This window comes from Leiobunum rupestre, chromosome 11, assembly GCF_980474605.1.
Source record: "Leiobunum rupestre chromosome 11, qqLeiRupe1.1.hap1, whole genome shotgun sequence".
Classification (NCBI taxonomy): Eukaryota; Metazoa; Arthropoda; class Arachnida; order Opiliones; family Sclerosomatidae; genus Leiobunum; species Leiobunum rupestre.
In genome coordinates this window covers 3,831,190-3,898,851 of record NC_143394.1, presented here as the reverse complement: position 1 = coordinate 3,898,851, position 67,662 = coordinate 3,831,190, and the positions used below count along the sequence as shown (strand labels likewise).

The following is a 67,662-nucleotide window of genomic DNA, read 5'->3' as shown; positions in this document are numbered from 1 at the left end:
AAGGCGATAATTTACCGTTTATTGCTTTAAGAGCTGGCGGTTAGTCAAGTGGCTCTCTGTGCTTTGTTGATGGTAAGGTTTTTGCTTCTTGTAAATATATTTGGTGTGGATATTTGGATATCTACGATTTCTAACGCAGTCAATGATTTCCTGGGTGTGCGAGTCATTATACGATATTGAAAATTGGACGGCATTGGTCTTTTTCATGCGGTATGTGTCACAACGTCAACTGGAAGTCTACGAGTGTTGAAATAAAATGAGCGTTAAAGATGCGGCAAGTATTTCGTAAGCGAGAAAAATACAAATACCATCTGTAGATGTTTCTTTCATTAAAATTTGCTTAGTATTATGTTCAACTGATAAACATGTACTGTAAAAAGGGTTAAATTGAATTGTTTTAGTAAGTCTAACTCGCTGTTGTAACTACTTAATTTATAATATTCTGAATAAATTAAATTCGATTGTTTCGTCTCAATTATTTGAATTAAAATTAAAATTTTATACCGGGCAGGGTTTGAACCGAGAATACGTTTTTCGTAAATAACTCTGAATTGCGGAGATATCTTTGGGGGTCGTGTCGAGAAATTAGTACCACTAGGGACCATTCTTCCGATGAGAGGTATATTTTGGCTTGCCAACTTGTTTATTTAACAAACCCGAATACGTTTTTTTAATTGTATATATAATCGCAAGTAACTGTTGTTAATTGGTTCAGTTTCAATTTTCTCGTTCACATGTAACCTTGCACAGATGTAAATAAACCAGTTTCGTATTGTTATATGCGTCTTCATCACTTGGAAGCTTTGCTATATCCATTGAGCAATTACTTCAACAGGTTATGGGCCCAGCACGCTTCCACGGCACCAGGTGAAGACGAGGATACGATTCCTGACGCTGTAATTCTATTGCTTCAAGTACTCAGTTTCCTGCCTACAAGATGGATTGTCCGCTTCGTCACGAGGTCGTAAAGTTAACTGGTCCTGAGAACTGGAGAAGCTGGAAGCGTCCGATGGTGGATGTTCTTACTATCCGTCAAGTCTACGGTGTCATTACCGGTCGAGTTGTTGAGCCACAAGTACTTGGGTCAACCGCAATGCCCGCAGAGACAATCAAATATGACGAAGACTTAACGAAGTACGAGATCGCATTGAGTACAGTCCGTTCAGTAATCTGGTCATCGTTGACAAGTAAGGTCCAGGATATGATCATGGATTGCGATACGATAGGAGATATGTGGAATAAACTTCTGGAGATCTTTGAACAAAAGTCGTCGAATGGCCTAAGGAGACTCCTAGCCGGTTGTCGACATGGCAACTCATCTTGCCAAGGTGCGTTTCCTCTGGTCAGACATACTGACGACAGCCCGCAAAGAACGAGACGTTTCATTCGACGAAAGTATCTTGATCGCTTGCATATTCGAGTCACTCCCACAAGACGAGTACAAGGAGTTTGGCACGTTATGGGACACACTGTTCGCGAAAAAGCAGACTGTCTCCGAGAAATCAGCTACCAACAAAATTGGAGAGACGTCGAAATCAGCCGACAACGTTATAGGATGAGGTCCTTTCGCATCCAGCGGGTTTCCTGCACCATCGGCTGCGTGGTATTTTGATTCCGGAGCGACCCAGCTACAAACTTCATCAATTACCAGAAGTTCGAGAAACCAGCTAAGCTTCAGGTTGGTGGGGTGGCGGAGTGGTTAGCACTTTCGCCTCGCAGCAAGAGGAGCCGGGTTCGATCCCAGCTTGTGGCACTGGGTGAAAACTCGGAACAACTCCTTCTGCGTAGAGTTTGCCAGTTCTCTCCCCACTGGTTTAAGGGGTTTTCCCCCGAGATCTTCGGTTTCCCCATCCATAAAAACTTGTTGAGGTTAACGGTAATAGTTAGTGTAGGGAGCTGTTGGCTCGAACGCGTGGCATGCAGGGCTTGTCACCACCCTCCTACGCATTGTAACCCGGCCACCTGAACTAATGGCTTCAAAAGTCGCATGATGACTTAGGCCTAAGGTGGTGCCTTGGGTATTAGCTTAGCTGATGATTATCTTATCTTATCTTAAAAGGGCCGAAATGCTATCAGATGGTGAAGGGGATGTCCAGATCAGTTACAGAGTCGGAAAGCGAATTATCCAAGATGTCATACGTAATGTTTGGTACATCAACAATTTTGCCTGCAACGTCTTCTCTCTGAAAGCAGCGATGAATCGAATCCGAATTTCGAGTTTAAATCTACGTCGTCATAGTGTGGTCTCTATGAGGTCGTGAAGAGATGGCGAAGAAGACTTTGAGTTCCTGGTAAAGTCGAAAGCCTTTATCGCTTGGACATCGTGATTGAAAAGCCTGAAGATTCAATACTTTTGGTCGTTGATCCAAAGAATGACAAGAAACCAGATCTGCAAATATAGCACAAACGCTTTGGACATGAGGATCGTCGCCATGTCGCATGTACCTTGAAGAAACTCAGCTACGAAGTCATTGACCATTCCGCTGGCAAACAATGCGAAGGATGCATATATGGAAAGATTACTCGTCACAAGTTTGGCACTGGACTAGGCAAAGCAACGAAACCTGGCGAACAAGTGCAAGAACTATGAGCATACAGTTAAAGAACTAGTCACCGATAATGGCCCTGAGTATGTTAATCAACAATTCCGCCAAGTGACACGAAGTCGGTCTCAATCATCGAACGTCGATACCTTATACGCCCGAGCAGAATGAAGTGGCGGAGCGAGAAAATCGGACGATAATGGAAGCCGTCAGAGCGATGCTGCTTTCAAAGCCGGATTTACCACCAAAACTTTGGGCTGAAGCCGTCAACACTACGACGTACGTCTTGAATCGAACAGCACCTACTCGAGTTAAAGGGAAATCGCCTATCGAACTCTGGACTGGCAAGCCACAGCCATCGATAAAGCATCTTCGAGTCGACGGTACCGAATGCTACGTATATATTCCAAAGGAGAAGAGGCGAAAGCTGTCAAGGAAAGCTTTTAAGGGGCTCCTTGTTGGATGTGAAGAAGATTACGATGGTTATCGAGTCTACGTTCCTGAAAATGTCAACATCATCTGGTCTCGAGAGGTTAAATTTAATCCCGAGAAATGTATCATGTAAACATTGCCTGTTGTTCTTGAGGATGTCGCTAACTAGGGAGAGCCAGATGTCGTCGAAGAGGACGCTGATGAAGTCGATGGAACTTCATCCTCATCATCAGATGACAGCTCAGACCAGAGTTCAGTCGACGAAGATACATCCAGAGACGACGAGACTACCAGATCCGTCCGATCACCAAAAGACGTGGCCTCCATACCCGTCTCCGAAGATGGTCAGTCTACTACTGCTAAGAAACAAAATTCAGTTGAGACGACAAAAACCGAGGGTCCTGTTCTCCGAGATAGGAAGAAGTGAAAACCGATTTCTTGCACGGCATGTTCACCTCCAAGGCGTTCTTGGTTTGCGACTTGCTACCTATGAACATCGAGGAAGCTCGCTCGTCCGTCGACCATGCGAAATGGGATAAGGCGATGGAAGAAAAACTCGCAGCCATGAAGAAACTGGGAGTTAACCAGTTGGTCGATCTTCCGAAGGGTCAGAAAGTCGTCGGAAAAAAGTGGATCTTTCGAACGAAAATAGCAGAAGGTGGAACAGTCGCCAAACACAAGGCACGACTCGTAGCAAAGGGGTTCACTCAACGAGAAGGGTTGGACTATCACGAGACATTTGCTCCAGTAACACGCTTCGACACGGTACGAATTTTTCTGAGCATCGTCGCCCAGATGTTGGAATGAGAACATTGACAAGTCTCTTTGAGATTTTGGTTTCAGACGCTCGGAGGAAGATCATTGCCTCTACGTTTATTCGACTGACAATTCTTTCCTGGTCCTGGTTTTGTATGTCGATGATGGGCTGGTTGCCGGAGATTCCGATGAAGTTCTTGAAGAAATTCAGCGAGGAATTCGAAATCATCACTGGTCCGGCAGCAACGTACCTTGGTCTCCAAATCGATGTCACGAGGGATGGGTCAGTCTTTCTTCATCAGAGCGTGTACGTTGAGTGAGTCTTGGAACGTCTCTACATGGCCGACTGTAAACAAGTAAAGACACCAGCGACGGTTCCTGGTTCGAGCGTTGAAGATCAGAAACCGTTCGAGTCGTCGTCCTTATACGCTTCAGCAATCGGAAGCCTCCAATACGCCGCCATGGGCACTAGACCAGACATAGAGTTCGCCATAAATCGTGCCTCTCAGGCGAAGGCAAACCCGACGATCGCAGACTGGAACGCCGTCAAACGAATATGTCGCTCTCTACGAGGAACGACGAATCTCGGGCTGCTATATCGATCAGACGACGTCCTTTCCATAGTCCCTTATTCCGATACTGACTATGGTGGCTGCGAGAAGACCAGAAGTTCTACTACTGGTCTCATGGGCTCCACTCCGGTCACTTGGGCCAGCAGGAGACCGCAGTCAGTCAGTCTTTCAACGACCGAGTCAGAACTGATGGCAGCTACCGAGGCAGTGAAAGACGTCGTGTGGATAAAGCCAGTCATGGCAGTCATTGGAGTTTCGAACGACGAAGTCCCAGTTCTACGAGTCGACAATGCCGGTACAATCAAGCTGATCCGCAACCCCTAGTTTCATCGTCGGACGACACATATAAATATTCGCCAATTCTACGTTCGAGAACTGGTTGACCGCGGAAAGCTTGACGTGGTCTATGTACCAAGCGAGGATCAATTAGCCGACATCTTTACGAAGGGTCTTCCAGCAGAGATTTTCATTCGTCTTCTTCGTCGCACTACCCCAAGTCTTCATCGAGAGAGAGTGTTAAAGTTTAATAGGATGAGGACTCTTGAGTCTTGACCCGTATTATATCTACCCTGCAAGATAATCGGGAGCGTGTTTATTTAACAAACCCGATAATACGTTTTTTTAATTGTATATATAATCGCATGTAACTGTTGTTAATTGGTTCAGTTTTAATTTTCTCTTCGGGGGGGGGGCTAACCATAAAAAAAATTAAAAAGCGAGATTTTGGCGGGGGGGGGCTCTGAGTTCTCAGCTACGCCACTGGGTTAACATAGAAACTTCAACGAATGGGTTGGCCGTGGTCAGAGAAAGAAAAAACCGTTATCATCTCCGATGGCAACCTTTGACTCAGAGGTCGGAGATCGCGCTCTTTTTACCTCTCCTAGGAGGGGTTTTACAATCACCGTGTCGGTCTGTGTGTGTGTGTGTGTCAGTGTGTCTGTCCTGCGAACGCGTTCGCATTTTCGGCAAAGCGTAATCACTGCGTACGCAGTTTCCCGAATTCACCGCGTTCGCAGTGGCTTGGAATGAGGGAAAAGGTTTTTACAAAAACCTCTCTCTTCGTCATGGGTTGTCGTATAATAGTTTCTTCGGCTGCGTATTGTAATTTTCCGTGTTTGTGACGGACCGAGCGCTAAGGGTTACGTTAAACGTCTTAGCATCCATATGGCAGGGTTTCCACCAGATGTTCACGGTGTACGCCTTGTTATTTATTGGCGCCGCAAGAGATTTACTCTAACCACTTAGCCACCGACGCGACGCTTATTAAACTATGGTGTTTTTTTCTAAAACAGCTTTGGCGAAAGTGTTTTAAGCAGTTTTAAAGTTATTAACGTCAATTTTTCCTGTACCATTTTATTTTTTTTGGATATGTATAAAATTTTCAAATGTGGAAATTTATCAATTTGTAGTTAAATACGATCGTCGTCAGGAATCGAACCCGGGGTACATTCATATGACGCGGACGTTTTACCGATAAGCCATAGACGTCTACATCTCTTAAGTTTAAATACCAGTAAAACCGGGATAAAAATAAATGTAATATTTGTTTGGGTGGGAAGATTATAAACACCTTACGTAGATGTTTATATTGTTTTTACCTCTCCGAGGGGCCAAGGCACTTTGTACCCTAGGAGGGGTTATACAACCACCGTGTCTGTGGGTCTATCTGTCAGGCCTGCGAACGCGTTCGCATTTTCGGGGCGAAGCGTAATCACTGCGTACCCAGTTTCTTAGAATCAGGGAAAAGGTTTTTCCAAAAGCGCACTCTTTTTGTCATTGGGTGTAGTATAATTTTTAAATCGTCCGGGATTCGAACCCGAGCCCTCTCGAACGACAGGTGAGCGTTCTACCGCAGAACCACGGATATAGTTACGCTTCACTGAAAATTAAAAACTCTTACGAGGAGAGGTATATTTTGGCTTGCCAACTTGTTAAAGTCTATATTTTTTACGTAGGAAAATTTAAAGGTCAAATCTTGTTTTAGCGCAGTCAGCAGATAAGATGGTTAAAGGGTAGAACCCGTTAGTTTTTTGTAATTTATTTCGTTTTTTCGGTCGTATATTTTTATCTATTGTGTGTTTAGTGTAATTGTTCATTTATGAAGAAAATATCGAGTTGTATACATCGTGGGCTTACACTTATGTTGGTCTGGTTTTTAACTGGGTCGTCATTACTTATTTATTTTAAACGTTTTCTCGACTGATTAAGATGTTTATCAATTGGGTTCGTTTGTTTTTATTTATAAAGAGCCCTAACTATTCCGTCTACGGTCATTTATTGATATACGAGCTGTAGTTTAGTCAAGTGGCTTTCTGTGCTTTGTGAATGGTAAGGTTTTCGCTTCTTGTTAATTCATTTTTTATTGGTGTGGATATTTGGACATCTACGAATCCTAATGCAGTCATTGATTTCCTGAGTGTGCGAGTCATTATATGATATTAGAAATTGGACGGTATTGGTCTTTTTCATGCGGTATGTGTCACAACGTCAACAGGAAGTCTACGAGTCGTCCACTACCAGATGTCGAATATAGCTATTCTACGGTATCTTCATCAAGGGCGAGTGTTGAAATAAAATGAGCGTTAAAGTTGCGGCAAGTATGTCGTGAGCGAGAAAAATACAAATACCCTCTGTAGATATTTCTTTCATTAAAATTTGCTTCGTATTATATTTAAATACTTGTTCTGTAAATTCAATTGTGCATTGTTTTAGTACGTCTAACTCGCTGTTGTAACTACTTAATTTATATTATTCTTATACCGGGCGAGATTGAACAGGGATTAAGTTTTTAGTAAATAACTCTGAATTGCGGAAATATCTTTAGGGGGCGTCTCGAGAAATTAATACCACTAGGGACAATTCTTCCGAGGATAGGTATATTTTGGCTTGCCAACTTGTTTTTTATGAAAGGAAGGCTGGATCTCGCGCTCTTTCATTTAAAGAGAACGGAGCTCGTACTCTTCTCTTTTTAATCCGAATGTGGAGCTCACGCTCACGCTCTTCTATTTTTAATCCAAATGTGGAGCTCACGCTCACGCTCTTCTATTTTTATATCCGAGAGAGGAGCTCGCGCTAACGCTCTTCTCTTTTTATATCCGAAAGTGGAGCTCGCGCTCGCGCTCTTCTCCTTTTATATCCGAGAGTGAGCTCGCACTCGCGCTCTTCTCTTCTTGTATCTGAAAGTGGAGCTCACGCTCGCGCTCTTCTCTTTTTTATCCGAGAGTTGCGCTCGCTCTCAAAAATAGCTCTCCCACTCTTTTGAGCTGAGAGTGCGCCCATCTCTGCGCACGATAGGGTATAGGGGGCTTAGGGGCGCCAAAATTGGTCCATTTGGCCTAAACGCGATCAACGAAAAAATATGTGCTTCCGAGTCCCAACGCTGAGAAACACCACCTCGAATGAAGGACACACCCTCTGGCCGATATTCCGCTAGGAACTTACGTAACCATATCTTTTCCGTATCGTGAAAAGCAGGCTATTTTCTACTGCTGCAAATGGCATTTTTTTTTAAACTTGAAATAGCAGATGTCACGTTAGAACAATACAGAGACGGAACCATTGAATTGGGAATATTAAAGGGATCCCTCACTCACAACAGGGGAAGGCATAGGGGTCACAAAAAACTGGTTTTCAAGCACACTGCAAGTCTGGATTTTATTTTACCCCTATGCCTCCCCCTGTTGTGAGTGATGGATCCCTTTAATCTAGGCGTCCAATCAGGACTTCATATTTTAGTATTTCACGAAACAAGTCAGGAAAAATAGGAATGTGAAATCTGCCCTAAATGACGGGTAAACTTAATTATTCTACCCGTGGCGCCATCCGCTTTCTGATAATTTTCCAAGAGATAGACGGAAAATCAAATATAAGCGGATGGCGCCACGGGTCCAATGATAAAGTTTTTTCGTCATTATAACTATGAGACCTAGAAATTTCAAATTCGTACCTTTAACAGATTTTGAGATATTCGCCCTGGTTCATTATTTAGTAGACCACCTGTATAAATTTAATATACTAATATTTAGGACTTAAGTTTGTAAAAAACAATCTATAAATGAATCGGGTTCAATATGTTATATTTTTGGTGATGGTGAACCAAAGACGAATAAAATGAAATGCTTGGACTAGTGAAACATTATACTACCATACACCTATCAGGTCAGGTGGTAAACGTTTAATCGAAATTATTTAACCTTTAATTGGATTTATTAGTTTGTTACCTAACCTGACCTTATTTATCCTTATTTCAATAAAAAAAATTAAGTACCTTACTTTCTATATTATCGAAATAATATTAAAGAGCGGTCAGAAGCCCAAACATTTTTCTATTCGTCATTGGTCCTTCGCCAGTCGTTAACAAAAATATGGTAAAGTAGGTATCAGGTCTTCTAGTCCCAACGGAACAGGCTGGTACCAAAGATAATTTAAACTCGTACCCTAGATTCGAATATTGAGAGCTTTCCCATTGACGGTTTTGTTACGAAGCGTTTACCCTTTTCCGGCACGTGACCTCAGAAAAATCGGGCTCCAGCGGTTGCGGTAAGGCGCAAACCATGGAGCGAATTTTTTCTGAGTTAAAGCGGGAAGTGGGAAAACGCCATTGGGTAAACGCTATCGAGTAAACGCTATCGGCAACGCGCGAGAGAGTGATTTCGAATCTAGGGTACGAGTTTAAATTATCTTTGCTGGTACCACCCGGATTTCTAATCCCCGGTATTTTCGTCCCTTAGTATAATTGGTCGCCTGGATTTCTCGTCCCCAAAAAATTAATATAAAAAAATAAATAGTTTAAAATAAAGTAAAGTAAGTAGGATACGTTAAAAAAATAAAAAATGAATAATAGTAATCAATATTCATATCATCAAAAGTCAAAATTTCGGCCAGAGATTCCAAGAGTAGACCGGTTTCGCCCTTTTGGGGCTCATCAGTACTGTGTAGGAACTCTGGCTTTACTCGGAAATCTGCCGATATCAGTAGAACTAATATACAATCAGAGTGGGCACTCTGATTGTATATTAATATTCATATCATTTATATATAAATAGTAATTGTGTAATAATATAAGGTTTTTCCCAATCGCGTTGTTAGTTACCAGCCTTTACTTAATTTAATTTATTTATATTTCATTTATACAATTTAATTTGGGACGAAAATACCGTGGACTAGAAATCCGGGTACGAGTGTTCCGTTGGGATGAGAAACCCGGCTACGTAAGTACCGGCCACCAGTGTTCCAGGGACGAGAAGACCTAGACCCGGTAAAATAATACTGCAAATGTAAAACGGATTAAAAACCATTCTTGGTCTGTTTTACATTAGCAAAATTATTCAAAGTTTAATAACTAAAATACTAAAATGAAAAAGGTTTTCACATTTGGAATTAAGTATATGTGTATCTGAATTAAAAGAAATTCAATACAATACGACTTGACAACGTTAATTTACCCCGTGTCCCCGTTACAGAACATGTTTCATCAAGCTTAAACACATTGAACCCAGTCACATTCGTGGCCGACAGTGACTCTGCCACTCAAAAAGAAATTGATTTTAGTGATCCGGGTACGTGGAAACACCCCTATCAAGATAATTTTATAACAAGATTGGTAGAACACGGCCCTAGTAGATTTAGAAGCTAATTATTTACAATGTATAGAGACAGTGGCTTTCATATAGGAAGAGCAAAGGTGCTGTATTTTGTTTTCCGTGCCTACTTTTTCGTAAGCAAACGCAGCACAACAATATATGATAGCAAAACCATTAAAGGGATTTTGTGATTGGAAGAAATTAAATCCTCGAATTCACGAACATAAAAATTCTACAGAACACCGTAAAGCATATATGACTTGGAAAGAGTTCGAGATGAGATTAAATAAAAAAAGTGCAATTAACAACAAACTAGAAAACGCGATTGATTTGGAAGCAAAAAATGGAGGCATGTATTGAAAGTTGTAGTTGACGTCATACTCTTTTTCTCAACTAATAATTTAGCTTTAAGAGGTTCATCATCTAATATTGAAACTCCGAACTGCGGAGTGTTTCTTAATCTAATAAGTTTAATAAGCAAGTATGACAGTAAAATTGCAGAAAACGTGAAAAAAATTTAAAATGGTCAAACGAATGTTACCTACTTTTCGCCAGGTATTCAGAATTAAGTTCTAAATTTACTTGGTTTGAAGGTGAGATCTCAAATTATTTCTCGTATAAAACAGGCTACAGTAAGTACTACTCACTGATGTTTGACTGTACACCCGATGTATGATGTATCACATAAAGAACAAATGACGCAAATTGTACGATATGTAACCACCGGTGACGAAGGATGTTTTATTCAAGAAAGTTTCATTGGTTTTATTGAATCAAAAATAAAACAGGATTAGTGTTATAAAGTTCTAGAGAGTCAACTATTTGGTTATCAATAAAAGTACTTTAATGAAACAGTTATTTACATGATTTTGAGTCTTCCCTTTTGGGTCACTTGTTTATATACACATTTAGAATCTAGTATAGCTCACGTGACATAAATAGCGCCATCTAGCTACTTGGCCATACATATGGCGCGTAATTTAAATCGAAAGATTTTAGAGAGTTAACCAATATTACAACTTTCTTTTTTTCGAACCTAACTGAAAAATGTTAAATTAAATTAAAATATTAAATAGCCGTGGTTTCTTGATCACACGGCCCGAGCGCGTAATAACCTCTTCGATGTTTTTGGTCTGAATCGCTGTTAAATTTTCAGTTCTCTGGGCTTGAAGTTGTCGTGGAAACGGAGGACACTTTGTTGGAAATGGTGATGGAGGAACTTGGGCCGGTGCTGGAGATACGATGTTTAAGCATACAGACTGTGGCTTTAGATGTATCACAACTGGCCTTGGAGAAGTGGATGGGTGTAATTGATTCTGTGGCTGTTGTATGTTTGAGGTTATTGTCGGCTGCGGCCTTAGTCGATTCTGTTTAATCGTGTCATCTATCCAAGGTTCCGGTTGTGTTGGTTGGTGTTCCTTCTCTTTGGCTGTCTGGGACTCCAGCTGTTTGGGTCGTTCCAACTCTGCGCTGTCGGTCTGAGGTTGAAGTTGTCGTGATTGATCTTAATTTCCTATGTTTTCTTCCTGTCTCCTCCCCTCCCTTTCATAGGTAGGTGATACGCTGAACCATGTTCTTTCTGTGTCAGGCCACTCGTAATATCCAGAGGGCCGAGTACGATTTGGTAAAGTTGTTTTATCCAGAGTTTCTTGATAGTAGGTGGCCAGTTCTGTAGGATATGATTTTAAATGAATTCTTGTTTTTCGTAAGATGTTACCTTTAGGCAGAGCAACGTTGTATGAATGTGGTTCAGCTGCCGGAGATATAATTGTTCCAGGTTTCCATTGATGATGCCCATCATAGTAGTAGACTGGTTCCCCCGGTTTAAATTCAGTAGGGGTCGTATACCGATGTCCCTGCTGTGACTGTACCATAAGTTGCTGACGGTGTCGTAAAGCTTGTTGAATCTGGTGGGTTGGAAATTGAGGAACCAGTGCATCGTGAGTCGTGGTATGTTGGGTTCTAAGGCGGCGACCCATTAGCATTTGTGATGGAGCAGGAAGGTTTCCAATCGGAGTTGTTCTGTACTCTAGTAGGACGTAGTGAAGATCATGTCCATCTTGTTTTGCTTTGGCTAGAAGGTTCTTAATGGTTTGAATTGACCTTTCAGCTAGACCATTGGACTGGGGGTGGTGCTAGTGATGTGGCGTACACCCCATAAATCGAGAAATGTTTTGAACCTGAATGAGCTAAATGGTGGGCCATTGTCAGACACCAGACGTTGGGGAGGGCCATAGCGTGCAAAATGCGGTTTTAAGAAATTTATGAGAGATTCAGCAGTTGTATTTCGTAATTCCTGAGCCTCTATAAACTTAGAAAAGTAATCAACTAAGATTATCATTTTGGATTGATCTACCTGAAATAGGTATGTGGCTACGGTCTCCTGTGGAAGAGATGGAACCTGATGTGGGTGAAGAGGCATCCTCAGGTTCTGTGGGTCTCGAGATCTGCATATCTTACAGATCCTTATGTAATTGGTAATGTCCATCGTGATCTGGGGCCAGAAAACGTGTATTTTAGCTTTTGCAAAACAAAGCAGTAATGCCTTGGTGAACAGAATGTAACTGGCTCATCACGTCAGTGCGCATGCTTGGGGGTATTATCAGTCGAGTTCCCCTGTATAGTAGGCCATCGGCCTCATGTAGTTCCTCTTGGTATGGCCAGTATGGCTTGATATCGGTAGGAATGCGTTGTTTGGACGTTGGCCAACCTTCGTAAATGTAAGTCAGGAGGGTTTCGTAGGTGGAATCAGTCTTTATTGCTTCCTGGAGAGCTCTGCGTTTCCCATCAGAGATCAAGGTAACGGTATGGACTTCAGCATATGGACCCTCCATCTCTGAAGTGTCAAGAGTTGTGTGAGACATCGGTGCTCTAGAAAGGGCATCCGCAATTTTCAATTTTGTGCCTGGAACGTAATTCAAAGTAAAGTGGTACCGTAGTAAACGCATAACCATTCTCTATAAACGAGGTGAAAGTAGATGCATTGGTTTGTGAACTATTGCGGTTAACGGTTTATGGTCCGTTAATGTTAATTAAGTTATAAATTTACTTGGTTTGAAGGTGAGATCTCAAATTATTTCTCGTATAAAACAAGCTACAGTAAGTACTACTCACTGATGTTTGACTGTACACCCGATGTATGATGTATCACATAAAGAACAAATGACGCAAATTGTACGATATGTAACCACCGGTGACGAAGGATGTTTTATTCAAGAAAGTTTCATTGGTTTTATTGAATCAAAAATAAAACAGGATTAGGACTAGCCAACGAGATCGAAGAAAAAATAGTAGCGGATGGTTTGGATCTAAAGGATTGTAGAGGACAGTGCTACGATAACGGTTCAAATATGTCCGGTATATTATTTATCACAGATGAGGAGATGGGCGCCGTCCAGTGTGGGATTCTGGAGAAAGTTGATGGGACACCTTCGGGTACTAATTATTATGACTACAAGTCTGCTAAACCTAGGGTATGTATTTTGATATGAAGGGGCATTCACGCTCTTCATCTTTCACTATACCAAGGTTTCATTAACAAAAATACTTTTATGGCATACATATGAGTGATTATGTTACATACGCTCTTACTAATAATAATAATAATATGTATCCAGTTTGGCCAGTCATTAGTCTAACGTTAAAATCCCATTCATTTCAAACTTGATAGTCTAAAACATGTTTTCACTGGTAGTACCTCTGCCGACAGAGATAAACTACTAACTTGTCCTATGTAGTTGAATCTCTACATATAGTAACAGGATCTTTCTTACAAGTGAGGCCACGGGGTTGAAAAGGTGTGTAAAAAAAGTGCCTGGCAACACTGCAAAATTGCCAATTTGGCGGTTTTGCAGTGTTTCCAGGCACTTTTTTTACAGCCACCCAAATGACCAAATTTATTGAAATTGGCATTTTATTTTAAAATTAAAATAAAACAATAGTCATTCCCGCCGGGACCCACCCTAAGATCTACGCCTCGGCGTGGGAAAGCCTATTTTTTGTTTTATAATATTTTGATCGAAATTCGATGAAGAGAAAAACAAATAAATTCCAATATTTACCAAATGAATGCTCATTTAACTTCAGTAAAAGCAGGGGTACAAGAAATATACATTTAATAAGAAAATGAACAAAACTCGTAATACGGTAAAATGGGCCTCGGTTAACCCCGAAATCACATGCTAACTAAAGTCTAACTGACCACATGTACGTCGCTTGATCGAAATGACAATTTAACAAAATTAATCTATAGTGCGCAGAGCTGGCAGTCATAAAAATGGTCCAAAGGAGAGTCCCAAAAAATGGTGCTAAGCCCTTAGCACCACTCATAAGAACGAATATTATAACTACTAAATTGAAGTATTTTCTCATTATAATGGCCTCCGTTCTAGGAGCATTCCTATATCGGAGGCCCTTTCAACGGTATTTCGTCGTTGGAATGACCTCCGTCGTAGTACAATAAACGTTCTCTGTGAAAGGGCATTACATAAACATTTCGTTGGAACGGCTTTGATTCTACGACGCTTCCTGTTCTACGTCAAAGGTCGTTACAAAAGTATTTCGTTTGAATGGCCTCTGTTTTAGGACGCTTACCGTCCGAGGTTGGAGGCCATTACAAAGACATTACGTTGAATTGTCCTCGGTCCTAGTACGCTAGACGTCCGAGGTCGGAGGCCAATTCAAAGAACTGTTTCGTTGAAATGGCCTCCGACCGACGTAGGAACGTAAGCGTCCTATATTAGAGGCCATTACAACAAAATATTTTTTAATGGCCTCCAACCTAGGACGCTAACCGTCCTAGATTGGAGGCCATTACCTAACCTAACCTAACCTAACCGTACCTTGGTTATATAGTACATTTTGTAATGGCCTCTCACATAGGACGCTCTCAGTCCTATGACAGAGGCCATTCCAACGTAACATCTAGCTATTGGCCTCTCATACAGGACGCTAGTTGTCCTATAACAGAGGCCATTCCAACGTAACATCTTGCTATTGGCCTCTCATAAAGGACGCTAATTGTCCTATAACAGAGGCCTTTCCAACACTATTACCTTATATATATATTGTACCTTTTATATATACCCTACCCAAAGCCCCAATTTTTACCCTTGATCCGGTAAGGAGGTTTATTAGACCTTTTATATAAAGTACCTTATATATATTGTACCTTTTATATAGTACATTTTGTAATGGCCTCTCACATAGGACGCTCTCAGTCCTATGACAGAGGCCATTCCAACGTAACATCTAGCTATTGGTCTCTCATATAGGACGCTAATTGTCCTTTAATAGAGGCCAATGCTAATTTATTTCGTTGGAATGAAAAGATATTTCGTTGGGACGGCCTCTGACATAGGACGCTATAGTTCCGAGGACTGAGGCCATTACAACGAAATAAATTCTACTTATTTTCCCCTAAAATAGACTTGATTTCTCCAAAATATCATTATATGACGATATTTATCGTAGTGCTAAGCGCGATAATTCGATATCTTTACAATATTTTAATAAACAACTTACACGTACAAAATATATATTAACTTCACGGTATATGTTTACCCACCCATAGGAGGCCCCTATTCCCCCCGATCCCGTAAGGATCTTGATATTCGCGGAATGTATTAACAGTTTTTTAAATATATTACTACGATATATACAGTCAATAATGTATTTATTTATACTAAGGGAGAATGAATATGTCGAGACTATCGACGGACACGTTGAGCCCCTAACCCCGTCGCGCTAAGGGGGGGGGGGGGGGGAAGGAGGCGGTCTTATTTTTTGCGTCCTCGCTGCAGCGTTAATCGCGTCGAAAAACGTAATTTTTAAGAACCAATGAGATTGCAGTATTATTTGATTTTATTAAAGCGGAGGTGCATACCGGGGGGCCCAACGGGTGGAATTGGAGAAACGCTAAAAATAATCTCGACATATTCATTCTCCCTGAGTATAAATAAATACATTCTTGATACAGTATTTTATAATATGTTTAGTTTGTTTACCCACCCATAGGGGGCCACTATTCCCCCCCGATCCCGTAAGGATCTTTTTAAATTTTAATGAGTTCTATTATTGATATCCCAACAGCCCAATTGGGCGGATTTTTGCGGCAATTTTCGCAATGTTACCAGGTGAAAACTTATAAACACAGAACTTCAACCCCGTGGCCTCAATCGTAAGAATGACCCATAGTAACCAGGCTTGGAAATAAGGTTTATTTCTAAACTGGTCTATTTGGCCAGTGACTCCCAACTCTTGAATTATTTAGGTGGTCACGTAGACCAGTTGGTTAATAATACGGTAGATAATTTTGAATTAATAAACTGGACACTGGACCAGTGAACCCCTAGCTTTTGAATAAAAAAACTGGTCCGAGCAATTAATAAACTGGTCTTTGAGCCAGTGACCACCGCTTATTTCCAAGCCTGATAGTAACATTGCAAGTTTAAAGGCCCTTAAGACAACTATAAATAAATAATCAGCTAGGCTAATACCCAAGGCACCACCTTAGGCCTAAGTCATCAAGCGACTTATGATGCCATTAATTCAGGTGTCCGGGTTACAATGCGTAGGAGGGTGGTGGCAAGCCCTGCATGCCACACATTCGAGCCAACAGCTCCCTACACTAACTATTACTGTTAACCTCAACAAGTTTTTATGGAAGGGGAAACCGAAGATCTCGGGGGAAAACCTCTTAAATCAGTGGGGAGAGAACTTGCAAACTCTACGCAGGAGTTGTTCCGAGTTTTCACCCAGTACCACAAGGTGGGATCGAACCCGGCTCCTCTTGCTACGAGGTGAAAGTGCTAACCACTCCGCCACCCCCCATTCCCCAAATTAGTTTAATTGGCTATATTAAATAGATCAAAGGCTTTAAAAATTAATTATAGTTCATTTTAAAAGCTTATTTTACTTATTATTTTAAAATGTAACAAAATCCAAACATGAACAACTGAGTAATTTGGGGTGAAAATAAAAGAACATTTGTGTTACTCAAGAATAACTTTACATTATTGGCATATTCATTTTTAAATATTCATTTAGAAATAAATTATAAAATATATAATAAAATATATACTAAGAAAACATTTTTCCTTCTAATTTCATTCTGTCCTCTGAATTCTTTTGATGTTGCAAGTTCTGTAGGATTTTAAGTTCCTTTAATATAGCGGCCTTCAAAGAAGGATCTAAAATCATGGCGTGTTCAAAATCTTCTTTGGCCTCAGTAGGATTCCAAGCTCCAACGTGTGCTTTAGCTCTTCTAAATAATGCTTTTACATTATCTAGAAACAAAAAATGCACAATTTTGTAGTCAAAAGAAACATTCAAAACATACTTATAATTACCAGGGTCTTGTTTTAGAACCGTACTAGTATGCTCAATAACCGCGTAGAAATCTTCTTCTATAAGTTTGCACTGTGAATAGTTGAGTAGTAAAGGTATTTTCATATTCTCAAGGCTCAACCATTCGTTGTCTCCAGGTTTTTCCCTAAAATTATTTTTGGCTTCAAACTTAGCTTTAATTTCCCAAACAGAATGAATACCTAAGAACAAGTTGTTCTATTCTCCGTAGGGCTTCTTCGTATTTCTCCGCTGCAGCGCTGTAATTTTTCTGCTTAAAAAACTCATTACCTTTTTCTTTAAGTAAAGGAACAGAACCAAGTTTCTCTGAAGGACCCATGGCCCATGATTCCTTTTCAAATTCACCGGGTGCTTCAACACTCAAAACCTCTGCAAAAAAAGGAATATTAAAGAAGTATTCCACTTATTAAAGTTCTGAGATCTTACCCATTGTAAATTCTAAGTCCGTGGGCTCCTTAATTAAACTATCTTGGGAGGAAGGGTCATTAAGAGCATTCATGCCACAGCATCTACGTTCCTTAGTGGTTGCTATGCCTGCAAAGGCTTTGTAGCTTTCCGAGACTAGTGGGTAAGCGTCAACCAGCTAAGGAAAAGGTTCTGCATCACATTTTGGTTTAAATAATGTACATTAAAGAGTTTCAAAATAACCTCATACACTCTTGTTAACTGAAAATTGTGCCACCTCACCGAGTCTCATTGTTTTCAACAGTGTTTCCCAGACAGGCATTTTAAATTGTTTTCCTAGTAACAATTCCATTGGTTTGCCAATTTTTCGGCTGTCATCTAATATATGTTCATGATCATCTCCTGAATTGCATAAATGGATTTCTTGTGTCCGAAAATGGAATTTTACCTATAGATATAATTAGAAGGTTACTTTTGAAGTCCTTCTAGGTAAGTAATATGCATTCACTATGAAACTAGAGGTGTTATAAGACTTTTGAAACTACTATTAATCCATGGTTCCTACCTACCTTGGCACCATCGGTATAATTTGGAAGTTCGGTACCCGAATGAAGTACAATCTTACTAACTCCATTACTAATGAGAGACGACGTTACGCTCATTTCTAAATATTTATTTCAATTCTACGAAGATATGTCCAGGGACCACAAGCTAGAGCAAAGAATTTGCTATGAACAGTACAAAGACTATATAAATTCTTATAAGCGATAGCTTATATAGTCTTTGGAACAGTACAAGCCAAAACATCAATCTTAAAGCCGTGGTCTGCTTAAACTTCTTTCTGTCTGTCTACCCACGGCCAACTTAGATTCACTGCTACTCGCAGAGCCGCACTAGAAGCCCCCCCAGCTTTATGTTCCTCCCATAGACATGAAATAAAATAGGCGCCCGGCGATTAGGCTAAGCATAACCATAAACATGCAAGCAAGAACTAGCTGTCATGAGGTAAATTCAGTAAAACGCGCCATCTGAAATAACAAATTCGAAATTATCAAAACTTATTTCGCGACATCTACTGATGGCTAAAAACCACATACAAAAATGAACAAGCACGGAATTCGACGTAGGCTTTAAAGAGACGCAAAAAGGTTTGATATTTACAAGCGCTAAAATGGTGAAAAGTTTCCCGTTTTCGCATTGCCGAAATTATAAATTAGGCACAAACGTATCTTTTCATAGGTAGGAGCAAAAGTAAATAGGGGGAGAAAGACTATCACTGCCTTCAGATTTTACCTTCCACCATGCTCGACACCCTTTTTAAAGAGCTAGTGATCACGTGATATTTCTAACCAATAAGGATAGCACATTACGCGCGAGGTAGTGCATTTGTGGTATTCCGGTCCGCGCATAGAAATCTCATAGGTAACTAGAATGCTGCCGTGTAACTGGCAAATGGACCAAACGCCGTGGCAGACGATAGCCAGATCTCAGCCAATCAGAGCTCAAAGAGTGGTTCTGCCAAGAATTTAATGTCACCAGAGAGAATGACCTCACCTAGCTCCCGCTATAGTTACGCGGAACCAAGGAGGATTATTATCCTCCTTGGCGGAACCACTCTACGGCCTCTCATTGGCTGAAGGATCAAGGCGAACTGGCGTCAAGCTCGGCCGTAGGCGGCAGCATTCTAGTTACCTATGAGATTTCTATGGGTCCGCGCTTAAGATGAAAATTTTGAATTTTATTCCCTGGCAACCATGTCACCGCCTCCCGATTTCAAATAGTATCTCTGTCAAATGCTGATCATTATTTCCTTCGATAACGGTTGATTTTAATTAATAATTACCATAAGTGGATCATTCTCTCTAAGTATACAAATTACGGGTCTCGGTCGGGTATCTTAGTCTGGGTTTTGTCACTTTCGTGACGTCAGAGCTTGTATAGAGAACAAACTCCAGAGATAAATTTTTTGAAAATATTTAGGCGGAGCCGCCACCGAGCGGTCAAGACGGCAACTAAAGGGGCGTTTATTGAACAAAACTCTACACTTGGATCTGAAACTGACCTTGAACAAATATGGTACAGGTTTTTTGGGGGGAGAAATTCGAAGAGCCAACCCCCAAAATTTCTCTCTCTCGGGCACTCGAGACACGTTTCAGACGTGAGACGTACCATAAGAGATGTATGAAACGTTAGATTCGGCAGTGTAAATTCAGAGTGAAGTTGAGGTGATACACAGTATAGGGTGGTTGTAAAGGGCTGCCAGACTGACCCCGACAGAGACTCCAGTCCGTAGACTTAATAAAGCTACGCTTAGCGTAGCTTTATTTAGTCTATGCTCTAGTCTTAGGTAGCATAGCGTTTTGTCTACTAAGAGAGAATGATCCACTTATGTAATTACTATACAGGGTGTTACCTAAAAAAACGATACAGAGCCCATTACTCAAAATGTGTTTTATGTAAGAATTTGAAATTTGCAGGTTACATAGAGGGTGCAGGGGGACAAATTACAATGAAATTTTCAATGACCTAGAACCATGTCTTAAAGGTCATTCAAATTTTATCTCGACAACCATTAGGATTAGAAGAATGGTTCCAATTAGAAATGTGTTCTACGTTTAATTTTAAGTCTAAACTACTTTGACCCGATCTAATTTGACCATTTGGAAGCCGAGAAATGTTAGACCAAAAACCATAAGGTCGTGTGTGGTATTCAAATAAAGACACGACATTTAAGGGCTTATAAATCGAAAACTACCAGATCAAATGGATCAAAATTGTCGTGACACTCTAAACGAGTTCGTAATTTGTAACTTATGATGACCTTGAACAATTAGTTCAAGGTCATTCAATTTATTTCAATTACTTCTTTAGTTTCTTTTGTGTTTGAAACATTTACACTAAAAAAATTGATAAAAATACTTGGTACGTTTTATTGGTTTATTCACCTCGGGTAAAAGGTAATTTGACTTAAAAAACCTTGCGGGGCATTTTTCTAATTGGAACCATTCTCCTAATCCTAATGGTTCTCGAGATAAATTTTGAATGACCTGGAACTAATGTTTCAAGGTCATCATAAGTTAAAAATTTCAAACTCCCCCACTCAGTTTCGAGTATCACGACAATTTTGATCCATTAGATCTGGTAGTTTTCGATTTATAAGCCCTTAAATGTCGTGTCTTGATTAGAATGACACACACGACCTTATGGTTTTTGGTCTAACATTTCTCGGCTTCCCATTAGTCAAATTAGATCAGTTCAAAGCTGTTTAGACTTAAAATTAAACGTAGAACACTGTCATTTCTAATTGAAACTATTATTCTAATCCTAACGGTTCTTGAGATAAAATTTGAATGACCTTGAAGACCTAGTTCAAGGCCATTGAAATTTTCTTTGCCATTTGTCCCCCTACACCCTCGATGTAACCTGCAAATTTCAAATTCTTACATAAAACACATTTTGAGTAATTGGCTCTGTATCGTTTTTTAGTTAACACCCTGTATCAATTGTAAAATAAACAAAAACAGCTTGTAGCTATATCTATTATTTCAGTTAAACTGGCAATTGTTAGGCCTTAACATCGTAGATATTCCAATTAGTCCCGATCTCTGCTCTTAGATGGCGCCACGCTCTCCACGATTTAAGTGAGCGTTTTTCTAGTTACGGTTTATTTCTTTTCAAAAGTCGTGTTATTCTTTTTAAAATGTCGCATTTTAAATTTCTATCATATATCTACTTTATTTAGGAACTAAATTAACCAAATTATCGAAAGCAAAAGTTTAATATTCACGTATTTTATAGAGAACTATTTTTCATCGTGGCGGAGTACAACCAATACCTTTGTGTCCCTGTAAAGAGGCGAGGGGGAAGTCATTTCCGGAGCCCAAAAATTTTACCCCTCAAATAAGACGTCGTGCGGTTGGACCCAAGTGCCAGACTTTCTCTCCCTATTTACTTTTGGTAGGAGTAGTTTTAAATATTTTATATTATTATTATTTATAGGCTTATAATTGTTTTAAAATATAGGTTTCCCTTCCCTAAAACTGAAACACTCTCAAAATTGATTAGTGCCGTCAACCGTGATAACAGGCATCCACCAGAGAACGATTTTGTTTGTAGTGACCATTTTTTTAGACACGAATATATAAATATTCAATGGAAAACGGAGAATGGTACCCAACGCAATTCCAACTTGAAGTAGAATCATCAAAGTATATCTCTCAAACTACTGACACATACTTTGATCACGGATCTATTCGTGTAACTTTAGTTATAAATATTAATATATAACTACCATGCGGAAATTACTGTAATAGTAGATTTTACATATCGTATAGCGTTTTCCATTTGTCTGCTCTCGAGCACTCTAGATCGCTCTGATCAACATTTTATGTTCCATTAGCGTGCTCGGATCTGCTCCAATCAATTTTCGCGTGTTCCATTTCGCGCTCTCGGGTGCTCCGAGATCGCCCAAAACCGATCTGCCGATTTCGACAGATCAACGGATCGAGATCGAGATCGGAGCGAATTTTCGCAAAATGGCAAACCGAGACGCGAAAATTCAAATTACTAGCAGACGAAAAACAACAAAGCGCGGGAATGTTCCATTTGCGGTTTTACTCTAGTCGAGGGGAGCGAGATCTATGACGTCAGAGACAGATTCAGAGCGAATCGTGAGCAATCAAATGGAAAACGCTATAATATTCCCATGGGGATAATAAAAGGATATTCCACCTTATAGTTGGAATATCATTTTACTATAACCTAATAACCTACTTTTTAAGCCTCGGTCAAATATTATTTACATTTTAAATTTATATTAATTTAATTTTCACAATTTATCTTAAAAATAATATAATTTACGATTTGTCTACCTTTCATTTTCTACGAATATATTTAATTGCATAATTAAAATAAAATAGCACCTTCATCAGATTACCAAAGAATAATTTTCTCGACACCCGTCTTACAGGATCCATCCGATCCAAAATCACAGAATTCCCATAGGTTTTTGCCTTAATTTTTTTCACATGAACCACTTCAACGTTTTTGGATTTTTATTTAATAATAGTGGTAAGATTTTTTGAGCTTTTAGTTTGGTTTTCATATTTACTTATTATAAGGAATATTTAAATGGCATTGTGAGGAAGATAAATAAGATTTATTTTTAGGTTCGCTTTGAAAATATTTAAGCCTAGGCCTGACATAGGCCCAACTTTTAAAATAGCAGGCAATGTCAATGGCAGTTTTGGGAGAAGCAGTGACTGAAGGTCCTTAGTATTAACCTTTGTATTTAAAGGTTATTTCACATTTAAAGTAAGTAATATTATATTTAAATTATTATGTTTGTAGAAATGATAAAGGTCTCGCACTTTGCTTAAATTCAACATTCCACTGTTAAACAACATAAGAGATAGTTCTCAACGAATACCGATATTTACAATGCTAAATAAAGTGTTTTTAAAAACCGGATATTGTAGTAATTATAGTCCTGAGTTGTTGTTCCACTAGGCTCACTGAACTTCCTGAAGTAACTTTTACCAAATCACCAATTTGAATAGCCCGCCGTTTGTTAACATTTCAAATTGCCCCGAGGCTTAAGAAAACCCAAACTTTTACCTGTACAACGACACATTATCGTCCACCGCAAATCGTTTTCTACATGCGGAAATGAAGCATCAAGGAGCCATAACAACAAACAACGCAATAGTTATCCAAAACGTTTGCATAAAAGAGAAAAATATTTACGAGTAAAGAAACAGTCTGCCATATTTAAAAACTACATTAAACTCGATTGACGTGGGCCAATCAAATGCTGGTTCTTAAAGGGATCCATCAGGCTCGTAAGGGGATGATAGTGGGGGTCGAAATGGTACTACTTTCAATCGCGGAATCCAACAACCTTTTTTTTTAAAGTAGTGAAACGGTTTTGTACTGCAGCGCCACCTGTACAATAATGTTTTATGAAACTTTATAAAACACGTTGTGGTTCACGTGGTAATCCGTAGTCGACGGAAATTTGTTTCGGCCAATATTCTTTATTTGCGCCATGGAAAGCTGTACATGTAACCTCCGAAAATGTAATTGGCCCATTTTGTACTTATACGGAATCATTCTATGTTATAAGATTTCTATGGGTACAGGCATAAATCCCGCCCGCAAAAACGGACAATTAGACTCTACTCTCTGAAAGCCGGGACAAACCTTATAATGTTATCCTACGGGGAATTTTTTTCAAAAGAGTCCCATTTTTATTAACCTTTTTCGTTATCTTTGCGATTTTTGTCAACGCTGAGATTTTAATATGATTAGAAATGGGACCAGAACCACTGCGCTATTCAGGCCCGTACATGGGGGGGGGGGTGCCAGGGGATGCTCGGCGCCCCCAAATGAGTACTTGAGCATCCCCAATTTACTAATTTCATAGGTGGGGAGATAAAAATGACTCAAGACATTTAGTTGGCTATGCTCAAGACATTGGCACCCCCAAAAAGAATTTGAGTGCCCCCGAGTTTTGGCGGCTGTGTATGGGCCTGGCGCTATTCGGTAATCTCAAGGAAAACGGGCAAGCTAGAAGGCTGCCATGAGAGTGGAATCGCTACTAATCCACGCAGAACTGCGCCATCTTTTAAAAAAAGATGGTGTGCTCCCACAAAGAATACTGGCGATTCCACTCTCATTCCAGGCTTCTAACTAGTACATCTCACAACAATCTAATCATGCTTCTAGTCTCATTTCTATTTATATGGTTAACATGGGAGGTACATAAAGTTGGGGGGGGGGGGCTTCATCTAGTGCGAGCAGTGGCGTACTTAATAGTCTATAGTGTGTGTTTTCACCCCCAAATAACGGCAAACCGGGAGGCACACGGGGCTGAACCACCCCCCCCCGCCCCCCTAGCGACGTCACTGAGTGCGAGTAGCAGTGAATCTAAGTTGGCCATGGTCTACCCTACCCATTGAGTTGGGAATAAATAGAGGTACAACTAAATCTGGCTGGCGCGGGACCATTTTCGTTCAATATGGAGACTTTTTCAACTATATCGTTCAACCATGGCGGCATCTGTCTCTAGTGGTGGCAACTATATTGCAATTTTTTGCGCGAATCATATAACTTTACAAAATATAGATGGCGCTACCACCTAATTAAAAAAGTTGAATTTCGTACAGTCTTCTCAGAACAGGTCCCGCGTAACCATGGCAACCGAAATCGTAATTGTAATTCTAGCAGTATTATTCCCAATTCAATGACCCTACCCGATTGCTCAACGGTCAGCGGTTTTTTACTGAACGGGTTTTTTGACTTCCGGTTTTGAAGTCTCGTTACCCGTCCGTTGAGCAACGAAGTTATCGACTTTCGTAGCTCAACGGTCACGTGACGTTGCAGCACGGAATAAGGCTAGCTGCAGACGCCACCACAGACGATATTTTAAAAATTTTACAAGCGTAAAAAGCGAGTTAAAAAGCGTTCAACAAGATCCTACGTCTCGTTACCAACGGTCTTAACGAATGTAATTTTTCAGGTACTTCGTTGAGAGTTATTGAACGCAGTCATAGGGTACGTTCAGTAACAGCCGATGAGCTTTTTCGCCATAATGACGTCGTAAGTTGCTGAACGCTTTTATTCAGTCATCGGTTTAGAGGTTTATTTAAGCCGTACCAGAGTACACCCCTTAGAATCAGGGCTGCTTCAAATGGAGCACAGCAAGTAATTACAATGTTTTTTTTTGAATAGCGTTGAATATATAGTAGTTTTACGTCAGTCATCGGAAAAACCGGCTCTTGAACCGACCATCGTGACGTCAAAACCCGAAACGCAAAAATCGTACAGTAGGAAACCGATGTCAGCGATTACTAATCGGTGAGTCCGACGAGCGCTGCTGAACGTACCCATAGTTTATTTTTAAACTGGTCCTATGGACCTGTGACCCCTAGCGCTATTTATTTACAGGTCCAGTATTAAATTTATTATTGTTTTTATCATATATAACATAATTATTCATAAGTATGCCACTAGCTCTATTTCTTCACTAACAGTTTGTCTCACAGATATTGCGTCATCAGGGCCGGACTTAGAGATCCTGGGCCCATAGGCAGATAAGGAGCCTGGGCCCCCTTTTCACGCGCTGCATTTACTCTTATCCCTGGAACTAGGCTGTGCCTGAATTTCCCTAATTCAGCGTAGAAGTCTGAGCTCTACGGTTATATATTTTTTTTTTATTCAAGGAAGAAAGGGCTGATTGAGTCTGAGAAGACCGCGAGCCCGGCGAAACACCATCTGATTAATCAGGGCGAGATATGTATAACGGCAACGCCAACGGGGGGATACGTGGGGACCGGGGTGGGGACACCCGTGGCGGAAGTATTCCGACCACCCGTTGGGGGATTGGTGGTCAGCATCACACGGCCATCCACAAACTCTGCCTCCCGGACGCCTGGGATTACAGTAGTGAGCCACTACTCCCGGCCTCTACGGTTATATTACTAAATAAAAGCTCTTAACAATCGTTGACTAAATATGCGATAATTATGCAATATTGCGATTTGAGGCTGCGTCCGTAAACTGCCAGACAGAAATTTTGGTAATTTTAAAACTAAATCTTCTACCTAGGAATTTCTCCAATATAAATTACGATTGATATTATAGATTTATGCCTTAGAGTACAGTAATTACGGTCACTGGAGGGCCCCTTCCAAGGATGGAAACGTCATCAGAGCGTAGCTTTGTAAATGCGACGAACGGCGACTGAATGACGTATTTTAAATGGACTTCAAACCCCCACACCTCTCCTTTGAAAGGCCGTAAGTGCATTTTTAATGTTTTCGGTTTCCAATTTCCAATATGGAGGAAATTCCACTAACGGGAGATCGTACGTAGGAGACCTCACCACATGAAATAGCCCCAATATCTTGTTAGCCTTTTCGATAAAGGCTAATTGATATTTCTGATTTCTTTACTCTAAACTTCAAGTACATGTAAGTAGAGATACATGCTTTTTGAAATAAGAATCATAACTTGTTTATTAAGTTAGGCCAGCCCCATCTCTACCATTGGGCTAGGAAGGGCGCCGAGCTCTGAAGGGGCGCTGTCGGGCCCTTTATATTTTTTATAATTTAATTGTATTCAATAATTTAAGTATTCAATAAAGACACGGTGATATGAAAAAGAGTGCCTGAAATTATTAGCCCAGGGCGAGGGGTCGGACACTTGCCATTATTTTGTACGGGATTTCGTAGAGATTTTGGCGATTTTATCATTACTTTTTGAAGTGATTTTGGGATTTCAATGTTAATTTAAAATAGAGAGAGTTGAAAGATTTTGCGATTTTAGACAAAGTGTACGGGATTTTGGTAAATGTCCGACCCCTCGGCCCAGGGGCACCCGAAAGGTAAAGATGGCCCTGAGTTAGGCTGACTCATTACTTTAAAGGGGCTCTAAAGTTCGGTGGCAAAAAAAAAATTGAAAATTGAGCATGCTTTTCATTCCCCCCAGCCCCTCACTCGGCCTTGGCAGAGGCGGGCAGAGTCAACCGTAAATTTCGCACTTTACTGACTTTACACACATTTTGCTACCGAACTTTGGAGCGCCTTTAATTATTAGTATACTTACAAGGAGAGTACCCGAGGTGTTTATTGGCGATTTTGTTCAAACTCGGGCGTAATGTAGACCTATATGAGACATGAAATTTCCCAAAAGGAGACATTGCAATACCCATTCGATTTGCCATGGCAACCGAAAATGTTTTTGATAACTTAAAACAAAAAATCTCCATTTTTTTTAAAAGTTTAAAATCATGAAATGGGTAATTTGGACAACATTTAGGTAAATTTCAAGTTTGGGTAAATTGGGACATTTTTGGGGTAAAATTGTAACAATTTTTGGGTAAAATAAGGAAAAGATCTTTTTGGTTTTTTAAGTGTTCAAAAACATTTTCGGTGGCCATGGCAAATCGAAATGGGAAATTTAATATCTCATCTAGGTCTACATTACGCCCGACAAAATCGGCAATAAACACCTCGCTGGAACTCGATCACACCACACTTTCATTCCCGAAAATGAAAACGAACTTAACATAAAGAGAGTATCAGATGATCAATTCTCGACGAAAGTGATTTTATTCCAACCAAATATTATGGAAGGTTTAGATTGGGAAGAGTGCATGCCAGGTACATTTATTACGTGTATATACGATGAAGAATGGTACGTAGGAAATATTGTAGAACGATGCGAAGAGGAGAAAGACGTCTCCGTTAGCTTTCTTCGTAGACAACATTTAGAGCTCTTTTGGGCCAGGAGAGAAGACGTATGTTGGGTACCTTGAGTTTGCAAGTTCTCTCCCCACTGGTTTAAGGGGTTTTACCCCGAGTTCTTCGGTTTCCCCTTCCATAAAAACTTGTCGAGGTTAAAGGTAATAGTTAGTGTAGGGAGCTGTTGGCTCGATCTCGTGGCATGCAGGGCTTGCCACCACCCTCCTACGCATTGTAACCCGCCCACCTGAATTAATGGCTTCAAAAGTCGCATGATGTCTTAGGCCTAAGGTGGTGCCTTGGGTATTAGCCTAGCTGATTATTATTATTATTATTTAATATTATTTCAGTTGTAAAGCCTGAGCTATCTTCCGATGGAAAAACATACGTACTTAGCACATTAGATTTGAAAACAATTACCTTTTTGTCAAAAGTAATTGTTTTGTTTGAACAATTAAATGAACAGTTAAATGCCTTAAGTTCAATATTCATTTAATAGCGTTTTCCATTGGGACCGCTCGGAGACCGCTCGGGATTTTACAATGACGTCGTCAGGACTCTTACTCGGACCGACGCGAAATCCTTGTGAGAGCAAAAAAAGTTGCTCCGTAACTGAAGACAGACCAGTTTAAAAAATTTATAATTAATAACCTGTTTATTCTGCAAACCTAGCATCCAAATAGCTACCGCAGCGCTAATTTGAAGCTCGGTTTACAGATGTTTTTCCCCATTGTCAACCCTCTCGGTGGTGAGCGTTTCGTCGCGGACCTCTCCCGGTTGTTTTATCTCTATTTCCTCCATACTCTTTGCTGATAAACTGCATCCGAATACATTCACAAATCACGTGGTCGTATTTAACCAATAAAAAAGCAACCCTTTCTATGACCTTCGTGGATTTCTTGCCTTTTCTATTTCTTTTATTTTTGTTTTTTAAATTAGCAATTTTCGTTTTTGTAGCAATATTAAAAAAATTACATTCACCACGACAATATTTCGACTTTCTTTCGTCACGTCATGTTGACTAATGGGCTCAGCAAGACAAGCGCTTTTTTAAACAGTAGCTTACTGCGCAGAGGCAGATCCCGAAAGCTTTTTCCGATAGCGTCGATCAGCTTTCGGCTTCATGCACAAGCTTTATACTCGTCTTTCTTTTCCAAAAATCCGTACAGTTTCCTACCAAAGCGTTCCTTTAACACAATTCTTGTGGAGTACACAGACCGTTAGACGAGTGCTTTAGATAGGGGTCCGGCAGTGGGTGTCCTCTATCTTGATATTAAGAAGGCCTTCGACATCGTCCCACATTCCAAACTTCTGCTGGCCTCACAGGCGCTGAACGAGTAGAGTCAGTAGAGGTATCCGTTCCCCAATGTGCCTTGTCACTGTCTGGTGGTTTGATGGGGTCACTGGAGATTTTGGGGGGCTCCATACCCGGCGTTCTGGGTCGTTGGGCTCTTGGGGGCGATCCACACCTGGTTTACTGGGTCACTGTAGTCCTTGGGGCATCCTGTGCTCGAAGCGCTGGGTCACTGGAACCTCAGGGGTGTTCCATACTCGGCATTCTATAACCTACTGGGGAGGGTAGTTTGCAGTGGAAGAAAACGTCACTCTAGTCCTCAGCTGTGCGAGTTTGGGTTTCGGGCAGCCCATGGTGTCGCCTTTTGTTGGGCCATGATGAGGGCGTTTGTTTTCTATATGTGAGGCAGTCACGATGGCTATCTCACTGGCCAAACGTTGTTTCGCAAAGCGCAGATTTGTCCCGGCATGGTTAGTCTCGTAAGCCGCTGTAGTGCTTAAGGCGGAGCAGCGGGGTACAAATACATAGACTTATGTCACCAGTGGAGTACTATAAGGATCTGTGCTGGCACCACTATTCTTTGCTATATACATAAATTTCCGGCCTTCTACAGCTCTTCATGCATTCACAAGTCTCTTTCCTGACGATACAAAACTTTTTCAATTTCTTTCCTCCTAAATATCTAACAGCGAACTCCAACAAGATCTCAATCGTGTTGAAGCTTAGGCCACTGAAGCTGTACTCTATTTAATGCTTCGAAATCCAATGTACTCCACTTGGGGGGGGGGCTAACCCCAAAACACGGTTACTATATAAATGGACAGATAATTCCCCAAGAAACTAAATTGTATCCGCGATCTTGGAATCCTTATGGATGATAAACAAACCTTCACTGATCATTGCCGCACAGTGGCCAAAAAAATAAATATGTTCACAGGAATGATCCTACGAATATTTAACTATAAAACGCCTAGACTTATCAAGACTGCATTCAACCCATTTATACTTCCTCTGCTTGACTTTGACTCCCATATTTGGACTACACACTTAAAGGGGCTCGAAAGTTCGGTAGCAAAATGTGTGTAAAGCCAGTAAAGTGCGAAATTTACGGTTGACTCTGCCCGCCTCTGCCAGGGCGCCTAGTGAGGGGTTGGGGGGAAGGAAAAGCATGCTCAATTTTTTTTTGCCACCGAACTTTGGAGTCCCTTAAAAAACGATAGCGACCTCATCAAAAAAATTATTAACAGGCTAACTAAATTAATACCCTCCATGAAAGTAAAATCAGCTGACTTTCGTCTATTCGTAAAACCATATGTAACATAATTATTCATAAGTATGCCACTGTACCTTTATTCCATTCAAAAATCTTCATTAACGGTTTGTTTCACCACGAACCAGTAAAAAAGTGGACTATGTTAGATTTTAAACTATTTATTCATCCTAGTTTTGGAAGTCGCACTATTGGCTACTAACATATGTATTTAAGCCAATGGAAAACTTCTAAATTGAGAAATAATTTTTTTGTGTCGGAATTTTAGTCCCCCCAATATGTAGCTTTATTGAAATTTATAAACTCGCTCGCTTTGTGCGGATGAAGTTAAATAATGAGTAGTTTAGAAAAAGAAAAGGTTGGGGATAATGACCAATGCGGTTCAGTGATCGCTTTCCGAAAATGGAACCAGTCGTCGAAGTGGGATCATGACGGAATAGTAGTAGGGAGGGGAATTACGAGGCGGCGTTAAATCCAACACCGTAGTGAAAACTCGCCGCTGCCGGGGGGGGGGGGGATTGAAGGAAAGGGGCATGGTCGTGGTAGACTTTTTTTACACTCGATCGGTAGATCGCGTCCTCTATTAATAAGAATATACATTTAAAACCGTTGGAAATCACGTGGTAAGTTTGAATCTTTTATGATAATGGCTCACACTTATTGTAAAATTAATAGTTAAGAAAATAACTAAGGCCCAACAGAAAAAGAAATGATAAAGGTGCCTTCCCATTTCAGATTTTTGTAATTAAAAAACCACTTGTTATGGCGCTAAAACATTTTACATAATTCTACTTTTCACGTTTTCTTGTATTTAATATTTATACATAACCATTGTCTTAATTTTCTACCGGCTCTCCCGCGCTTTTCTTGTTTTCAAGAACAGAATAAAAACCGTCCGATAGATGGCTACCCTGAGTTCAGTTTTCCGTGTCACGTGTTAAAAGTCTACCACGAGATCCTCCTTTATTTTAACGGCTCCCACAGTGACTGTCCCACAGGTAACAGGAATTACACTGCCTAGCCAGTTCAGACCAATAATTTCCCCTCCTTACTATTCCTTCATGGTGGGAAGAGTTATTAAAACCCATACCAAGCCTAGAAGAGTTAGGCCTAGGCTAAAAAGTATCTGCAAAGACTCCAACCTTGTACATGCCTCAGAAAAGCTCAACCTGAATTTCAACTATTTTTACCAATAAACCTGCTTCTTTTGTTTGAAAATGTAAATTTATTTTAGAACCTGAGTGTCCGAGAACTTCATTAATTTGCAAATTAATTGCATTAACAGCACTTGACACTATATTGTAGTTCATTTTAGCTCCTAAGCCTTGGTTGTTCAAACTGGTTTGTTTAGTAAAATTATAATCATAATGGCCGTCATTTTATCAGACGTAAAGCTAATTGTGCGCCGGCATTATCGGCATTTGAGATTCGATGACATCAAATATTACGTAGGGTACGGATGACGCAGAAAAGTTGAAAGTCCATTTAAGTTCTACCATAAGTATATAATATTGTTACATAAGTGTGACGCTTCCTATTCTTCACATCAGTGGCGTAGACTAGGGAGGGTTTCCGATGGACCTACCTTTGACTGTACTAATTGTGCACCCCCTTCTCGACCCTCCTCTTAACATTCACATACTTCGACCCCCCCACTTGACGAATTTCTAGCTACGCCACTGCTTCACATGCAAAAGTTTTACTGAGATCTATTCACAAGACAGACTGCATTACGGGCTTCGGCGGGGTTTTCGTCCGCTTGCTAACGCGTCACACGTAGCCTTTGACAGCGCCTCGCTAGGTGGAGATTTTCTTCTTGTAATGACGTCACTCCGTTACTAGCTCTCAGTAAAATATTCCAAAATTGACAAACTTATGAAACAACATTATAGACGCTTATTACGATTCACTGAAAATTTGAAATTCAGCATAAGCAGAAGCGTATATTAATAGTTAATAGATTGATTCTTATTTAAATATAACAAGATTTCGCGTTTTATTTAAATTATTGCGTAGAAGAAATTCGAATTTTGCGGCTTGTCTATTGAATAATAACCAATCCGGCTATCATGCTCTGAACCCGGACCCTCCTGCTTGGCAGGCGAGTGTTCTACCACAGAACCACCGACACATATTACGCTACAACGATATTTAGAACAAGTCGACCAAGGCTGTAATATTAGTTCCACATGGATGAATTAATTAATTATTCTCTAAGCCTTGGCGCGTGTTAAAAGGCTTAAGCATAACGTTAGACGTAAGCTTCTTTATCTTTATTGTAAGTTTGAGCTCCGTATCTCAAATCCAATAGGAACTACGAAGAAAATTCGCATACGGTCACCTGGGAGGACGTATATACGTCCTCCCAGGTGCTACGTCACCCATGCTTTTTCCAATTCGTAAAACATTGGCGCCCATGGCCAAAGCTACGGAGTGCTACTACTCTATAAACGTATTAATGTCAATTTACTCTATAACATTTTTAATATTTATAAATTAAATTAAAATTAATTTATTATTTTATTTTAATATAAAATAATAAATCGAACCAGGAATCGAATCCGGGTTATATTTTTACCGCTGAGCCATTGACTTTCATGTCGCTGTATTGAAAATAAAAATATCACAGGAAAACTCCTAAGAGGAGAGGTATATTTTGGCTAGCAAACTGGTTTTTATTTCACTACAAATCCATGTTGAATGTTAAAATTTCAATTTAATAAGAGCTTAAATAAATCATCCTCCAAGGAAATTGCCAAGTAATATTTCCGAAAGCCAGGACCTGCACGGTGTTGTTTATATAGTGCTGGTTGAAATAATGGAAACTTTTCACCTGTAAACAAAACGTGGTGTTTTTTCCAAGCCTTAATATTAAAAAAAAAACTACATGGTTAAAAGTGGAGCGCTTGTTGCTGCCGTAAAGGTGAAAAATTTTCCATTATTTTAACAAGCACTATATAAACAGTGACTTCCAGATCCTGGTTCTCGGAAATATTAGTTCTTGGCGATTTCCTTGGAGGATGATTTATTGAAGAGTCTATTGAACAATTTAAGTATTATATTATGAAATGTAATATTTTTGTTTATGACACTAGAAAGAAACCACTAAGTTTTAAACTTTTGAATCACAAGTAGTATAAAACCAAAACTCTTACATTGTGTTACATTAACTATTGCAAATGATCCAAGGCACTGTTTAAAATGTATGAAATATTGAAGTAACTTTTAATAATATTAATTATTAATATTATTTTATACCTTATCAAACGAGGCTAAACATTCAGAAGGTATCTGTAAAATATAAACAAATTTATATGGGTTAAAATAAACCACTATTTTTCCTAATAAGCATAATTTATTAAGTTTACTGATAATGTAGAGTTTATCTTTCAATACTATACTACTAGTATGATCCACTCTTTCTTGGTTGAGTCTGTTATTAATTTGATAATAATTATAATCAGCTAGGCTAATACTGAAGGCACCACCTCAGGCCTAAGTCATCAAGAGACTTTTAAAGCCATTAATTCAGGTGGCTGGGAAGTTAATTGGTTCCATGGTTGAATCATACATTCTCAGTAGCCTAAATAAGTTATTGGTAATACTTCTTTGGAATCTTCAGGTAATAAGCCAGCTTTCAGGTGGTATTCCACACACTGCATAACTTTATCATAGCACTAAATATAAAACATTAGTATGAAACATTGCCAGGCACACTAAAATGTGACCACAATTTAATTAAGTAACCATTTGTTGATGTTTTTCTTCATTCCATCCAGTAAGATCAATCCCAGTTAATTCTTCAATATCCCCCTTCTCAGGATCTATAACAAAGTTTGTTTAAAAATTTTTTTTGTTTGTGTTGAGTGCAATAAAACCCAACTAACATTTCACTGAGAAATATAGAATTATTAAAGGAAATAAAAGGATGGTTGGATTTAACATTGCTGACTATATCCAAGTACTTTTACAAACTGAGCTACGTTGTATTGTACATGTTCAAGCCTATTATACGAAACAATTACTATCCCAGAGTAAAAGATATCCTTCTACGTGGATGTTGTTGGGGGGCGAAAAAACTGTAGGAAGATTTATACTATAAGAACATTACTGGGGAAGGGGGGAGTACAGGTAGTTTTTACACAGCTGTTTTAATAGTAATAAATTAATAATAACATTAACTGGTTTGAAAATATTAATTCTTTAGATTTGGCCTCGATAAAATGCAGATTATGGTATGCTAGTGGTTTATAGAAAGAAATAGTGAACTTAAAATTTATTTATTTTTACTCATTTCTGTTTATACGATCTATACACCATCCCAGAATAATGAATGTGAATCGGAAATTAGAGATGTAAAAAATGATTTATCTACTGTTATTTTATTAAATAACTAGAAACTTGCGTGATCCTCAACTTTTTTATTACTTTTGAAGGATTGAACCAAAGTATCTTTTCAATTCAACATGAATCTAGCTTCTTTTACAATTAAATGAAAAATAACAAAAAGATCCTGCCAAGATAATATACATTTTTTTCTTAAATGAGACTAGGGCCATTTTTAATTTTAGATATTTAAAAAGCGAACAACAGTAAGAAAGCCATCATGAGACAGAAAAGGCCCATGGCTTCAGAAAGGGCAAAACCCAAAATGGCATATGAAAAAAGTTGTTGTTTAAGAGAAGGGTTACGGGCGTAACCAATAATTAAACTTCCGAATACGCTTCCAATACCAGCTCCAGAACCAGCTACACCTACTGTGGCAGCACCAGCACCTATGAATTTAGCTGCAGAATCAATATCTCTCTGAACAGCACTGGTCTGAAAGCTTCGAGCAATCTGAATGTCAAAAGGTGAATGTTAAAGGTCAAGGTCGTGACTTTAAAAATGGTTTGAGGTCAATTTACTTGGTTTAACAATGGAGTGCATGAAAGAGCTGGGAGCCCGATGGTAAGGGGAGCTGGTCTAGAAACTGTAGATAGATTCTCATGGCGGCTCAATACTAATGAACTGCTAAGTGGTCTAAGAACTTGGTTGTTGGCAGTGGTGGCCTAAATAATAAAATGAAGTTTCTTATATCAATTTTCCATAAACTTCCTTTGGGTGGAGTACATAATGATAAATTGAGAACAAGTAAATTCCACGGATCATGAATATGACTTATTTTAGGGCAATGAAACAATAAGCATAGGTTTAATTAAAAAATAATATTAGTTATAGAAAAGTGAACTTAATTCAAGTTAATTGTTAATTTATGATAGAGGTTATTTTAGGGTGCCGCTACTCTTTAATGTACAATATTACCTAATTAATTAAAAATAAACTCACCAAAGCCCTGGAAACGGGAGCCAAAGCTGTGAGTTTCAACATCTTGATAGGATGAGTTTAAATTGAAAGATGAACTGATGACAAACCTAAAGCTCTGTAAAGGTCAAAAGAAAAGGCTATGAACCAAGTATCATTATATAAGCTTAAATTTAAATTTTAAAAAACTTTTTATCTAAAAAAAGGCCTACTTTTACGTTACAGAATGTTATTTAAACACTGAGTAAACAACTGGGTATACGTATTTTTAGTCCCTTTTAAAGCGGCTTGACCTTTGAAAGGTCGTTCTAATGGCGGCCGGTAGGCTTAAAGGTCTAACAGAATCGTATTTTGTTTATCAGTTTTAATCCAACAGGAACAGTTATTATTTTGGAAAAATATTCGCGGGATAAACAAGACTAATTAGTTAAATAATTGGTAAGTATTGTTTATTTCAACAAACAATATTATTCACAGTTATTCAATTATATATTTTAGTAAAGAGAAATAAATACACCTACCTCTCTATCACCGAAGCCGGGGAGGACACTGATGGGATAATTTTGCGAATCCAACGCGCATGCGTTTCTCGTCTGGGTGTTGCGGATACCGTGAACTTAACTAGAAATACGTCACTGCAAACAGTAGTACCTAATACTGGCCCTAGAAGCGGTACTAAGCGCCGAAAATTGGCGCTAGTGCCATGCCCGAATTTAAGTGACGGCTTTTTGCCCCTCCCATTTCTATCAGCTGCTTATAACATTATCCCTTGATAGATCGGGAATGTGGCATTTTTTTTGCATTTTAGTTTTGATCTATTTTTAGTAACATTTATGATATATTAATTATTAAAAATAAATACTCATATTGTGTTCTATTTCGTTATGTATTTAACTGGTAGATAATTATCGAAGCCAAAATGCAATTACGTATTGCATAGGCTCATAAATAAATAAACGTGAAGGCTCCGAAAATCCAAGGCAGTTCATCAAAGATGGCGGTGTTTTTTGTAAATACTTGTAAATTTGGAAAATGTGGCGTTACTTTTCCTACATTGCAACAATTAATTAGACATATAGAAGAAACGCATATAGGTAATTTAAAATAAAGTTGGTTTTATATACGGTCATTAATAAAGGCAAAGTGGAACTAGCGTTTTCTTCGCCCCTGGGCATTTGGGTCAATCATATGATTTTCTACAGGATTATTATACATGTACCAGGCCTTTAATGTTTACGTATTGTCTATTATATTTTTAGATTTCGAACATGAATTGCAACAACCTTCTTCTTTACCACTCAGTTATGTTTTAAGGTATTTTTCAAAATTTCTCAATTTTAAAGCGTATTTCATTTTTTAATTATTTTATGTAGGATTTTCAAGGAATCGCCTAAAAAAAGTAGTGATGTACGAAAAAGATCTCATTCACCCGCATCTTCAGTATGCAGCACGGGAAACACCCCGACTGGTAGAAGTCTTAATTTACAGAAAATATCGTGAAAGAAAAGCGATAGAAAATTGGCTTTTCACGTTTCCAGGCAGCGAAATGGATGATGACTTCCTAAGTGACTCTGATGACAGTTGCGATTCTTGGGCATCGAAGGATGACGTTAATTCTGAATTTATTCTAAGAATGCTAGGAGCTGGAGACAGCCACGATAGTAAACCTTTTGCATGCCCAATACCTGGTTGTAAAAAACGCTACAAGAATGTTAGCGGCATAAAGTATCATGCCAAAAATGGACATAATAAAGATATGAAGTAAGCCAAAGTACCTTAAAACATGTTAAATTTGTAAATTTTTTCCCATTTGAAGAAAAAATTTCAGCACGGTTGTGAAAGGGTACAAATGTCACTGTGGAAAGAGCTATAAAACTTCTCACGGATTGAAAACTCATATGGCGACTCAGCACTGCCAAGGGTTACTCACCAAGCAAAACAAAAATCAAACATCAGATACGATGCTTGCAAATGCCTTAGCAAGTGAAACTCATTCTTTCGTCCATAATGGCTCTCAAAAAACGATTGTTGGATTGTCACCGAACCAAGCTTCAATCGCAGTCAAGAGCAAGGCCTTTCCTGATGAAAAGCTTATTCATGGAGGCTTGTTCAATGATAATGCAGTAGAACACAAGCTTTTGAAACCCCCACCTTTATCTCCTATTTTGCAACAACACCTACTGAGCCCCGTTTTACCAAAAAAGAGCTCTCCATCTCCCAGTCAAGTCGTTACAAATGGTTTCGGGGACCATCAATATCCTCAATAAGGAGAAGAACATTTAGAGACTTTAAATTTTAGCTAGTTTCAAGTTAATTTATGATGTCTTTCGTACCTTTTTTTATATGATCAAGTTTATATATATTTCGGCTCTGATATTTGAAAATATTTCTAGTTAGATATTAGAGGTAACCAGTTTTCTACTTTAAACTTTGGGGGTTTTTTTTTGTTTGTTATGGTAGTGGGTTTTTAATAAAAAAAAATTGAACTTATTTAAAGTATTACGACATTAAAAGAAATTATGAAACTGAGCTTAGAATCGACGTTTTACTAATGCTTAAGTGGTATATACGCTTAAACTACTTAACGCCCATATTTTGCCCATTTTAATTCAAATTTGAATTAATTTAAGTTCCATTTAATTTGAAATTATAAGTGAAATTTCAATTCAGTTATTCGTGCCAATTATAGTCACGGATAAATAAGATCACTTTCGATCAAAATATTGTAGCTGAGATTAAGCATTTACGTTAAGAATTCTCAAGAATTTTAGTGAAATTTTAATTTTACCAAAATTTCAAATATCACATTTATGATTTACTATTTTTGCCTATTTTTGGGAAATAACATTGCAAATATTATTCGCTTTATATTTTAGAAAAAAAAGCAATAATTTCCGTATCAAGCCAATCTAACGTAAAGACTATACTGGGGTTAGTTAACTATTGAACTGTCCCAATTAAAAAATGTCAATGTTCAAACATTTCTGCTCAAATATTTGTAGGTTTAAGGTGTTTATAAAAGGTTCCTAGATGTGAATGTTTTAGTTATAAAAAATTGAACGTTTGAAGTTTCAAATATAACAGTGAAAATAACTTGGTAATGTCATACAGTAGCTTAAGATTATAATAGTGTGTTTTTCTAATTAATTTATCTTATGTACAGTGTAAAAAAACTAAAAACGGATTCTAGTCTTACACTAAAAAAATTAGTGCAATGAATATGTTTAAACAAAATTCATTGTTTCAATTTAGTCAAAATGGTGCAGTGTTCAAATATCTGTATTGTAATTTTTTTAATTTATAAAAAGTAACTATCGACAAGTGTGAATGAAAGCTTAAGTATGATGTTTGGTGATAACTTCATAGCTTTTACTCATTTCAGTTGGTGACACAGTTTAAAACCTTTTTTGAATAAATTATCTTGTTTGAAATATTTGATTTGTTACAATTTTCAAATTTCTAGCAAAGGTTAGAATTAGGTTTTTCTTTACGTATCCTGCCAACCAGTGACCACTCTAATTAAGGGGACTGCACCGAATGTTTAAATTTAATTTGTTATCCAAGGAGCGATATTGGGTGATTCAAGCTTGGATAAATGAAGCCAACAGGAGTAGCAGGGCCCCCAGAAGCCTTAATTCCTATAAAATCCTATATTTTTTAAAAATTTCCTATAGCAAGATCCTATAATTTTGCCCATTTCCAATCCTGCCACTCAGATAAATTGCTAGATTTAGCTACAGGATAAATTCCTAAAGAAAGTCATTCTAGTCTTTACTTTTGTTATTGTTAACATGGTTAGGTGTATATTTTTGTGATAAAATGGTTAAATAGTTAATATTTTTAAGTGAAAATCAAAGATTTATTTCACAAAATAAAGATTGTTTTTAAATTCATAAAATTAGTAAATGAATTGGCATATATAGTCCTATATTTTTAGAAACATAATCCTATTTTTCCTTTGAAAGATTTGATTGGGGGCGCTGGAGTACTGGTAGGGTAGGGATTTCGGTTTCGTCATTGGCCCCGCCCTCGGAGACTGGCTTTATTTACGAGTCGTAAATAACGCCAGTCAAAATTACGACTGGCGCAGCGCCATTTCTACGCGCCTTAAGCTTGTTTTCCACTAGCGCGCGTCATAATGTTATTTTCTTTACGCGCGTAAAAACCTTTGAACGTTTCAAAGTTGAGAAACGCGTCGTTGCGCGCGCCAGTGGAAAACAAGCTTCAGGCAGGGGGCCAGGGGAAACGACGTCTGGCAATCCACGAGTTATATATAGTTATATTCAAAAGAATATTACTATGTTATTTACACTGAAATTTCACACTAAATTACTTTATTATGTACACGCGTAATTACATTTTTAATAGCTATTTGTCTTTTCTAAAAAAATTTATATATTTGCAGTGAAAAATGTATTTATATATCCATAAGCCTATAACCTCTAAGTTTGAAACGAGCATAGCGCCCTTTGTACCACCACTGGATGGGCGAAAAAGAAGAAATCGGACGATAGTATCGGCACCTGGTAGATATAAATTGAAGCTGCTTCCTTCCCCCTTTCTCTCTCTCTACGCACCTCTCTCTTACCAAAGCAGCTGGCATCATGCATTGCGGGACGCGTTACGTTTCTCTTTTCCGCCACCGGGTGGATTTAGCGCTGTACTTTCGCCAGTCGTTTGCTTGAACCAACACTGCCTTTCGATTCAAACTTAGGGTTGATTGGCTTATGGTATATCTGATAATATACAAAAAAACGATCGAGTGCTTTTAAGTAAAATTTGTAGCTCGGTTTTGAAATTTTCAAGTCACGTAGGTGCAGGGGGACATTTGAAATCGAAAATTTTAATGACCTTGAAACACGTCTTCAAGGTCATTTAAAATTTATCTCCAGAACCATTAGACATACAATTCGCGACCGAAACCTATGGATACGCCCTCATTCGGCAGCAGACGGAAGCAGTAACAGGTCGCGCATTAGCAGACGGTACTAACAATCAAAGTTTTAAATCGCGCTGAAATATATAAAATTATATAATATTTTACTCAGAAGTTACTAGTTTTATTATTAGAATACAACACAGAACGTCATAGACCCCAGATGTATTTATTTTCGGCTCTAGCAGACGCTACACACACAAGAAGTGGCGGGAAAACTAAGGCACCGCATCGCCACCTAGAGCTGTTTCGGTCGCGAATAGAGATCCAAAGTGGATTTCAATAAGAAAAGTGTTTCTCATCAAATTTTAGTTCTAAATAGCTTTCAACATACCTAATTTGACCAATAACAATTAAATTAAGGGATTTTAGACAAAACAAGGAGGCTGTGATGAAACTAATTATGTACCAGATACCAGGTTTAAGGGCTAATAACTTAAAAGTACTCTGTTAGGGCCCGGGGTCTTTAGAATTTGCAATCTCGGATGACCTTCAACTCATTGCAAGATCATTCAAAGTTTATCTCGATAACCAATGATTTAGGGAAATAGTTCCAATTTAAAGAGGGTTTAAATTAAAATTTTAAGTCTAAATGTCTTTAACCTGATGCAAACCACAATGATTAAAGGGCCAAATTATGATTGAACGAACTTCTTATCACGAGGTACGAACATAGAAATCGGATAACAAACTAGAACGATTATTGAAATTTTGTCGCGTGGTCCGATTAGAACTTTTAAAGAACCCTGCCTTTGGCCCATGCTTTTCGTTTGGCTGGCAACGAAAGTTACGCCATCGGCGCCGAACTGGTGAACTAACACCCTATTTCGCCTAAGATTAAATGGCCGACTTTAGCTCGCCGCGAAAGCGGTTTTTTGACATCTTTAAAGCTACTTATGTTTAATTAAAGTTGAAGAATGAATGTATTCATGTATTTCTGCCATTACTGCATCAGCTTTAAAAAAAATCATTATGTTTGCAATTTGCAAAAAAAATATATATATAGTTCCAAATTCCCCTCAATGGTGGCAGCATTTAACGAGAGTCCGACCAAAAGAAAAAAACGTCCCGAGCTATGGGTTTCATATTTTCCCCTCCAGGAACCCCTTCTCTCCTCAAAATCTGGGCTTCCCACCACCCTCCTATGCATTGTAACCCGGCCACATTTTTAAGGCATTAAAAGTCGCTAGATGATTTAGGCCTAAGATGATTATAAATATTATTATTATTATTATTATTATCATAAGGAGAGCCGACTCCGGCCTTTTTTTTTGATAAGTGCCTGGTAACCCTGCTGACTGCAGCGCCTCATGCCGTCGTACGGTAACAAATATAGCGGCGCGCATGTTTTTCTCGTGAAATAGGTAAAGGCTTATACCACGTGATGGCCGAAGATCAAAATAAATCAAATCGTCGTTTCTACGGTGGTTCGAGCTGTTCCTTTTTATATTGTAATGCGCCGGGAGTAGTGGCTCACTCCTGTAATCCCAGGCGTCCGGGAGGCAGAGTTTGTGGAAGGCCGTGTGAGGACGACCACTAATCCCCCATCGGGTGGTTGTCATACTTCCGCCACGGGTGTCCCAACCCTATCCCCAAGTATCCCCCCGTTGACGTGGCCATAACACATATCTCGCACCTGATTAATCAAGTGGACGAGCGGACTGTATTGTCCCACCCGTCACAATAAAAAAACAATAATTGTAATGCTCAAGGGAAATTAAATGAAGATATATCTTTTTTCAACTACCTTAAGGATCAACAAAAGTCAGTAAATAAATTTAATATGAAATTTTGAATTATTATATATTAAATAATATAAATTTTTGTATATTATTGTTACATAAATATGACACTTCCTATTCTTCACATGCAAAAGTTTTACTGAGAGCTATTCCCAAGACAGACTGCATTACGGTATTCGTCACCTTTTTGCGTCCGCTTGCGAACGCGTCACGCGTAGCCTTGGACAGCGCCACGCTAGGGGGAGAGTTTCTTCTTGTGAGGACGTCACTCCGTTACTAGCTCTCAGTAAAATATTCCCCAAAGTGACAAACTTATGAAAAAATATTAAAGACTTATGGTTAAACCATTGAACATAATACAATATAGACATCTAGCGGAAATAGTTTGAACTTAAGGAAATATTTTCGTCTGCTAGTTATTGGTCCGCCACGTGTTTTTAGTTTTTACAATGTAACAAGGAAAAGCGTTCTATTTAATTTTCCAAGAACACAGCTATACTGTTTTTTCCAAAAGTATAAAGAGACAAATAATAGTAAATATACTGTCATAAGGTCCCAATAAGGCTTTAAGCAAAGGTCTACGCTAAATTTTTGACGATCACATAACCGTTATTGTTTTGATTTCGCTTGGAACGGTCGCTAAATTTCTCGGCTCCGATAAAAATTTTTTTACGTTTTCGTCTTTACGTATTATTACGCTGTGTGACCGCGACGATGTCATGCAAAAAGTGCCTTTCCAGGTTTGTTGATAATGCAAAAGATATTTTGCAATGTTCAACCTGCAAGGAGTTTTTCCACATTGCCTGTAAAAAATGAAGATAACTTGCGCAAAATGGGTTCCCGGAAAGCCACGTGGAAATGCGAACCCTTTAAGACCACAACCACCAGCTCCAATTCTACAAATCTAGATGATCTGAATGAAAGTACCGCAAGTAATGACCTTAAAGGGGAACGGTCAAGCTTTAACCAGTTAGATAGCCCCATAGCCCATTAAAAATGAAATTTATGGCGAAAACCGCATCAAAAATATTGAGTGGTTAATTTTTAATAAAATAAAGAAATTTCGGGAAATCGAAAAGCGAGCGTCCGCCGCGACACCTGGTAAGAATTTGGTGAGACAGAAAAACAACGTAAAAGCAGAGATCCTGGCAGTTATAGAGATGCGAAACTCCCTATACCCTAAGCAAACCAGTTTTTTTCAAATTTTTGCCGATCGCAGCGACGCCTGTACGTGGGGAGTAATCGCAGAGATCCTAGGATTGTTACCGTTGTTTACAATTTTTGCGTCTCTCGGCTTGAAACGGGCGCTTCCTTCCGGCCGAAGGGCGGCGCTGATGCTTGCATTTTTTGTCAGGTTTTCGGCGGAGTTTCGCATCTCTATCAGCCTTGGAAATAACAGTGGTCAGGTGGTCAAAGACCAATTAATTAATTGCTCAGACCAGTTTATTTATTCAAAATTTGGGGGGTCACTGGTCACCGTGTCCAGTTTATTAATTCGAAATAATAACAAAAAAACAGAAGGTGACCAGTTTAATAATTCCAAATAATAGGAGACGACCTGTTAATTTAAGGATTATAGCAATTTTGATTTCAATATTCACTGGATTTATATGTACAGCGACTCCGCTTACTACCGCCGCTGGCGCACGTCGAGGTTTTATGTAGAGTCCCTTCTCTCGCATCTCTCGAACGAGTCGAACTGTCTAACCCCCCTCTGGCCTCAAACCCTCAATCCTCTAGTCTCGCTTTCCCTGGAGTACGGTAGGCTACCTGGCTACGCTGTAACGGACCGGAGACTGGAGTTACGGGGCCTAGAGAAAGAGAGATAATACGGTAAATTACGAGCGTCTTCTAGGCTATGGTAGTAGTCTTAGGTGAGATAGTACTATATTGTACTATTCTTGTGGTACTCATAAAATAAAGTTAACTATTTTGAATACGTGTAAAGTTAATGTTACCAACATAATCTAACTTCTAAACATGTAGTATAGGTTTTTTTAGGCTTATAAATGACATTAGAACATTTTATATAAGGACCAGTTTAATAATTCATATGCTAGGGGGTCACTGGTCATAAGGACCAGTTTAAAATAAAACCTTATTTCCAAGGCTGATCTCTATAACTGCCAGGATCTCAGTCTGGTAAAAGTGCGCGCTGCTGAAGACGCGAAAAATTTGTTTTGAACGCGCGGCGTGTTCCAGTTATAAGAGACTTAAGCCTAAATTGCGCTATTTTAAAAGTTAGGATAGTTCGCAAATCGCTCATACGGGGTTAAGGGCGCTGGCGGCAGCCCCTAAGATGGCGGCGAAAATTCAAACCCAAACACCTGGCGTTATTTTTCGTTTCAACTTTTTGGGCCAAAAGCTATTTTTTTCAGGACAAAAAAAGGTACGTGTTAGTATATTGAACGTCTTGTTAATCTTTTGATACGGAAATGAGGCCATATTTGGAAAAGCTTGGCCGTTCCCCTTTAAAATACTTATCCAACAAGTTAACGATATACATGCTAGAATGAAGAAAATTGATGAAATAGAGATTAAAGTTAACAGAATAATAGACATAGAAGCGAAAGTAAACAAGATAGCGGACATTGAAACCAAAGTTAACAAGATAGACGACATCGAAAAAGCACTACAATTTTGTTCGGACAAAATAGATGATTTCAATTTAGCCTTAAGGAACTTAACTACGGAAATCAGCCTTATTAAAAAATAAAATAACGACCAAAAAATATAAATAATGACCTCACGATTAAAATTCAAAACCAAGAAACTTTATTGAATTAAATAAAACAAGAAAATTTAAGCCTTAACCTAGAGTTGTCGGGTGTCGAAGTAACTAAAAATGAACAACCCACGGGTATAATAAAAGCCCTAGCTAACACAATCGGTGTTACCTATGATGACAATGACATAGTCGATGTTTTTAGATTACACAGCAATACCACTCAAACCCCAAATTTCTAAACCCGAATTTAAAAACTCTAGATGATAGTTTTTTAACCCAAAAGTTTATTGATAATAAAGATTTTAATCTTCTTCATTTAAATATAAGGAGCCTAAGAAAAAATTATTATTTACCTGGAATCAATTACTATTTCGGTAGATATTATTATTCTTACGGAAACCTTTCAAATTCTTGACAATAATGAATTATCTATTAAGAGCTATAGAGTAGTAATAATAATAATAATCAGCTATTCACCACCTTTAGGCCTAAGTCATCGAGCGACTTTTAAAGCCCTTTAATTCAAATGGCCGGGTTACAATGCGTAGGAGGGTGGTGGCAAGCCCTGTATGCCACGCGAGCCAACAGCTCCCTACACTAACTATTACCGTTAACCTCATCTAGGGAAACCGAAGAGCTCGGGGGAAAACCCCTTAAGCACACCGTAGCTTTGGCCATGGCCGCCACTAGGACGTCACAGTGCCATTACTCTATAGTAATATCTTGTCAAACACCTACCATAACCGAAATGATGGTTTTATAATTTACATAAAAACGATTTGTCATTTACGGAAAATTATTTCTCCATTTCTGGTGCAACGATCAAAAGTGCGGATGTAAAATTACCCAATAATAGAATCCATAGAATAATTGGCTGCTACCGCTCCCCTAAGACATTAAAAAGTCTAAACCATTACATTTCCAGACCATTATCGCGTATCATTAATTTGTCCTTATCTGCAGGAATCTTTCCAACGATTTTTATAAAAGCCATAATTATACCAATTTTTAAATCTGGAAGCAGTACTGAGTTAGAAAATTACCGCCCGATTGCTATCTTAAGTAACATATCAAAAATTTATCAAAAGATTATCAAACATCAATTGACTACTTTTTTGGAAAATTCAAATTATTTATCTCCAAACCATTTTGGTTTTAGAAAAGGCCTAAATACCAGTGATGCTATTTTAAAAGTTACTGATACATTATACATGTATAAGGCAGTCGATAAAAATTCTAAAATAATTGCGAGTAGGGTCTTCGAGCCGGTCCCAGGGAGTATAAAGTGGAAGGCCACCACTCGGGTGGTGAACGTACAAAGGTAGGGTGGTGCTGGTGGTGAATGTACAAAGGCAGGGCGGCGTCGGCGGTGTAGCAGCACCGCAGGGCGGTGTCGGCGGTGAATTAATAAAGTGACACCACCGAGCGGTGTAGGTGGTGAAGGCACGGTGGTGAACTAGCAATGTTACATCTCCACCGTAATGTTATAGTATAAATATAGGTGAGATCTTGGTAAAAGAACATTCTAAGGAGCAAGTATCAACACGAAATCATCTATGTAAGTATATTAGTTTTTTTTACTTAGTAAATATTTTGTGTATGTTCCTAACATATTCATTTTCATAGCATGTTTGCCCAAGTTTTGTTCGCCGTCTCGTCAGAGAAATTCATCGAGGTTACGTCTACACTAGATGTACGTCTAGGACTTCGAGATAGTGCTACAGGAATCACCTTAGATGAAGCCGATTTTCATGAGTTATACCGAAAGAAGGATGAAATACTAGCTTTCTTCGAGAAGGATGACGCCCCAGGATCATCGTGCTTTTTCAGCGGTTCCGAGACGAAACGTGTTGAGCTAAGAACGTATCAGAATCGAAAAATTTTGGATATCCGGGAGATGGTTCCGGGGTACGGTGAATTGTACGGCAAGCTTTTCCCAACCAAGAAGGGTTTCGCCATTGGTTACGCTCTCACTAAAGTGCTAATGGATATGTATAAAGACGTTGTAACATACCTAAGGAATCAAATAGGATATATGACCTTTTAAAGGACACTATTTTGGAACTGTTAATATCCGCCAGTGTTGCTACGGTTGTACCGTGGACCATCCGTCACAGACTCAACACAACTGTCTAGAAGACTGGGATATGCGTGTTGAAATGAACTACGACACTGCGATAAGAAATCTTGACCATATTGAGATTTATAAAATTTTTACTTTAAAAACCTTTTTAAATGAAGAATTTTGTAAATGCATGGTCGCCAGAATAGTCTGTAACGCTAAACAACTTTTGTGAATAAAAACTATTTGATTTGAGAAAAATGTGTCATTCTTTAAAATGGATTTCAGGTTGCAACATCCTTTTAACGGTCTGATCGCGGGTGCGACTCAGTCTGGGAAATCCTTTTTCGTGGCTAGTCTTATCAAATATAAAGATACGTGTATTTCACCCCCACCAGAGAATTATTTGGTGCTATACGGAATATCAACCCAAACTGTTTAATTCGGTATTAGATGATACACCCACAGTTGAATTTCACGAAGGATTATTAGACGTTAAAATTTTAGACCCAAATGTCAAGAATTTTGTTATTCTTGATGATTTACTTTGTGAAATATCAAATAACAAGGATGTCACGAATTTGTTTATAAGAGGTTCTCATCATAAAAACACGTCGATTTTTGTACTTATTCAAAATTTGTATTATCCTGGGAAGGAAATTAGAACGTTGAATTTAAACGCGCACTATCTGATAATTTTCAAGACACCACGTGACAAATCGGCGATATTTCATTTGGCTAGACAGATTTCCCCAACTAACAGTAAATACGTCATCGACGCTAGAGAGCTGCAACGGAGCGGAAATTATTCCGTTTCCGCGGACTCCGTTCCGTTCCGCGGCGCTGGAACGGAATCGGAGCTAATTTATAAGAAAGTAGAGGAACCGAATGGAATCGGAGCAAATTTCCGAAAATTTGTTGTATCGGAACGGAATCGGAGCAAAATTCCGAAAAATCGTTGTAACGGAACGGGATCGGAGCAAATTTCCGAAAAATCTTTGTAACGGAACGGGATCGGAGCAAATTTCCGAAAAATCTTTGTAACGGAACGGGATCGGAGCAAATTTCCGAAAAATCATTTTAACGGAACGGGATCGGAGCAAAATTCCGAAAAATCGTTGTAACGGAACGGGATCGGAGCAAATTTCCGAAAAATCTTTGTAACGGAACGGGATCGGAGCAAATTTCCGAAAAATCTTTGTAACGGAACGGGATCGGAGCAAATTTCCGAAAAATCTTTGTAACGGAACGGGATCGGAGCAAATTTCCGAAAAATCATTTTAACGGAACGGGATCGGAGCAAAATTCCGAAAAATCGTTGTAACGGAACGGGATCGGAGCAAATTTCCGAAAAATCTTTGTAACGGAACGGGATCGGAGCAAATTTCCGAAAAATCTTTGTAACGGAACGGGATCGGAGCAAATTTCCGAAAAATCTTTGTAACGGAACGGGATCGGAGCAAATTTCCGAAAAATCATTTTAACGGAACGGGATCGGAGCAAAATTCCGAAAAATCGTTGTAACGGAACGGGATCGGAGCAAATTTCCGAAAAATCTTTGTAACGGAACGGGATCGGAGCAAATTTCCGAAAAATCTTTGTAACGGAACGGGATCGGAGCAAATTTCCGAAAAATCATTTTAACGGAACGGGATCGGAGTAAAATTTTCCAAAACCTTTGTAATAGAACGGGATCGGAGCAAAATTCCGAAAAAAACGTCATATATTGAAGCATGGACACGGTTTTCATTTCTCTCTTGGCTGCTGATTGGGTCTCCCACTTTTCCAGACAGTGAGATCATAATCCCCCTTCTTCACCGGCTCGTGGGAAACATAACTGCAACTGAAGCATTTTTCTCTACGACTACGTTGCGTACATCAATGCGCAGAATTGCAAAAGGTACAAAGGCCGTTTAGCGAAAAGGGGGAATAAATTGGCGGGGTGACCCGGCTTGCGGTAAACTTTTAGTTTTACATTCAATTCAATATAAATAATAATTGTTTCTGTAAATTTCTGTATTCAGGAAAATAAAATAATTTTTCCTCATTTTTCAAGACTATAGACTCTTAAACGCGCCTTCCCAATCGACCGCCATTACCTTACAGTCTACGGGGAGGGTGATGAGAAAACCGGTTTTGGGGGATGAAATTTCTGCGGTAGAGGGCTGGCTCGTTGGTTGTCTGTACGATAATGGCGGCGCCCAGTAAACGTTTCTAAAAAGAGTGTATACTCAGGGAAAGCCAAATATTAAACGGGAGCGGCAACTGAGCATTAAGTAATAAGCCCCATTTTCATGCTCGCTGGTAGTGGATAAAAATCGTCAAAATTCGCTTCCGCCACTCGCAAGCGTGAAAATAAAGCTAAAATATCTGTTTGAAACAGATCGACGCGGAAAGTGATAAAGTGTATAGCTGAAGCGGATTTTGTCGATTTTTACTCGCTGCCAGCGAGCGTGAAAATGGGGCTTTATAGACGATTAATGAAACGGAGCGGAACACGAACGGAAATAATATCGGAGAAACAAACGGAGTGGAAACGGACGGAAAATATTGACGATAAATGAAACGGAGCGGAAACGGACCGAAATGGTAGGCGACAAACAAAACAGAGCGGAAACGGACGGAAATAATGGGCTAGAAATAAACCGGAGCGGAAACGGACGGAAATATTGGGCTAGAAATAAACCGGAGCGGAAACGGACGGAAATATTGGGCTAGAAATAAACCGGAGCGGAAACGGACGGAAATATTGGGCTAGAAATAAACCGGAGCGGAAACGGACGGAAATATTGGGCTAGAAATAAACCGGAGCGGAAACGGACGGAAATAACGGACGATAAAGAAAGCGGACCGGAAACGGACGGAAACAACGGACGAGAAACAAAGCGGACCGGAAACGGATATATGTACCATAACGGGAAACAAAACGGAGCGGAAACGGTGTGGTATTTTCGCTGCTCTGCAGCTCTCTAATCGACGCCTTTCATCAAGCAATCGCTAGAGACTTTGGATATTTATGGGTGGATTTGAAACCAACTACGTCAGATGATCACAGACTACGAACCGGACTTATACCAGGAGAAGAGGCTGCCGTTTTTATTCCAAAATGAAGAGAATTCATAATCATGAGGAGTTTTTAAAATATCTGTCTAAGTGTAATTCGTGCCAAAGAAATGCCGCCATCAAATATGCTATTAACGACGCGATTAAAGCTATTGTGGAATGTTGTATAAATGTTCTGCGTGGCAATGTGAAGTTGTCAGATGATCATAAGAAGCGATTGAAGCGACATTGTCATATTTTGCGGAAGATATCTAAACCTAATACAATCGCAAAACGAAAAAAGATTCTAATACAGAAGGGAGGATTTTTACCGTTACTCTTAGCACCACTTCTTTCAATTGTGAGCAGTGCTGCAGGCGCGGCTATAAGTAGAGCTATCAAAAATGGCTAGAAAAATGATACTAGTCCCCGAAGACGTGTATCGACGACTCAATTCGCAACCAAAACTTGACGAAAACTTGGATACGAAAACTGTTTTAAATAATCAGAAACTTAATCAATCACAAAAAGTGGAGTTGTACAACCATTTATTACAACGCAACAAAAGAACTAAGAAAGCGAAACTCGGAAATAGCTATCGCGATACCAGATTCACATTTAAAACCCGTCATTACTTTGTACAAGTGGATTGAAAGAAACAGTAAAATTGAATGGTCTACCAGTGGTGAACTTATTTATAAAGGACGCCCTATAGTTAGATCTAATATCATGGACATTTTACACGAATCAGTTAAAGGATACAAAACCAAACCGAAACATGAAATGGTCGGATTAGATAAATTTTATGAATTGTTGGCCAAGGAAAATGTACCCAAATCACTTGTAAAAATAAATTCCCCTTTGAATCCCCTATTGAAAATGTACCTATTATTTCTAACGATTCACCAGAAAAGGTGTACGATGATTCAGATTATTTACCCCCAAGTCCCGAATCAATGTATGGCAATGGATTATTGAGTTGGATAAATTTGAAATAAAGAATATAACCATATATCAAGTTTCAATTCTTTCACTTACGTTTTCAACTTCAACATGGAAGGAGGCAACGATCCTACTCCGTCAGGGTTGATAGGCTCTTTATCGATATCATACTTAAAATCACCCAAAGTTATTACGGCGTTTTTGTTATTATTTATTATTATCGTTTTTGAACTATTTGATTTCGCGTACTGGTATCACGAACGGAAAATGAACTGTACGAGGAATGGATAAGTTAGAGGAAATATACTTCAACGTTAAGGACGCCGGTAGTTACGGAGGCATTCGTGGTCTTTATCGGGCTGCCCGGGCAAAGGGAATTAAAGTTAACATAAACGACGTGAGAGAATTTTTAAAACGGCAAGATACGTACAGTCCCGGACAAAAGTTTCTGGACACTTTGTTTTTCAAATATTCCAAAAACCGTTAAGAGTAGAAAGTCGAATGATACCTTTTTGGAAAGTTTAAAGAACAGAGAAACTTTTGGCTATTTTAAATTTTTAAAATGTTAGGAATTATTTAACCAAGGCTTAACAAATAAAACATCGCTTTTTCAACCAATTGAAATTCTCCAATTTCGTGCACTCCATTATGTCCATTCCAGAACCGGTTTCGTTTTCCAAATCGGACAAGTGGTTCCGGACATATTGAGGAAAAACCAAAACCAAAAAACGAATTTTTAAAGCTTAATCAAAATTAATTTCAAATTTTAGGTCAGTTTTAGTTGGCAGCGAGGAATCGGCCGACAACTCGGTTACACGACTTTTTACAGTTTTTGACGGTGATTTTTTTAAATATCTTCGTATATTTTTCGATATTTTAGGATATTGAATTCATATTTTATAGTCTTGTCAGTATTTAAGAAATAGTTACGTGATATTTTATCGCCGTTTTTGAGGTTTATAATTAGTTTCTGGTTAATCAAGGGGCGTTTTTAAGCATTTTTAATTGGTTTCGGGGTAATATTTCGGTGTTGTTTTAGCATTTTTCATAAATTTCGGGGTAATATGTCGGCGTCTTTTCGAGTTTTAGATATGTTTTGAACTATTATATCGACGTTCAATTAATTTTGGGTTAATATGGCGAAGTGTTTTGACATTTTTAAATTAGTTTCGGATTAATATGTCGGCGTTTTTGGGCGATCTTAATTAGTTTCGGAGTAATATTTTCGCGTCTGTTGGCGTGTTGAATCAGTTTCGAGCTATTATATGTGAGTTTATGACGTTTTCAATTAGTTTACGAGTTATGTGTCTGGGTTTTTTGACATTTTAAATTAGTTTCGGGGTTGTCTATTAGTGTTTTTCGACGTTTTAAATTATTTTTGGGGTTGTCTATTAGTGTTTTTCGACGTTTTAAATTAGTTTCGAGTTTTTGGCTTTTTTTTTTAAGTTTCGGGGCTATTCTTCAAGGTTTTTGAACGTTTTTAATTATTTTCGGGGTTATGTATTTAGGATTCTTTGTGGTTTTATTTAGTTTCGGGTTTGTGTGTCTGGGTTTTTGACGTTTTAAATTAGTTTCTGGGTTATGTGTCTGGGATTATTTGTGTTTTAATTTAGTTTTGGAATTGTGTGTCTGTTTTTTTGACGGTTTTTATTATTTTCGGGGCTGTGTGTTTGGGTTTTTTTGACGTTTTTAATTAGTTTCGAGGTTATGTGTTTGGGTTTCTTGATGTTTATTATTAGTTTTGGGGTTATGTGTCTGGGTTTTTTGGTGTTTTTAATTAGTATCGCGCTATTATATCGGTGTTTTTCGGTGTATACAAGAGTTCTCGCAAATAAATGTTCGGTGTTATGTATAGGTTTGGTGTATGCATAGTTTGCTTGGTCGGTATTTTATAATAGTTATGCGGTATCTCATTGCTATTTCAGGAAAGTTAAGTAAATTACGTGTTATATTATTGCATGTTTCCGTTTATTTTCAGGGAGTTTAACGTCATGTCGTTCTTATTAAATAACGCTAAGCTGCGGCAACTAACACGTAAAATATTATTCAAAAAATGATATTTTAAAATAGTTTAAGTAGAAGGGTCGTATACGAAGAGCAGGGCAGGGGAAGGCTCATTTCACTAAACATATCTTGATCGCACTCCTGTAAAAGGGCAGTTTTTTGCGAAACTCTGCTCAACGTTTTAGGAGAACAATTATGCACATTAAGTTTACAGACTAAATCGGGCTAAAGTTTTCTTCAAAGTTGCGCAAATTAGCCATTCAAAACCGCGCATCTCCTACCAGATGTGCACGAATTTAGAATACCTTATGCAACTTTGGGCAAACTTTGGTCGATTTAGTGGACAAATTTCGATGGAAGCGAGCAAATTTGGCACGGCGTATAATTAAATGCGTAAATTTCAAACGGGGTGTGCAGATTGGTCAAGTTCAAAATGAATTTCTGGGAAGTTGGTAGGTTGCGTTCAAACTTGCAATACCAAATTTTAATTTTTACACACTTGACAGAAATGGTGGAAATTACCTTTGTGCGATTTTTCTAAAATTGTAAGCGGATTATTATGATTATTATATTGTTCGCCACGAACAGAGTTGGGCATATTCACTTCACAGAATTCGGGGGACCAAATTAAAGTTGACCGATATTAGACCGAAATTTCGAAACAATCCCCAGTAGCCCATTTTTTTCCAAGCTCAAAATGTTGGTTCGGGTTAGAGGCTCACGGTTGTTTTCGTGACGTAAATTGAATTCAAGCCTCTTTTCCGGTAGTCAGCCCAGCTCCACTTACACTCGCTTAGTTTCATACTTGTTATCTCTAACTAAGATCATTGAGACGCGGACTCCGATACGAAACATTGCCGCCACCTTGACTAACCAACTATTGAAAACGTTGAAGTCGCTTTAAGTCAGGGTCTCGCTTTCTGACTTTTTTCGAGTTGGTTCATTTTGGAATTAGACTTTTCAGAGTCGATAACCAAACCTTTTTTAAGAATGTTAGTCGACCAACTAGCATTTTAATGTCAAACTTTTGGAGTTGGCGATCTATTGCTTTCTAAAATTGGTTTTGTCTGTGTTATAATTGTGATCTCTATTATTTCTCTTAACAATGATAATGTATAAAATTTCACGCTTCGATGTAGTTTTCTTGAGCATTCCTGGTTAAACAAAAATTCGGTTAAACCTTTACCCCTTTCGAACTCAAGTGGCCAAGCACACTGCGGCTATTTTTAAATCGCTCTATTCTAAATACGTAGTGTAAAAATATATTTAATAAAATAAATATAAAGTTAAAACTAATTTTTGGAGCGTAACGAGCGAAACTCCTCTATCAAGACACTCTTATGGCGTAATTTCCCCTTATAAGTCAACAACTACAACTCCGAATGACATGGAAGTTAAAACATAGTAGGCTACCAGGAGGTGGTTTATATTAAAACAGATCCAAAATTGAGTGTGTCGTTTTTAAATATTCAATAGAACCATCCGATCCAACTTATTGGAAATAAACGGGTCCAAGAAAAAGTTTCGTTATTCGAATTTGAAGAGAGAAGCCGAGTTTTTCTTTTAACTAAACTGTAGTATTTTGAAACGAGAGAAGCCGAGTTTAACATTGGAGAAAGCAGTTGCGGACATCGGACCCAACGAGTTTCACTTAAAATGACGTATGTTGCCGTGTCGCAACTTAAAACATTGGATGGTATTATATTTGATCCGGGTTTTAATATTGCGCGCCCTTTACAAATTAACAATAAGAGTGGATTATCTGCTAAAAAAAAACTTGAAAGGCTCAAAATCCTTTGGAGTAGTACAACATTTCAATTTTGTTTTTTCTTTACCAAATAAACAGTAATCTTAAGTAAACTAAATTATTTATCACGCCTTACTTTCTCTACCTGAGTTTTATTAAACTAAGCCCAATTAACCACTGCATTATTTACGTAATTATAAAATTGGACACTTACCCTACACGCTTAAAAACGCAAAAATATTCGCCAGAAACCTCTCCAAAATTGCGAAAAAACTGTATAATAACACGAACGCGATTGATTATACGCAAACAAAACGGCGACGTATTACCCCAAAATTTATTAAAAACGCTGATATAAGAGCTCAAAACTGATTTAACACGTCAAAAATCTAAATTATAAAAGCCTAAAACTCCGATCTAATAGCTCGAAACTGATTCAACAAGCCAAAAGACCCAGACACATAACCCCGAAAATAATTAAAAACGTTCAAAAACCTAGACGCATAGCCCCGAAACTAGTAAAAACGTCAAAAACTCCAAACACATAACTCCGAAACTAATTAAAAACGCCAAAAAAACCCAGACACACAAACCCGAAACTAATTAAAAACACAAAAAAAACAAAGACACATAACCCGAAACTAATAATAAACATCAAGAAACCCAAACACATAACCTCGAAACTAATTAAAAACGTCAAAAAAACAGACACACAACCCCAAAACTAAATTAAAACACAAATAATCCCAGAAACTAATTTAAAACGTCAAAAACCCAGACACACAAACCCGAAACTAATTAAAACCACAAAGAATCCTAAATACATAACCCCGAAAATAATTAAAAACGTTCAAAAACCTTGAAGAATAGCCCCTTTTGAAATAGGTGACTTGGTTCGTATAAGCAAGAATAAAACCACGTTTGAAAAGGGTTACAAAGCTAATTATACCGAGGAAATATTCAAAGTAGTGTAGTGCATACCAAGAGACCCTCCGGTATATAAGTTGGAGGATTTGAAAACTGAGCTCATTTCGGGTGTGTTCTACAAGGAGGAAATACAGAAAATCGGGAAAGACCTCGAAAACTGCTTATTTAAAATCGAAAAATTTCTAAGGAAAAGAACAAAACCAGACGGAACTAAAGAACTACTAGTACGCTGGCGTGGTTACGGTCCAGATTTTGACTCTTGGGTGCAAGAAATCGTCACATTATGAGTTTCTATATCACGTTACCGTCCGACTCTTCTATACGCTATTTCAAAAACAATACTATAAGCAAGTTTAGAACGTATTTACCGGAACCAATGAAACTTGAGGGAGCGTATGAGGTTGGACTTGCTGAAATCAGTTACCCAAGAACTTGGAATAACGTTCAAGAAGAGTGTGTAGTTCGAATTTGGAAAACTGTCTCTCTACCGGATTCCTTAGAAGAATCAAAGACTAAACACCTAAGACACCGAGAAAACACACTGACATAGAAAATTTCAACGACGTAATGGATTTCGTTAATATAGTAATACCACCAGGATATTACGGAGTTGAAGATTAACTGGAAATAATGACTACTGATGATGACGGGCGAAATATTAGCTCTAGAGTCAAGTTATATTACAACAAACCAAACCGTCGTGTAATTGTTGAACTATATGAAATGAACCAAGTTTACATACCACATGAAATCGCCATCATATTAGGATTCACGAGAACTCCAGGCAAAGACGTAACTCTAGTGACTTCCATGACGGCACCTTTTAGCTGTGATATGGACGCTGGGTTACATTCTCTGTTCATATACTCGGACATTATACAAAGTCGATCGGTTGGAGATTCAGATGTTCCCTTATTACGTATTATAAGTATTCAAGGAAAAAACGGAGATACTGTTGAGAAAGAGTTTTCACGACCACATTATATGCCTATTGCGCATAACAATTTTCAAACCATTGAAATTAATATTATGAGTGAAATGGGTCAGCCTGTACTATTCGAACGAGGAAAAGTTCACGTCACTCTTCATTTTAGACCCCGAAGAACATGAACTTATCTATAAAATCAGGTGTAAAATCTTTCTTCTGTTCATTTGTGGTTAGCGGGTCAAAGGAGAAACATGTCTCCACGTAATCTGGATCACGTTTCTGTAAACGATTATAATAACTATTACTTAAATCAAATTGGACACGGATCAATTCCGGTACACCGTGGAGTAGCCGTGCAAAGAGGATATGGTCTTGGAAATATATTAGCCTCGGCATTTCGGTCGGCCATGCCTTTACTCAAAAAGGGTGCCACATTCCTTGGTCGAAAATTTTTAAATACCGGAGCAAAAATTGCTTCCGACGTCTCGAGTGGTGTGTCTATTAAAGACGCGTTAAAATCTCGGGGGAAAGAGGCGGGGAAAGAAACCTTAAGAAGAGCCGCCGAAGCAGTGAGTAAACTTAGTGGAAATGGACGTAAAAGGAAACGTAAAACGTCTCCCATCATCAGTTCAGTTCGAACCAGGAAGAAGAAAAGACGTTCTCTGCTTCAGTCTGATATATTCTCGTAATCATCATCATTGAACAATGTCTCTAGCTCACCCCAGTTCGCAGAACAGCATTAGCTCGGAACTTGATTTATTTCACGTACCTTATACTCAAACTGGTATAATAGGAAGTCAATGGGTTGAATATAATCCAACATCGAACATAAATGAAAACCAAGCAATTATCTTTAATATCGCTGGAAACTCGGAGACTTACATTGATTTGAAAAATACTTTACTTCAAGTTCAAGTGAAAATTGTTAAAGTAGATGGAACTCTACCAAAACCCGATATTTACGACGCTGTATCTAAAACCACAACTCCTGCGGACAAAGTTGGTCCGGAAAATTTGTTTTTACACGTATCATTAGGTGACAGATCAGTCAGTGGCGCCGATCGCTTTTTAACCCAATGGGGGCCGAAGCTCACTAATAAACTTGGAATGAGGCTGCTGGCAACACTTTCTTGCTTCAAAGTAAATGGCCTTTAACATCGGCGGTTTTACCAATGGGGGCAGAGCCCCCATTGATTTTTCCCAATGGGGACTTCGGCCCCGCCGCCCCCATGGGATCGGCGCCACTGAGATCAGTTACATCATGCCCTCAACAGTATCCTTACAAGAGTATGATTCAAACGCTCTTGACATATGGTGGGCCAGCCAAGGAAAGTGTCTTAACCGCGTCTCTATTCTATAAAGACAAAGCCGGGAAATTTGACGAATTTTCCGATAACGACGGATTTAAGAAACGTGCAAAATTTGCCCAAGAAGGTGTTATTGACATGATTGGAGTTGTACGAGCCGATATTTGTCAACAAAATCGACTTATTCCTAACCTGATAGATCTAAATTTCAAGTTTATCAAAAGCTCAAACGAGTTTTGTTTACACACAGACGGTGAAAAATGCAAAGTCATTGTCACAAACGCATCAATGTTTGTCAGAAAAGTTAGATTGACGCCAGAGATTATGTTATCTCACGCTAAAACTTTGGAACTGGCAACAATGAAATATCCTATCACCCGTACGGAATGTAATTCATTTTCAATTTCCCAAGACAACAAAATATGAGTCAAAGACAACTTATATAATGGTCAAATACCGAGTAAGGTGGTGATCGGATTTGTGGACCAGAATGCGTATTTGGGAGACTACAAAATGTCACCTTTTAACTTTAAAAATTTTTCGTTAACTCAAATCGCCCTATACCTTGATGGTAGTAGTGTCCCGGCAAAACCACTAAACCCAAATTTCAAAGATAAGTTGTTTATGCGATCATACGCTAATCTCTTTCTTCAAACTGGTCAATGGAATATTGATGAAGGAAATTTCATCGACCGTGATGAATTCGCCAATGGAAACGCACTATTCGTATTCGACTTAACTCCCGACCTCAATGGAAGCTCAACTGACTGTTTCAACCTGGTAAAGAACGGGAGCGTTCGTCTCGAATTAATATTCGGAGAATCATTGCCGTCAACAGTTAGCGTGATTTACTATTCCGAATCAGTGCCGTCTTTCCCATTGGGCAAAAAGGGCACTGCCCTAGGGCCCCGAGATTCTGGAGGGCCCCATTTTTCAAATTTTGAACTGCAAATGAAATTTTAATCACAAAAAAATGTTTTTAACATTACTCGAAAGTATTTAGTCGCGTGTATAGACAGGGTAAATCTAAATTGAATAAAGACTTTTGGTTGTTGGTATTTTTAAATTCAGAATAAGCTTCTTCTTCAGTAACCTTTAGTAGGACAAGTGAAACTATTTGAACCGATAGTTGTAGATTAGAGCGACGGAGGACTTCGCACTGGAGGTTAGAAACTTGGGTGGAGTTACAGGGATCGCCCATAGCTTTGCCCTGGGGCCTCCAATTAGGTAAAGACGGCCCAGTTCCGAATATCAATCTTTGGTCGAGATCGACAAGAACAGAGCAGTTTTATATGACCAAAGTTCATAATGGACTCGCAACAACTTGAAATCATACTCAAGAATGACCCGTATACCAAATATTTGTTCAGAGGAGTCTTCCCTGCCGACAAACTTCCCGGGAATGTGAAAACCTATCCTTCACTTTACATCGTGAACACTGATACGTCCAATGGGGTAGGAGAACATTGGTGTTTGATATATCTCTCAAGGTCACTCAATTGTACATTCTTCGAGAGTTTCGGAAACAGCCCTGATTTGTTTAAATTTAACTATTTTATAGAGAAAAACAGCTTAACTGTCACGTATAATTCTGTTGAATTGCAAGAAAATTCTAGTAAAGCTTGCGGTGGTTACTGTATATATTTTGCAATTAATTTGTGTCGGGGAATAAAATTGTTTAGTATATTGCGAAGATTTTCAAAAAACAAAAATGTTAATGATCGTATGATTGTAGAATTTATGTATAAGAAATACTCAATAAATTTGTCATAAAAATATTTTATTGTTTCGTTTTATAATGTCCGTGCGCGAGCTTTGATATACCATCGTCTAAAATATAACGTTTATCATCGCACGGGTTTAAACACAATTTGTTTTGTCGCACAGTCGTCACAATATGCTTATTACTCACTATGCGCTTCATCTCCACGATAGTTAACTTACGGTTCAGAAGACAGTCGCGACACACCCTTGCAAGTCTTTTTCTCGCCTTTAGATGACAATATAGAGTACATTTTGGGTCTAAGTCCGCAAAATTCTTCATCGGTGTGTCGTCCATCTCATCCTTAAATTTGTCTAGCCTCTTTTTGTTGGTTTCGTCGAACAGAGGGTGATTTTTGGGGTATCCAGAAAAATCATACATTTCCTTCTGTTGGGCGAAATCCTCGTATAAATCCGGTGTTTGGATTTCATACGTGAGGCTGTCTGTAAATTACAAATAATCATTAGAAATGAGCTATACTATATACAAGAGGGTATAGGTACCAGTATCGGTAAAAATAAGTTTGACCTTTTCTCCGTACTGCGGCTTTATGACGTTATAGTGAAATCTATACATTAAAAGTTTCGATAGATCCAAAATGGCAAAACCTGTATAGATGGGCCGGTTTAGAATAAGCTTTTTCTTAGCGGAATGAATTCCAACAAGGTCGTTTTGGATGATGGTGAACTTTTCGAACGCGGGCGAGCTAGCTTTTTTAACAGCCTTTTCTGGTGTCGTAACCAATTTAAAATCCTTACCGTAAGTTTTCCATGGTTTTACCTGCAAAAAAAAATAATTTTAATTTTAATTTTTAATTACTTACCGAAGACAGCGTTGTTCATTAATTTGAAAAAGTCCTTTTCAAAATCGTTGGTGGCCATCTTCCTTTTATCCGTATTAAAGTCAATATATGACTTTAACCAGGCACCTTGTTCGAATTTCATAATTCGGTGGATTTTCGTTATTTTTAGCCCTTTTTCCACGTAATACTTGAGATTGCGATAGTGTACAACGTATCGCTCTTTGTTGTTTAGGTTGGGCACCAGTTTCGGTAGACTCTCTTTAACAGGGATTTTCAGTTCAGTCATCTGGGTTTTGGAATACTCGGAAAGCATTTCCGGTTTAATGGACATGGACTCTGGAGCTAACGGGTAGCAGTTATGCTCGTCGTGTAATGCGTCCGGATATTCCAAATCCACTTCCAAAATAAATCCCTCGGAGGCGTCGTCGGGGCAACTTAGAATTTCGCGTTGACAGTCAGGGGTGGGTTCAAGCAACTCAAAACCTTTCATTGGTAACGCGTCGCACATGACAGTACCGTATAAATTGTTACAATCTGTTTAAAATAACATCGTTGAAATTAATTTTTTTATTTTTTTTAAATAAAATTTTTAAAATATTTTTTTTAATAAAAATTTTAAAATATTTTTTTTAATTAAATTTTTAAAATATATATATATTTTTTAATTTATTATATATTTTTTTTGTATAATTAAATTTATTAATAAAATTTTGATTATTCTTACCGAGATAACAGATGTAACTATCTGGTTTGGTACGGTCGTGTGTTTCCAGGTACTTGTTATTACCCTGTGCGAGACGATGGCTGATCATTGAAACTCCACCTCGTATCCCTTTTTCTATGAAAAGATGCATTTCCTCATCCAGAAAAAGGTCAAGACGCACCTTAGTCATACATAGGGCCGCCTGCCACGCGAAACCCGGGCCTGTGTACGAATGTGCGGGGTCTAGTCGGTAATACGTCATGCACATACGACGGAAACTTTGAAAGACGTCTGCCAGAAGTAATGTGTCAGACAAGACATAAATGTCGTGATACCGTCCTTTAAAAATAAAATTTTCAATTAAAGATTATACATATTTATTATTTTAATAGTGTTCATACCCAAATTTCCGATGTGGAAAGTTTTCCAGACGTTTTGTACGCGTTTGAAAACGGCGGCGTAATTCGCCAATGCCGAAACATGTCACGCGCCTCATTTAAGGCAAATTAAAGAGTTTTATAGTGTACGAAAAAACGTTGTTTTTGAGTGATTTTTATTAATATCATATACACTAGTTTGGAGTATCAAGTTATAAGTATTAAATTATTTACCATTTGACTCCAACCAAAATTTTTGAATTTTAAAATTGGTTCTTTGGTTGGAATCTCCACGCGTTGTGGTTGGTGAAAATTACAGTCACGCATGTGGTCTTTGATAATGTCTACGGAATTGCTCCTTTTTAGACATCGGCGACAATAAAACGTCTTGTGGTCACGTTTGGTGAACAAACGACTTAGGTGGCGGATCAAGACGTAATGTTTATTTTTACCGTTTGTCACCAAAAGTAAATCAATTTCCCTTGTTTCTGGTACTCTTTTCTCACTCACATATCGCGGTAAATAACCCTTTTCGTATGCGAAAATGTTAATTGATAGGTTATTCGCCTCTTCGAACTTTTTAAGTTTATAAGCATCCAGTTCGAAGGGGAAAGTAATACCGCACAAATCGAGTTCGTTCTCGTATCGTTTATAATTACAAATACGGCTAGGGTGGTCTTTGGTTGGGTGTAGTTTAGCCAAGATTGACCACAAGAAACATTTATTGTCACTTGGGTCATCAGGGTTCACATTTACCGTAGCCCGTTTATTTTCAATCACGGGCGATAATTGAAAATATGTACCACCTACGAGAGGCAAATATTGAATAATGTTTATTTGTAAATACAAATTTTATCCAAAACCCAACCACTTCCTAGTCCTTCATAATTGTACATACTGTCGGCAATTTTGTCTCGACTTGAGTTTATTTGTTCGGGTATTACCTCGGGTGAAAGCGTCGCGTGTGTAAATCACCTGAAATACGGCATTGCCTCAACGTCCGTACCAGTATTGCCAAGTTCACGGGTATATCGTGCCCGCACCACCATATACCACTTGATACCTTTATTGGTTTGTTTTGAAGATACGTTTCTACCTTAGCACGGTGATCATTTATAAATAACACAGGGTCAGTAACACCATCTGGTGCCGTTATGCGAGCCGAAAAAATTGCGTCACCAAGCGCATTAACTTCCTCTATTTGAAGTGGATGGATGGCTGGTAGTACTGCTAATTGGTCAGCTGGTAGCACTGCTGGCGGATTAGCTGGTAGCACTGGTGGTTGTTGGTCAACTGGAAAGGCAACGGGTATGCTAATGGGTGGGTTAGCGCCCAGGTAGCAAAATCTCGTTGATAAACCGTTTGTGAATCGTTGAAACTATGTTGAGAGATAAACGTTATGAAATGGTTGACGATGTCACCAAAATAGACGGTTTATAAAACGGTTGATATTAAGTCTTTTAATACTAACAGAAACCCAAGTATAAACGTTATTTAATTAACGTCTATTAAACGTCAATATGATATGCTAATAAAACTTTTAAACGATGCATAATGAACCTAATATAAACGTTACAGGACTAAAGTCGATTAAACGTCGGTTTTGAACATTTTGAAAATTACTTAACTAGATAAGGTACCCGGTATTTACCGGGAATATACAGTACAACACACATAATAATTTTTGTCCTTAAGTATAGACCTTTCAAGAAATAGTGCAGTCAATTACCTAATAAAAAGCGGCAATGACAAACATCGTCACAATCAAATCAATATGAACGTACAACGGTGTCGTAACTCTCTCCACGCATGGCACCGTACCCCATATAACCAACTGATTTATGCAAATTTAAACAATTGTATGTTGATAACACAATAATTTTCCTTTTATCACAAGGCCTAGTGTCTATAGAAAAAGGCTTTTAAAAAACATTACTATACTTTAATCGTTTTCCGTGTGTAGGGACAAAGAATGAAGAAACTCGGTCTTTTGGCTAAGACCAAAGTGTAGTATCTTGTGTATATTGGATATACCTAATTTTTAAATTAATCCAATTAATTAAAGATGTTTTGCCGACCGTAATCGTTGAAAACCACAGTCAGGGTACCATGAGATAGTATACCAAATTTGGTCGACCTAAGTTGAAAACTGTAGATTCCTATAGCGGACAAACAAACATATAAATACAGTTTATATTTAGTTAAATATTAACCACTTCTATAACATGTTTTAATTAGAATATTTTTATTAAAACATGTTTAAGAAGTGGTTAATATTTAACTAAATATAAACTTTTATTATTAGTTAGATTAAAAAATTAGTTGATAGCAAAAAATATAACAACGTCTCATGTTTGTCAAAAGATATATCCTTAAAAAGTTAAATAATATAACGTTATTTTAACCTTAATATCCACATTAAAAGTGACGTTTTTGATTGTGATAAATATAATGTAAATAACGTGGTTTTTTCAACCTAACTATTTTGATGAAAACATGAGTTCTAAAAGAGGTCAATATTTTACTAACTATAAACGTTTATAATTAGTGGGATAATAACCATTAAACGTTATTTTGACCAAAAACCAAATATTGACCATTTTACAAACGTTATTTTGCTACCTGGGCGGGTGAGTTAGTGGGTATGTTAGTGGGTTGGTTAGTAGGTAGGTTAGTGGGTGGGTTAGGAGCGTTGACGGCTTGCTGGTCAACAACGGCTGAACCAACTGCGGTTGGTTGTTGATGTTGGGCTTGAATATTATCCCAATGCTCACCAAGCCATCGTCTTCGGCTTGAGAGCCTAATCGATTGTTTAAGGGATCCGGTTGTTGAGATTCGGGTTGATCGATTGCACCGTCACCGCGTTGAGCGTCCCAGTTTTCGATAAAATCCCTCAACCTCTCATCATCTTGTGAGTCCAATAACGCGTCATTATCATGAAACATCACTCCTAAAGCGTCCATGGCGCGATCACACTCGCTGTCTGTAATTTGCGGTGCAAGCGTTTGCGCGGTTTCTACGCGCACAACATAATCATCGAGTTTATCGTCACCGTCTTGGGTACACAATAACTCATTTAATGGGTCGTTGTCGAAGTTTTCGGAGAATAAGTGTAGCGAATAGTCCGCAATCGACTCGTGATTATTTTGATCCGCAACCGCAGCGTCTAATAACTCATTAAGAGAATGTACCCTTAAAGGATCTGACGGTGCATGATCTTCTAATAGAAAAAATTATTTTATTTTTATGCAAGAAATAATAAAATGAGTTAAAGAAATTTACCATTTTCAACTCTGACTCTTTTCGGAGAATTTGAGTCTGGGGATGAAGCTCTTTTTACTGTCGACGGTGTAATTCTATGTGACGGACCCGGCTTCAGGACATTTTGTAATTTTCTCCAATTTTCACACGCGACAATGATTGACATAAAGGGGAAAAGGTTGGGGAAGTGCGAGGAGAGTGGTTTCTACTACGGATTACCACAAATATATTAAGAAAACCTTTCACTGTCCATCTCCCGTTGTTCATCGAAAAATAGCGAACACTTGATGGTTTTTCCGCAACAGTAGTTTTACTCTAGGGTATTTACGTTTCTCTCTATATTTAGTATCTATGGATCGTAAATCACGGAAAATACATAGTGTCATTAGGGTATTTCTTACTACTTAACCTTTGAGAATGTTATTTTTACAACTATGGACAAAACCCGACATATCCAATTGGTACCTATAAAAAGGGGACGCATCCGTATTGCAACATCTAGGTGCGTGTATTACAAGGGTCACCTTGGAAAACTTTCCAAATGTAATTAGAATTTGAAAATGTTTTTTTTTAATTCTTTAAAAAGTTTATTAATTCTTTAAAATGTACTTTTTTATATTATTTTTAAAATGTTTTTAAAATAAAATAAAACTCTTGATCTAAATAAAATTGTTTCTTATTCACATAATCTCCAATTTACAATAAAGATATTTATATAGAGCCACTGGGCATATAATGTACTTTTCTCTAAAGCGCAAGAGTATTTCTTACTTTCAAAATTAGTATTGTGTTTAATAAGACACGTAAACCTGGGTCTGTATTCATCCAATTCAGTAACCTTCGGGCAACCTACACCATTTAGGTCTATCACTTAGTTCAGAAGAAAATAGGGGAAGTACGTATCTGTAGCTTTGAGCCATAGAAGTCGTCGTGTGACCCACGAAAATGCCTTTTTACGCATAATAAACCAAACTGAAAAAGTAGTTCCACTTTTGTTTTGATTCAACTCGGCTATAAACGACGAAAGCAAATACGCCTTAGCTCAATTAGCAGAGAATGAGAAGGACATTATGTTACAATTGTTCTATTTAAGAAAAATTGATTTTTTAAACGATGTATTCATCCGCGATTTCCCGCCAAACCGTTTTGGCGCGAAAATTCGTGAAAAGTGACGCCTTTCCAAAGCTGACTAGAAGCGTACTTCCCCCTATTTTCTTCTGATTAGTTCTAATAAAAATATGCATTTCTCCTCGCCTTTACAAAATACGCGGTCATAGCCGTGAGTAGCCATTAGCATGCATTCTTCCAATTTGTTGTAGGGGGTGAAACCATAGTCCCAAGCGAGACCATGTATGTTCTTCTCAACCCACGTGTTCTGTCGTTGAGTGCGGGGCGGTAGATCGGTTCGGGGGTACGGTGGAAGAAAAACCCACGATGCGACCCGGGATGTATTTTCGGCCGAGCAGGCTGACGCTTCTTTCACTATTTTCTCTGGCTTCTCATCTTCGGTCCGCCCGTCAAAGAATTCAAAATCAATGACTATTGATTTCTTATGCCTATAATTCAAAATTAAATACATTACCCTCCGAGAAAGAGGACTAAAATATAAAAAAAGGGATTATACTTACATAGTTCTGGTCGGGTTATTCTTCTTGACTTGAATTTTCGTGTTTGAATGCATATCCACTGATCGCTCGAGTTTATATACTCAATTATTGCGTCATGGTATTTACATCACCACAGCGGAAAACCCATGGATTTCGCTCCACCGCTATAACATTCACCACCACTCATTCGCCTCTTTAATAATACCGGGGAAATCAGTGGTTCAAATTTAAGTCTAAGTTGCATAATAAAATGTTGTTTATTTCTCTATTCGTAGTTTACACGGTCTTCGTACGGTAGAACGTGTACAATAGTATCGGAGAAACGTACACGCTTCATACAGGCGGTGAAAAAGCGGGGAACGTCAATCAGGATTAAAACTCTTCTTTCTGCAGGTGGGGACCTTCTATCATTAATAGCGAGAAAGACTGCTGCCTTCTATAAGGCTTTCATTTTATCGGGGTACATTCTTTACGTTTTCTTATGCACCACTCTCTATAGCGTTACACGTTCACCACCAGTGATGTTTTAGCTTTACTAGTTCTCCACCCAACGGAAAGCGGGGACTGTCAATCAGGATCATAGCCCTTCTTTTCTGGAGGTGGGTAAAGAGCTGACGGTCAACCATTAATACACAGAAAGGTGGCTGCCTTCTACAATTCACCACCAGTGGTGATCTAGCGTTGCTAGTTCACCACCCAGCACCACCCTGCCTTTGTACGTTCACCACCGACACCACCCTGCCTTTGTACGTTCACCACCCGGGTGATGGCCTTCCACTGTATACTCCCTGGGACCGGCTCGAAGACCCTACTATTGCGGTCTACTTAGACCTAAAAAAAGCATTTGATACGGTCTCCCATGGCTTCTTAATTGATAAATTAGAAAATGCTGGTATACGAGGCATAACGTTGGACTGGTTTAAGAGTTTTTTACAAGGTAGAGAAACAGTTGTGAAAATAAATACTACCTTAAGCGATCCACAAATTATGAAGTTTGGTGTTCCCCAAGGTACCATTA

The 67,662-nt window shown here is 38.6% G+C and overlaps 4 protein-coding genes and 1 long non-coding RNA gene across 7 annotated transcripts; 2 read left to right on the top strand and 3 right to left on the bottom strand.

Moving 5' to 3' along the window:
• Window positions 1–16,838: 16,838 nt before the first annotated feature.
• LOC149921149 (AH receptor-interacting protein) lies at window positions 16,839–18,385 on the bottom strand. Of its 2 annotated transcripts, none has more exons than XM_090162976.1 (6): window positions 18,225–18,385; window positions 17,906–18,103; window positions 17,677–17,833; window positions 17,433–17,619; window positions 17,235–17,377; window positions 16,839–17,171 (listed from the first exon to the last, which is right to left on the bottom strand). In XM_090162976.1, the coding sequence occupies exons 1-6, from the start codon at window positions 18,315–18,317 to the stop codon at window positions 16,966–16,968; spliced, it is 984 nt and encodes a 327-aa protein (XP_090019102.1). In that variant the 5' UTR covers window positions 18,318–18,385; the 3' UTR covers window positions 16,839–16,965. The 2 variants fall into 2 exon arrangements, with proteins under 2 accessions (XP_090019102.1, XP_090019103.1); XM_090162977.1 differs by having other exon boundaries at window positions 16,840–17,171; window positions 18,221–18,312.
• Window positions 18,386–33,126: 14,741 nt separating this feature from the next.
• Window positions 33,127–34,501, bottom strand: LOC149921148 (uncharacterized). Its single transcript, XR_016477333.1, has 6 exons — window positions 34,351–34,501; window positions 34,211–34,287; window positions 34,069–34,140; window positions 33,722–33,754; window positions 33,619–33,655; window positions 33,127–33,554 (listed from the first exon to the last, which is right to left on the bottom strand). It is a non-coding gene; the product is annotated as an uncharacterized LOC149921148 (long non-coding RNA).
• A 368-nt stretch (window positions 34,502–34,869) lies between these two features.
• On the bottom strand, window positions 34,870–36,410 carry ATPsynC (ATP synthase, subunit C). The gene is made up of 4 exons (XM_090162875.1): window positions 36,289–36,410; window positions 35,792–35,885; window positions 35,371–35,514; window positions 34,870–35,302 (listed from the first exon to the last, which is right to left on the bottom strand). Exons 2-4 carry the CDS (start codon window positions 35,831–35,833, stop codon window positions 35,039–35,041), a joined length of 450 nt encoding a protein of 149 aa, XP_090019001.1. The 5' UTR covers window positions 35,834–35,885; window positions 36,289–36,410; the 3' UTR covers window positions 34,870–35,038.
• A 178-nt stretch (window positions 36,411–36,588) lies between these two features.
• Window positions 36,589–39,150, top strand: LOC149921146 (juxtaposed with another zinc finger protein 1). 2 transcript variants are annotated; one of them, XM_090162874.1, is made up of 5 exons: window positions 36,589–36,861; window positions 37,027–37,081; window positions 37,141–37,235; window positions 37,306–37,528; window positions 37,596–39,150. In XM_090162874.1, exons 1-5 carry the CDS (start codon window positions 36,762–36,764, stop codon window positions 38,032–38,034), a joined length of 912 nt encoding a protein of 303 aa, XP_090019000.1. In that variant the 5' UTR covers window positions 36,589–36,761; the 3' UTR covers window positions 38,035–39,150. The 2 variants fall into 2 exon arrangements, with proteins under 2 accessions (XP_090019000.1, XP_090018999.1); XM_090162873.1 differs by having other exon boundaries at window positions 36,591–36,861; window positions 37,584–39,148.
• An 18,380-nt stretch (window positions 39,151–57,530) lies between these two features.
• Window positions 57,531–60,202, top strand: LOC149921145 (uncharacterized protein F54H12.2-like). Its single transcript, XM_090162117.1, has 4 exons — window positions 57,531–57,872; window positions 58,100–58,435; window positions 58,598–58,912; window positions 60,068–60,202. The coding sequence occupies exons 1-4, from the start codon at window positions 57,531–57,533 to the stop codon at window positions 60,200–60,202; spliced, it is 1,128 nt and encodes a 375-aa protein (XP_090018243.1).
• The last annotated feature ends 7,460 nt before the right edge of the window (window positions 60,203–67,662 follow it).

Coding starts and splice junctions, on each gene's coding strand:
- LOC149921149 (XM_090162976.1), bottom strand. CDS start 18,317: ATGAGCGTAACGTCGTCTCTCATTAGTAATGGAGTTAGTAAGATTGTA. Junction 17,620..17,676: donor GGACTTAGAATTTACAATGG/GTAAGATCTCAG, acceptor CTTTTTTTGCAG/AGGTTTTGAGTGTTGAAGCA. Junction 17,378..17,432: donor ATAGAACAACTTGTTCTTAG/GTATTCATTCTG, acceptor AAATAATTTTAG/GGAAAAACCTGGAGACAACG.
- ATPsynC (XM_090162875.1), bottom strand. CDS start 35,833: ATGTTGAAACTCACAGCTTTGGCTCCCGTTTCCAGGGCTTTG. Junction 35,515..35,791: donor CTCCCGTTTCCAGGGCTTTG/GTGAGTTTATTT, acceptor TTTATTATTTAG/GCCACCACTGCCAACAACCA. Junction 35,303..35,370: donor GCACTCCATTGTTAAACCAA/GTAAATTGACCT, acceptor TTTGACATTCAG/ATTGCTCGAAGCTTTCAGAC.
- LOC149921146 (XM_090162873.1), top strand. CDS start 36,762: ATGGCGGTGTTTTTTGTAAATACTTGTAAATTTGGAAAATGTGGCGTT. Junction 37,236..37,305: donor CACGGGAAACACCCCGACTG/GTAGAAGTCTTA, acceptor TCACGTTTCCAG/GCAGCGAAATGGATGATGAC. Junction 37,529..37,583: donor GGACATAATAAAGATATGAA/GTAAGCCAAAGT, acceptor TCCCATTTGAAG/AAAAAATTTCAGCACGGTTG.
- LOC149921145 (XM_090162117.1), top strand. CDS start 57,531: ATGTCTCTAGCTCACCCCAGTTCGCAGAACAGCATTAGCTCGGAACTT. Junction 57,873..58,099: donor TATCATTAGGTGACAGATCA/GTCAGTGGCGCC, acceptor TGCCCTCAACAG/TATCCTTACAAGAGTATGAT. Junction 58,913..60,067: donor CAACTGACTGTTTCAACCTG/GTAAAGAACGGG, acceptor TCTCCACGATAG/TTAACTTACGGTTCAGAAGA.